The sequence below is a fragment of the Nicotiana tabacum genome, chromosome 15 (genome assembly GCF_000715075.1).
Source record: "Nicotiana tabacum cultivar K326 chromosome 15, ASM71507v2, whole genome shotgun sequence".
Taxonomy (NCBI): Eukaryota; Viridiplantae; Streptophyta; class Magnoliopsida; order Solanales; family Solanaceae; genus Nicotiana; species Nicotiana tabacum.
In genome coordinates, this window is record NC_134094.1 from 115,004,438 (window position 1) to 115,076,526 (window position 72,089).

The 72,089-nt window shown below is 36.1% G+C and overlaps 4 protein-coding genes and 1 long non-coding RNA gene across 5 annotated transcripts; 4 read left to right on the top strand and 1 right to left on the bottom strand.

Annotated features, from left to right (window-relative positions):
- The first annotated feature begins 5,171 nt into the window (after positions 1–5,171).
- On the top strand, positions 5,172–15,854 carry LOC107828200 (ubiquitin-conjugating enzyme E2-17 kDa-like). Its single transcript, XM_075231126.1, has 5 exons — positions 5,172–5,310; positions 5,423–5,506; positions 6,059–6,186; positions 14,731–14,835; positions 15,491–15,854. Exons 2-5 carry the CDS (start codon positions 5,437–5,439, stop codon positions 15,632–15,634), a joined length of 447 nt encoding a protein of 148 aa, XP_075087227.1. The 5' UTR covers positions 5,172–5,310; positions 5,423–5,436; the 3' UTR covers positions 15,635–15,854.
- A 3,484-nt stretch (positions 15,855–19,338) lies between these two features.
- Positions 19,339–23,969, top strand: LOC107781943 (uncharacterized). The gene is made up of 3 exons (XR_012699407.1): positions 19,339–19,478; positions 19,728–19,929; positions 23,685–23,969. It is a non-coding gene; the product is annotated as an uncharacterized LOC107781943 (long non-coding RNA).
- Positions 23,970–31,945: 7,976 nt separating this feature from the next.
- LOC107781942 (uncharacterized) lies at positions 31,946–39,371 on the bottom strand. Its single transcript, XM_016602760.2, has 7 exons — positions 37,990–39,371; positions 37,825–37,890; positions 34,703–34,847; positions 34,378–34,596; positions 32,980–33,166; positions 32,694–32,889; positions 31,946–32,375 (listed from the first exon to the last, which is right to left on the bottom strand). The coding sequence occupies exons 1-7, from the start codon at positions 39,141–39,143 to the stop codon at positions 32,261–32,263; spliced, it is 2,082 nt and encodes a 693-aa protein (XP_016458246.1). The 5' UTR covers positions 39,144–39,371; the 3' UTR covers positions 31,946–32,260.
- Positions 39,372–41,436: 2,065 nt separating this feature from the next.
- LOC107781948 (uncharacterized) lies at positions 41,437–45,387 on the top strand. The gene is made up of 3 exons (XM_016602764.2): positions 41,437–41,565; positions 42,170–42,455; positions 42,783–45,387. The coding sequence occupies exons 2-3, from the start codon at positions 42,353–42,355 to the stop codon at positions 45,086–45,088; spliced, it is 2,409 nt and encodes an 802-aa protein (XP_016458250.1). The 5' UTR covers positions 41,437–41,565; positions 42,170–42,352; the 3' UTR covers positions 45,089–45,387.
- A 2,348-nt stretch (positions 45,388–47,735) lies between these two features.
- On the top strand, positions 47,736–48,452 carry LOC107781946 (uncharacterized). The gene is made up of 2 exons (XM_075231726.1): positions 47,736–47,990; positions 48,090–48,452. Exons 1-2 carry the CDS (start codon positions 47,736–47,738, stop codon positions 48,450–48,452), a joined length of 618 nt encoding a protein of 205 aa, XP_075087827.1.
- The last annotated feature ends 23,637 nt before the right edge of the window (positions 48,453–72,089 follow it).

Below are 72,089 nucleotides of genomic sequence, written 5' to 3' on the forward strand. Positions count from 1 at the left end.
CCCTCCCGAAGCCGCATCGGGTATAGGAGCAGCTTCTCGGTTCATATTACTGCCACGCGTGTTCACCATCTTCTGCCAATAGATGTAGCGTACGAGTTAGGAAATATTTCTTAGCTCTATTGCACGATTCTAGAACAAGAAGAAAGAGTGAAGTATTCTTATAATGTCCATATAGCCTTCTCGATATGAGTGTGGTGCACAACACACCAATAAGGAGAATTCTACCAGACACGATTCCATAGACTTTCTAGGACTCGAATTAGAACCTATTGCTCTTATACCAAGTTTGTCACGCCCTAAAACCACGTGACCGGCACTCAGTACTCTACCCGACCCAAGTGAACCATCCCATAGATTAATACTCACCTATATGCCTAACAGGAGGATACGAAGGCCTCTTCAAGTACAATCATTTTAAGATATAGAACAAGACATGAGTAATATCTTTAAGTAAATATTTTTCTTTGAAAGAGAGCTTCATAAATATAAAAGAAAGTTTCATTCATGCATGCCATATTAGTAACCATAGGATTACAACCCAAAATGAATACTACTATTGTCTACGAAATATCTATGACACAGAATGAAATAGCCAACCAAGGCATAACCCGTTGGCTCAATGGATAATAATATAATAAAGTTCTCCACGGGTACGAGTGTGGAGTCTAACCAAAAGCGTCAACAGAAAATGTAGAGCTGTCCTAACCACGCGGTCCAAGCTTCTCAGGTCCAGTCCCTGAAAATAGAAATGGAAATGTGACCAAAAGGCCTAAGCTCCACATGCCTAGTACGAATCATGAAACGTTCCCCAAGAGAAAATAAGAGAAGACTTAAGAAGATATAAGATATGTAATAACAATATATATAGAAAGAGGCCTTCATATAAATTAACAATTTAGAAAATAAAATAAAATAGTATGGTAAAACATATTTTGAAATCTTCCTTTAGCATTAATCTTTGCAAATTATGTTACATTTTTCATTTACCAGGAGCACTATACCATCACCGACACGAAAGAAGGTCAACTAGGTTATGTACCTAGCGGCAAGTATCATATACCCTACTTGCTCAGGTCGTCTCATAGTTGTGCCGCACGAATCGACTCAGTCGTGCTAATAAAGTAGCACAATAGTACCCCCTAATGGGAAGTATTCTGTCATAGTTCCCAACCGTAAGGTAGGTTCTACGCCTACACCGGCACGTGTAGTTTCATGACATAATGAGAAAAAGTATCTAAGGCCAATCTCGGTGAACTTAAGTAACTCCCAAAACCTTTATATTTATCAATGACAATGTTCATAGCCAAATCAACTAATTGAGAATAGTTAAATCCAAAATATTTCACAACTCATGTATTTTCATTTCAAAAATACTACAAGTGTTATTCCTTATTTAGTTTTAAATATTTGAATAACATTTCAAGAAAATAATATTCATAGCACTTAAATTTTTTATGATGCAAGAAATGGTACAATCCCAACTCCTCGTCCGCACAAGCTAGGACTCACATTTAGAAACTCAATTAAATCGTATTTCGATATGAGTTTGGAGAAAAGCTCCGAGAGTAATAAGTTTCAACGTACCTCAAATTGCTTCCAACCTTACCCCAAATGATCCAATAATGCCGGCGAGTAACAATCTACATATAAAGACTCACATAAATTAATAACGTATTACAACAATACCAACCGAGCCAACTAAGTGCTTAACACTTAAGTCCAAATTTCATAAGTTTAGCAAAAATCCTCATTTCATCATTTGAAGGTCAAATCCTTGAATTTTTAACTCCAATTCATTCGTTACACTTGTTATGGGATCTAGTTTTTCCACTAGAAATCCAAAATAACATCATTCAAATAAGACCCAACACTATTCATCATCCCTACCAACCAACTTTTCAATTTCAAGACTAGCTTCTAGGGATTTTATGAATACATATTTAAATATAAATCTAACTTTATAAATATACTCTATTATGTCCATGGAGTATAATACCCAAGTTTAGAGTGAAGGGATTACCTCTTTGTTAAACCCTAGAATTTTCAAGATTTGAGTTCTTGAAGTGTTTTTGAGATTTTTTTCAAAAATCTATAATTTTCATGTAGGTGAAGAGTCAAGAGATTAAATTAATGAACTAAATCTAACAAGAAAGAATTAAATTCTTACCTTGGAGGTGTATTAATGGTAGAGATATTTCCTCTCTCTCTAAGTCTTCAAAAACAAAGCCCCAAAATAAAAGATCAATCTACTCCCGTATTTGTCTTTAAAAGGCTTCAAAATTCGGATGCCGCATGGGACGCGTCGTATGCGTCCCAGCTCCTTCAACCTGAGCGGACGCCAACTCTGGCGCTATGGGATAAGTTCATTGCCTCATACTGGGTTCCAACTTATTTCGGACGCGATGGAGTTGCGACGCATCAAGTGCAGCGTCCATCACTTAAATAACATTTTGGTGTTCAACTTTATTTATTCCATTCCCCAACTTTACATGTTGCTTTTGTCTTTAATAATTATTTCCTTTGTCCTCTTTGTCCCTTTGTTAGCAAACAACCTTTCTACTTTTCTAAATCTCCTTTTGTTGCCGGCAAGAGGCTAGGATTTTAAAATCCATGTTTTCTAATTTAATTCCAATTCTTCAAAGTTAGATACATACCATTGAGTTCTCATAATTTCGGCCCTTCTAACATAGAAACTAGATATGTTCCGAATACATTTATTGACCTTGTAACCTCCACTAATTTAATAATTAACTATTGGAATTATTCCTAAGCATTTCAATAACTTTGTCCCACTCGAATAACCATGTATCTCATATTCCCTCCTTTACTAATACTTACTAGATATGGTTTCTAGTTATAACTTGTCTACTCGCTCAAATATGATACAACACTAAAATGCTCAATGTTGACGTTAAACTGCCTTTGAGGTCCAATCAAACTTTAGCTTTTGGAATTGTTTTACACGATCTCTCTTTTTCTTTCCTGTTATAGAGAAAAGTTCCTCAACTGTCAAAAGTGAAGTTACATTAAACACTAGGTGGTGGTAAATTGGCCACTTTTAAGGACTTAAGTAGGGGTGGTTATAGATTGGGCAAACCCGGAATTCAAATCGAAATTTGATTTATTTACTTTTTGAATTTTTGGGTTGGATTTCGGATTTAATTTATAAAAATTTTGGATTTCAGATTGGATGTTGGATTTGGTATTTCGGATTTTTGAATATCCAAAAATTCAAAATTCTTATATTTTATATTTAATATATTATCCATATGTCAATAGTAATAAGTCCACACCCTGCCCATTAGATATTATCTTGTATATTTAATACTAGTTACTAAGTTACTGTCATAACACTTTATATTTGGACATGATTTTACTATTTTTATTTCTTATTAGCCTTTATTAATAAGAAATTTTACCTCCTATAGCAAATGTATACACCCTATTTATTATAAACCAAAATTATTTTAAAATATTTTTCTATAGCTACTTTTTATGTTTTATAGCAAAATAGGTATTTATGGTATATCCTATAATTGAGCCGTGAAATACGCTATTTATGTTTTTTCTCTCTCTTTCTTTCAATTAACACACAATTCTCTCTTAAAATCCCAACAAAAATTTTCTTCTTTCTCTCTATCTTCGAGCAAAATACCTGCTTAGTTTCTACGCTGGATATTGCAATGGATTTGTGCTGCTTAGTTTCTATTTCGGATATTTGCAATGGATTTGTACTGCAATATTAGAAAGAAAGAGACTGCGGCTTTCGTCTACGCCGGATATTGCAATGGATTCCTCTACACGGATACTGTAATATTTTTTTTACGCCAAAGAAGATTTGAGGGCCGGGGTTTTTGTTCGTCTCCATTTTTAGTTTTAATAAAATGTATACAATATTTTGCTTGGCCAGAAAACACCATCTCCAGCGAACTTTCTTCTTTTTTTTGATATTTAGTCACATACAATGATACAAATACATTGTATTATGTACAAATTCACTCAAATACATTATATTTTTGTATAAATACACTATTTTTTGCATGTATTTATATATTTCAAAGGTTTGTATTTTTTTAATACAACTGAATACACCTTTATTCATGCATGAATACAAGATATAAATATTAAAATACACTGAATATAAATAATAAAATAGAACAGAATATAAACAGTGAATATATTTAATTTTAAAATACAGTGAAATACAGTAAAATATACTTAATACAAATACAAATACAGTGAATACAACCAATAAAATATACTGAATACAGCAGTAATAACATGTATTAGGAATAACTAAAATATTGTTAATACAAATACATTTGAATACACTGAATATAAAATAGCGAATATAGTAAATACAAACATTGAATTTAATGAATGCAACAGTAAAAAAAAATTGATACACACTAAATACAAAAGTTATATACAACTGAAAATTATTCTAATTAATTGGGTTGATAATGAGACATGTTAGAATTGATTTTGTTGAGTTATATTATGAGTGTATCACGCTAATTGGTATTATTTCCGTTATTAGACAGCTGGACATACCTATTTTTAAGGTGATCGTCGTTACTGTATTCATGAATACATAGCGCGAATACACGTGAATACATGCACATACAATTGGACTGCCATGATTTTAGGGGCTTTTTGCTACTGTATTCATGAATATAGCAGCGCGAATACAACGAATATACTACCATAACAACTGAATAGTAGTTATAAGAAGTAATTATGTATATGATAGCTATAGGAAGTTAATAACCACTAAACAATAGTGGTTTCTGAAAATTTCTCTTATTAATACCTTTGTTGCATTTTTTTTTTATGATGATTTCATTATTTGCATATTTTATTTGGACGATTACAGTTAGACTAAGAAATTTTATAGACAATTTAATATGAATATTTCATTTAGATGTTTATTTTTATAAGAAGAAGAAACATATAAACTTATAAGCTCAATATCAAATATTCGAAATGTCCAAACCGATTAATTCGAAACTGAATTTAAAAAATCAGATTTCTTCACCCCAAAAATCAAAAATCCAAATCTGAGTGCCCGAACACCCACCCCTTTAGAGTGAAGGGATCCAATTGCAACATCTTCAAAGTACTGGGGTGTAGCTGAAAATACCTAACAAAGATACGTAACGGACCAACGGTACACTATCACGACATAGTGGGTGTATCCGTATTCGTCTTCCGCCTATAAAAACGGAGTCCTTATTTCACTGTAAAATTCTCGCTTTCTCCTCGGTCCCGTCCAGAATCTGAATTGCAACGTGTAGGAGGATCTCTGAGGTAAAGTTTATCCTCTTTCTCTTCTTCAGTTGTGCTCTAATTTTTTCCCTATATGTATGTGTATGTATGTATATATTTGTGCATTTGGAGCTGATCTAGGGATTTTTGTTAGGGATTTGGTGAATCATGGCATCCAAACGGATTCTCAAAGAGCTCAAGGATCTCCAGAAAGATCCTCCTACCTCTTGCAGCGCTGGTGATATTTCAAACCCTTTTCTTTTTCATTTTACTTCAAATTCCGCTTTTTGATCTTCAATTTTCTTGCTGCCTTTATTAATGATTATGTATTTGCGAAACTTTTTTTACTTGCTTTTACTAGTTTTTGCTGCTGATGCATGCCAAAATTATCATTTTAGTTGCTCAACTACATGATTAGATGGCTGACATTTTTACATTACTAACTTGGGAAAGTGCATAAAGTTGAAGGTTTTTTTAGGTCCTTTGCACTGCACAAACATAAATTGATCCTAACGACCTGTTCCGGGGTGGGGGGCCGGAACTTGTAAATAACCTGCATATGGTAGAGGTGACAGCCTATCATATCCAATCTCATGCTTGAGACTTGTTTACAGTCTGCATCTATTAAGTTGTTTTCTGATTCTTTATGTGTTCTTACATCTGTTGTTCGTATCATGAGTTGCTGAGGATCTGTTTGTAGTACACCCATTTTTTCAGACACTTGATTAAATGTCATCATGTGGCAAGTTGTTCTCTGATTCGCCGTGCTTGCTTATGTTATCCATATTAGGCCCAGTTGCTGAAGACATGTTTCATTGGCAAGCAACAATAATGGGTCCACCTGACAGCCCTTATGCTGGCGGAGTGTTTCTTGTTACCATTCATTTTCCACCTGACTATCCATTTAAGCCACCGAAGGTATTATATTTGTGTTGTGTATTTGTTGATGACACTTGACAAGTTGCTTGTTTGTTTGCTTATTAACATGGTATAACATGAGATTTTTGAATTTTCGATAGCTTATTTTGCAGAATCGAATTTGCTTGTCATTTTCTAGGCTTGTAATTTTACTGTATCAACTGGATTGAAATGTCTTTGTTCACTTTAATAACTTTTTAAGGTAAACAACTAAGCATAGATATTAAAGCTCTACTCAAATGGAGTCAACTTTTAATCGTGATCCTTTTCATTTCCCCTACAAAATCGCAACTCCTATCGTAATGGCCTCTAAAAGAGCTCAAATTTGGTCAAGACCTTCATTCATTAGTCAATTAAATTTAATCCGTGTTAGCTTTCCTTTTCTTTAAAAAAAAACTATGTGAATGACTTGTTTGCTAATTGGATTTATACATTTGTTCACAATAGACACTTTAGCTATACTTGCAGAATTAAGTCGGCAGAGGAAAAGGATGCCATGAACAATATGGAGATTAGAAAGCCTGTGGTCCAGATGGCATCCCCTTAGAGGTTTGGAAGTGTTCGGAAAGTTTAGAGTAGAATGGCTTACCAAGCTATTCTACGAAGTGACAGGATGTCCGACGAGTGGAGAACCAGTACCCCTGATTCCAATTATAAGAACAACGAAGATATTCAAAGTTGTGTGAACCATCGTGACAGTAAACTTATGAGTCATACGATAAAACTCTAGAAAAGAGTGATAGAGCGTAGACTTAGGGACACTACTAGAGTGATTGACAACCAGTATGAATTTATGCCCAATGAATCTACGACAGAGTTATATTCTTGCTAAGAAGATTGATGAAAATTTATAGTGAGGGGAAGAAAGGTCTACACGTGTATTCATTGACTTGGGGAAAGCATATGATAAAGTACTAAGAAAGGTCCGTTGGTGGGTGTTGGAGAAGAAAAGAATTCATGTTAAATATATAAATGCCATAAAGAATATGTATGAAGGAGCCACTACTAATGTTAGCACAGTAGTAGGAAACACAAAGGAGTTTTTGTAGTCGTGGGTTCATATCAGGGGTCGACATTGAGCTCTTCTTGTTTTTGGATGAGCGAATCTATACAATAAAAGACGAGGTCACATTGTGTATGCTATTTGTTGATGATATTGTGCTAATTAACGAAACTAGCTAAAGTGTCAACCAAAAGCTTAAACTATGGAGAAACACTTTAGAGATCTAAGAGTTTTAGGATAAGGCCATCAAGAATATTTGGAAAATGATACTTGCTGGTATTTGTTGGAGCATATGGAATGAAAGAAATAGAAGATGCTTTGATGGACTATCAACTCCTAACTACACCCTAAAAGCTAAATGCCTTCTGCATTTATCTAGTTGGACTACGGGTGGCAAGTGGGTCGGGCCGGGCCCTAAACGGGCCGGTCTCGTGGGCCGCGGTCCCGGTCCTTAAATAAACGGGCTAAATGGTCCCGGTCTAAACGTGCTTTTTGGTGGAACCGGCCCGGGATCGGGCCCACGAACTCATGGTCCCGGGCTAAACGGGCTGGGCCCACGGTCCCAACGGCTAAACGGGCCCAACGGCTAAGCAGTAATTTTTTTAAAAATTAAATAGAAATTAAAGACAAAAAGATGTTAAAAAAATATCTAAGGCAATGCCTTGTAAATTTATTATAGAATTGTGACTTAATTTTTTAATTCAAATTTAAAGACAAAAATATTATAAAAAGATATTCAAAGCAATGCCTTGTAATTTTATTATAGCAATAAAAAATAGGGCAATATCTTTCTTAGTCTTATTCCCCCCTATGGAATGAGCACAACAAGGTGCTAATACCATAATTGAGAAGAAAAAGGAAATAATCAAGATGTGCCAAAATATAAATTACATAATACATACTAATTTTTGTTCATACAAGTTACATGCTATCTCTTACAAACTTCATAAATCCTTCAAAATTCGGAGGAATTTCAGTTGGTGGTGGGGGAAAAGTAGCTTGGTCATTGCCGCTTCCATTATCGGGCGAAGCAGCATCCTCAGCAAGTTCAACTAGCATTTCTTCGAAAGCTTCGTCTACCTCTGGTTGTGATTCAGCAAGTCCAAAATTTCTTCTTTCCGTAAAGATCCAATCTCTTAAAAGTACTGATTTTTCCAAGCTCTTCCTCATAGACGCTCTATAATCACCGATTTGAAGTCTTGCTTGATTGAAAGCGCTCTCCGATGCCACATTTGAAGCTTGAATAGTTAAAATGTCTCGGGTCATCCTTGAAAGAACCGGAAAGTGTTTTTCTTTGTCCTTCCACCATTGCAAAATATTAAAGGTGCCGTCGGGATCATTTCCTCAAGTTGCTGCGACAAATAAACTTCAAGATCATTTAGTTGTGAAAAATCATTACTACTAGAACCAATAGAACCCCTAAACCCCGCCCAAACACTAAGTCCTCTTACTCCCGCAGTTCTTTTAGAAGATTGAGAATCAGAAGAAGAAAAAGTTGGAATATTTGGTCTAGCATTGATTTAATGCAACTTGATAAGCATTATAAATAGTTTCAGCATTTGTTCTAATTGAGGCTATTGCTTCTGGAAGTTTAGGCAACCTATCATCTTAAAGTGCTAAACCATTATAAACAGTTTCATACCAAAATTGAGGATCTCCTAATTTCATACAAGGATTTAACAAAGAAGCAACACCATAAATAGGGGTAATAGGGAAAAAATATTTTTAAATCTTTTTTCTCATAGAATCAATAGCAAGTTGATAAATTTCTCCACCCTAAGAAAAATGAGCAAACAAATTTGCAAGTTCTGCAATATAAACTAAACAGTTAGAAATAGCAGGATAATATTGCCCAGAAAATTCTTTTGTAGCAATATGAAATTTTTCTAAAAAATCAACAAGCATTTTAACATTAGCTCAATCCCCATTCGTAAGGTAATCATCACTTACATATGCATTAAACGTTGAGTTTCTGGGGTTTCTATATTCATATGCAACAACCAAACTTTCATACATGTAATTCCATCTAGTTGGACAAGGTTTATGAATCTTTCTTTCTCTTAGGCCACAATCATCGCATCTTTTAAAATATTTTATAAATCTACTTCTACGGTTTGAATGAAAAAGCCAGGTAAGAGCCATTTTAACCTTTTTAATTTGAATATTTAAAATTCTCATACCAATTAAATGGTAAATATGACAAATACATCTAACATGAAAAATGTTACTAAATGCAGGATTTAGCGTAGTGGTAAGCAAGTCTATAACATTTGTGTTATTTGTAGCATTATCCATTGAAACCGACATTATTTTATCACTAATGCAAGAATAATGTGCAAATATCCGTAACTGTGCTAGCAATAAACTGCCCTGTGTGACGTGAAGCAATTATTCTATAAGCAATTATGCGCTTTTGATTATCCAATTTTCATCAATCCAATGACATGTAACAGTAAGGTAATCACAGCCGTTGTTACTTCTACCAATATCAGTTGTAATAACAACACGACAATTTATATGAGTAAATAAATAGCGCAAATATTGTTCATATTCATGCTTATATTTATAAATATCGCTCTTTACAGTTGTGCAAGGAAAACCTTTATAAGTAGGATTAAAACATTTTCTAATATAATGCACAAACGCAGGGTCAGAAGGAAAACTATAGGGTAAGCACATAAAAGTTATCATTTTTGCCAATTCTTCCCAATCTTTTTTGGATCACAATATAAAATACCACCGATAACAGTGTTAATTCCCGGTTGAAATTGATTTGAACCGGTACTAGGGTCAGCCTGCTAAGAGTAGGTACACTTTTCTCCTTGGCCAGAGCTTTCAGACATTGATATCTGACGTTATCTTTAGGATGTTTTTTTATATGTCTAGCTAAAGATCCCGTCCCCGATCGCGATCCAGTATATTTAAAAGCTAACTCCATACCACAAGTTTTACACTTAGCCTTATTTTTTGGAACTAGTTGAGTAAAAAATGGCCAAACAGATAATGTTTCCTGCCGTTTGGTAGGTTCTCTAGAAGGGGGAGTAACGGGAGTATCAGATGGGTCATTATTTGGATTAGCAGTGTAATCACTAGTTGGGTCAAAATCAGGAGCAGGACTAGTGGGTGTATCATCGTCCGGTTGAGTTTCATCAATATCAATTTTCTCATCATCATTTTCATCAATAGTATTATAATTATTAGAATAGAGAGCATTCATTAATTCATGGTCTAAATGTTTACCAGGTGCAATATTGTGGCAAAATTCAGTGTCGCTAAATTTTAATAAACTATTATCGGTATCAAGAATAGCAGGTGTAGGACGGGTATGAGGTTTGGTTCGGGGTGCCGGGGGCAGGGGAGGAGGAACAATAGTACCACTAAATTCGCCAGTCTTGAATTTTCCCTTATTCTTATTTTTACCAAAAATATTTCTTAAGGAAGACATCTTAATAAATTAAGCAATAACAAATAAATAAAACAAACAAAACTATAATATTAAGACTTAAGAGTTGGAACGAGTTTACCAAATTGACGAACAACTTGTTGAAAATTGATTATCGTCGAATACTTCAATTTACCAACTTCACAATTTTTTCACAAATTGTAACACTCAATATTTTTTGACTATTTTTTGGAATAAAATAAGTTATAGTAGCAACCTCACAATTCTTTTACTATTTTTTTTGATAAAGTAAAAAATTATAGCAGTCTTCTACAATCTTCCGTTACTGCCCTTACTTTTTCTAGAGAACCTACCAAACGGCGGGAAACATTTCCTGTTTGGCCATTTTTTACTCAACTAGTTCTAAAAAATAAGGCTAAGTGTAAAACTTTTGGTATGAAGTTAGCTTTTAAATATACTGGATCGCGGTCGGGGACGGGATCTTTGGCTAGACATATAAAAAAACATCCTAAAGATAACGTCAGATATCAATGTCTGAAAGCTCTGGCCGAGGAGAAAAGTGTACCTACTATTTGTTAGGCTGACCCTAGTACCGGTTCAAATCAATTTCAACCGGGAATTAACACTGTTATCGGTGGTATTTTATATTATGATCCAAAAAAAGATCGGGAAGAATTGGCAAAAATGGTAACTTTTATGTGCTCACCCTATAGTTTTCCTTCTGACCCTGCGTTTGTGCATTATATTAGAAAATGTTTTAATCCTACTTATAAAGGTTTTCCTCGCACAACTGTAAAGAACGATATTTATAAATATAAGCATGAATATGAACAATATTTGCGCTATTTATTTACTCATATAAATTGTCGTGTTGCTATTACAACTGATATTGGTAGAAGTAACAACGACTGTGATTACCTTACTGTTACATGTCATTGGATTGATGAAAATTGGATAATCAAAAGCGCATAATTGCTTATAGAATAATTGTGAGGGCAGTTTATTGCTAGCACAGTTACGGATATTTGCAGATATTTTTGCATTAGTGATAAAATAATGCCGGTTTCAATGGATAATGCTACGAATAACACAAATGTTATAGACTTACTTACCATTACGCTAAATCCTGCATTTAGTAACATTTTTCATGTTAGATGTATTTGTCATATTTACCATTTAATTGGTATGAGAATTTTAAATATTCAAATTGAAAAGGTTAAAATGGCTCTTACCTGGCTTTTTCATTCAAACCGTAGAAGTAGATTTAGAAAATATTTTAAAAGATGCGATGATTGTGGCCCAAGAGAAAGAAAGATTCCTAAACCTTGTCCAACTAGATGGAATTACATGTATGAAAGTTTGGTTGTTGCATATGAATATAGAAACCCCATAAACTCAATGCTTAATGCACATGTAAGTGATGATTATCTTACGAATGAGGATTGAGCTAATGTTAAAATGCTTGTTGATTTTTTAGAAAAATTTCATATTGCTACAAAAGAATTTTCTGGGCAATATTATCCTGCTATTTCTAACTGTTTAGTTTATATTGCAGAACTTGAAAATTTGTTTGCTCATTTTTCACAGGGTGGAGAAATTTATCAACTTGCTATTGATTCTATGAGAAAAAAGTTTAAAAAATATTTTTTCCCCATTCTCCCTATTTATGGTGTTGCTGCTTTGCTAAATCCTTGTATGAAATTAGGAGGTCCTCAATTTTGGTATGAAACTGTTTATAATGGTTTAGCACTTTAAGATGATGAGTTGCCTAAACTTCCAGAAGCAATAGACTCAATTAGAACAAATGCTGGAACTATTTATAATGCTTATCAAGTTGCATTAAATCATGCTAGACCAAATATTCCAACTTCTGATTCTCATTCTTCTAAAAGAACTGCGGGAGTAAGAGGACTTAGTGTTTTAGGGGTTCTTTTGGTTCTAGTAGTAATGATTTTTCACAACTAAATGAGCTTGAAGTTTATTTGTCGCAGCAACTTGACGAAGTGAATCCTGACGGCACCTTTAATATTTTGCTATGGTGAAAGGACAAAGAAAAATACTTTTCGGTTCTTTCAAGGATGACCCGAGACATTGTAACTATTCAAGCATCAACTGTGGCATCAGAGAGCGCTTTCAGTCAAGCAAGACTTCAAATCGATGATTATAGAGCGTCTATGAAGGAGAGCTTGGAAAAATCAGTACTTTTCAAAGATTGGATCCGTTCGGAAAGAAGAAATTTTGGACTTGCTGAATCACAACCAGAGGTAGACGAAGCTTACGAAGAAATGCTAGCTGAACTTGCTAAGGATGCTGCTTCGCCGGACAATAGAAGCGACGATGACCAAGCTACTTTTCCGCCACCACCAACGGAACTCCCTCCGAAAATTGAAGGATTTATGAAGTTTGTAAGAGATAACATGTAACTTGTATGAACAAAAATTAGTATATATTATGTAACTTGTATTTTGGCACATCTTGATTAGTTCATTTTTTTTCTCAATGGTGGTATTAGCACCTTGTTGTGCTCATTCCATAGGGGGAGCTATAATAAAATTACAAGGCATTGCTTTAAATATCTTTTTACAATATTTTTGTCTTTAAATTTTGAATTAAAAAATTTAGGTCACAATTCTATAATATATATATATATATATATATATATATATATATATATATATATATATATATATATTTCTTTTGATCTTTAATTTTAAAAAAATTACTGCTTAGCCGTTGGGACCACGGGCCCGGCTCGTTTAGCCTGGGAATGAGTTTGTGGGCCCGGTTCCACCAAAACGCACGTTTAGCTCATTTATTTAAGGCCCGGAACTGCAGCCCACGAGACCGGCCCGTTTAGGGCCCGACCCACTTGCCACCCCTAGCTCTTTGTATCTAAGATAGCATATTTGTAGTAAGCTAACATGTCTAACATAGCTTCTGCTTCTCGTAATATTTTGCATCTTCTTGATGACATCAATGAAGCCAATTGTTTTAACAAAAAAAGGATAAGTAGAAGTAAGACGGAGTAAGAGTGAAGTAAGGTAAGATTAGATTGGGATAGTGGTTCTTAAACGCACACAATTCAAATATCTAGGCTCGTTGTTTTAGGACAATGGATGATAGATAAAAATGTTACGCATAGAATCAAAAGCAGATGGTTAAAATGGAAAAGTATTACCGGGTGTTATGTGAAAAGGATGCCTACTAAAGTGAAATGTAAGTTGTATAGAACAATTATAAGACCGATAGTTTTATACGAAACAAACTATTGAAGATAAACCATGCGACGACCTCATGCACCAGTCCGTAGATGTGAAACCATGATGAATAATGAAGTTCTTAAAAGAGGACGAGGTAGGTCTAAAATCATATGTGGAAAGAAGTTGTCTCGAAATACCTAGAAATTTTTTGAATCGAACAGACTGAGCAAAATCTAAGGCACAATGGAAGAAATAGATTTATATAGGCGATACCAATTAGCTGGTAATATATTTTAGTCATGTTACTGTGTTTACTTTAGGTCCTATGCTTACTTGGGAGTCTTTTATCCTTGTTAAAGATTCTTATGGCAGTAGAAAATATGGATCATTTCTAGTACTTTAATTTTTATCTTTATTTAGTATAATGTTGGCCTACTGATCAAGAAAAAATGTTGGCGTAAGATTAATTTAACTGGCCGAGCCAAATTTCTTTGGGATTGAGGTGTAGTTTGTAATGATTATTTGCAAAAAACTAAAATAAAACTTAAGTTAAAGTGCTGGAGCTGAATTTTGAATTATGTAGGTAGTCGTGGTGTATTATCATCTTCGAATGTGTTATAAATTCTTAGATGATGCTAGTATTTTATATTTTTGAGAGAACATATTTTTTTTTCTTCATATTTCTAATAGTGTAGATTTTCTACACTCATTTTTGGAGGATTTAATAAAACTAGCCAACTAGGCACATCGTCTGATGGTTCTTTGATCCATTTGCCAAAGCACATAATCAAGCTGGAAGAACTTCTATGTGCAAAATCAAAGAGGAACTTGGGTGTCTTCCCTCTACAGGATGTTGTTCTGCAACTTCTTTGCTTTTGTTTCTTTTATTTTTTTCCCTCTGGACAAATTTCTCCACATTATATGGGATATATGTCCAGGTAGCTTTCAGGACAAAGGTTTTCCACCCAAACATCAACAGCAATGGTAGCATTTGCCTCGACATTTTGAAGGAACAGTGGAGCCCGGCACTTACAATCTCCAAGGTTAGTTGTATTTCCTGATTATTGGTTTCCACTCATTCGATATTTTGAATTTGCTTATTACACCTTGAAATTTTTGAGGACTAGTATGTCCTTAAGGGAGTGAATGGCAGAATGGTGCAATGTAAATGCTGGATCAGCAAGACGTATATGTCCCAAGCTATTATCTACTCCTTGTTTTCCTTTTCGTTAAATCAGCCTCAAATGGGGAGGATTCCTGTGTATATTCAAATTTTTGGTATTGTCTTTCCATGTGGTCAAGTCTTTCCATGTGGTCAAGTTCTTGGTTAGTTCAACTGAAACAAATGCAGAGATTGAACTTATATTTTCTAATGCCTTCTTTATAGTGCTTAGAGGTTAGTAGAACAAAAAATGTACACAGCTTCTTATAGATATTTAGGTGAGGCGAGGTGGGAACCGATATCTCATATTCTGCCCCTTCGTTCAAATTCTAAAAGAGTTGAATACCAGAAGCAATCGGCTCGTTTCCAAGTAAAACACACTTATTTTTGTAATGATAAGCGGAGCAAGTGGGTAGCTCAATTTATTCTTTTTGCAGTACCATTAATGATAATCAATTATCAAGTGCAGGCAGGTATTCATCAGATCAAATTTTAGTGGGTGTATTATAGAAACTTAATTAATTTGTTCCTTGCAGGTATTACTGTCAATCTGTTCTCTGCTAACAGACCCTAATCCTGATGATCCTTTGGTGCCGGAAATTGCTCACATGTACAAGACTGATAGAAGCAAGTATGAAACAACCGCCCGGAGCTGGACTCAAAAGTATGCCATGGGTTAGTTGCTGTGACCATCTCTGGAGGGGCTCCTTTTCTTCTGTGGTATTCTATATTATGTATTATGTATTAAGAAATGGTGTTCTTATGCATAATCAACTCAAGGGGAAAGGTTGAACATGCCCCTCTTGTAACAATTTGATTTGCTGTTTGTTTGCAAGAATCTAATTGTTTTAAAACTGTATGATGGGTTCAATTTATGCGTCTTGACCCTTTGCATCTGTACTTATTGACTTGGATGCAAAGCATCCCCAAACTTTTACGATGAAGTTAATCTAGGGGGTTTCTCAAGATTACAAACCAAAGGGTAAGTTGCGAATGCACTACATCTCAAATTACTTTATCTGGTATGAAAACAATTCGTGGTTATGATGTTCGAACAACAGCCAATTGCAGCTACAAACAAATCGAGGAGTCGCCGACAGAGCGCAAACATTTTTTGAGATTTCTTGAAAGGTCATGGTGTTTTTATCAAATTTTGGTCACTTTGCAACGAATTTATGTTGCCATGTATTTAAAGCGTTTCGAGGTATAGATTTTTTTTTTTTGGGTTGAAGATAGCTGAACTTTTTATTTTAGTTAAACATGTCAAATGTATGTCACTGTATGGTACTTGCGCGGTTACCATAGGGGCGTATGTTTTTGGCTATAGAGACATTTTTAGATTATGAAGATTAACCTGATGGCTTTTTCTTCTGTTGATCATTGTGCGTTTATGACTACGATTAGGGATGTACATGGATCGGGTTGGTTCGGTTTTAAAACCAAACTAATTATATTGGTTTGGATTGGTTAGGTTTTATCGGGTTTTTCGAATTTTTTTGTTACGTGAATATTATTTCAATCTTATTTTGTTAAAGTTATAGATAAAGTTTTGATAAATGAATATATGTTTAGTAAAAGTTGAAAAAATTGACAAACATATGATCTATTAAAATATTCTAATGGGAGAATTTTTTTAGTAACACATGATAGTTATTTTCTTAGTCGTCCAACAATAATTTTTCATTAATCTACGCTTTCAAGGTTAACCAAATTTAATAATTTAATATAAAATCAACATGATACCTAAATAATGATATGTTCTATTTAATTTTAAATTATCGAAATACTATTTGAAATTCGAGAAAATATAAGAAATCTTGACATATGAGTATGGAAGAACAAAGAGATGATTGACGCATTTCAATAACACTTTGATAAAAAAAAATGATATTTAAAATAAATAAAAATGAATGCATCTCATAGTTCTATTAAATATTATGAGCCCGTTTGGATTAGCTGGTTGTAAATAGCTGATAAGTTTGAAGTGATGAAAATCATTTTTAAGTGCTGAAACTGATTTTTTAAATAAGCACTTACGTGTTTGGATAGATGTGCTGAAACTGATAATAAGCAGTTGATATATTTGGTAGAAAAGTGCTGATTAATTATTCTTTTATTAAAATTACTAATCCTTAAAAAAGTTTCTTTGTAAAGAAAAAGATGAACAGCGAATATGGAATAAAAAGGAAGTTAGAAAATTTATTTTAAGAAAAATATTTTGTGATTTAGAAAAAAATATTAAGGATAAATTAATAAAAGCCTTGGTCAAACTAAAAGTGCTTATAAGCTAAAAAGTTATCAGTTGGGGGTGACCAACTTATGACTTATGGCTGATTTTAGCTTATAAGCACTTGGCTTATAAGCGCTTGGTATTTATCAAACGCGTAGATAAGCAAAAAAGTGCTTATAAGCCAGATTGACCAGCTTATAAGCTTAGCCAAACACCCTCTACATCTCATGAGATGATCCCAAATATTTCTATATTTTTTTTTAAAAAAAATTCAATATAAAGTCTTAAAAGTATATATATAAAAATCATATATTTATATGTCGGTTTGGTACGAATTTTTTACTCAATATCAAACCAAATCAAATCAAACCTAGTCGAATTTTTTAATCGATTTGATTTGACTTTTCAATTTGGTGCGGATTTTCTGATTTAGTTTGAACAACCCTAACTACGATTATCCTCGTTAGATTGGAAATAAGGTAGGATTGACGATAGCTCTTGGGACTCTAGTAAGGTTATGGTAGTGTGCTATTTGGTTGTAGGTTTGGTTTTAGCCTTGGTAGCAAAGCTTGATTCTTACATAGACCATGGGTCGAGCTTTTAGTTATAGTCGACGTTAATTTGAACTACCCATAGTCATCTATTTACGAGCTTGCACTCAATAGTCAATCAATTTATTTTTTTCTCTTTATATATATATATATATATATATATATATATATATATATATATATATTAATTATTCATATATCGGAACCAGAAGTTAAAATTTTGATAGATAGGGATCCCGTAAAAACTTCTTTCGAGGAATGGGCCAGACCGGGTCATTTCTCAAGAACAATAGCTAAAGGACCTGATACTACCACTTGGATTTGGAACCTACATGCTAATGCTCACGATAACGATAGCTAGTACTTGTTCTTCGCGCGCATATATATATATATATATATATATATATATATATATATATATATATATATATATATATATATATACTACGAATTGGTGACATTCTTATGATATAAGACTGATCTAACTGAAAACAAAATGGAGTAAGATTGAAAAATGGCGAGATATCTCTTCAAAATAGCAGAACTTGCAATTGCATAGATACCTTTGAGCTCGTTTGGACATAAGAAATTTTTCTCATTTTCTAAAAAAAAATTACTTTTTTTAAATCAGTGTTTGTTCATAAAATTTCCAATTTTCACTTGAAAATGTATTTTGGAAATTTTCGAAAATTTGAAAAACTACAAAAAGCTGTTTTTCAAAATTTCCACTCAAATCACTCACAAAACTTCAAAAACAACCCAAATTTATATTCATGTTCAAACACAATTCTAAATTTCAAATACCATTTTCACTTTGAAATTTTTTTTCCCCCTATTTTAAAATTTTATAATTCTTATGTCCAAACGCCAAGTATCACGTTAATATTTGGAGTATATGAACCCTCCTTCCTGCGACTTTCACCTCGTTTTCTTAGAAGCTTTTCTGAACTATGTGCAAGTACTATCTGATTTATAAAACAAGTTATTGAAAATATTCTGGGATAATAACTTTTGATCCCTCTGTTATTGGTAAATTATAATTTTGGTCCTTGTGATATTTAATTAAGCATATTTAAACTTCAATTAATTTAATGTGCATTTTTGGTCCCTTCCTATAGAAAATATGTAACAATTAGACTATTTGTATAATTATATTAAACTCAAATATGGAATAGAAGTACAAACTTAACATCAAACATGGATTAATTTAATGACGTAATGGTTAAAATAGTTCTTTATATTTGTGAAGATTCACAAGAAGAGGGATCGATTTCAAATAATTGAAGGCTAAATATACTCAATCAGATATCATAAAGATTAAAATTAGAATTTATCAATAATTAAGGAATTAATAGTGCAAATTTCCCAAATATTTTATTAGTTATGAATAATTTTGATTTTTTAACCAAATAATAAACATTAATTTCGAAAAGTATATATCCCTCTGGTTGGAGCATTCTTGAAGAAGAAGAAAATTTGTGCGAACGCCCACTGTTTATGTAAGAAAAAGAGAACAGTGGGCAGAGATTCCAGACTTTCTACTAAATTCACACTTCCCTTCACCTCTCACACATACATTAAACCCTAATTCACAAAATCCTAATCAGTGACATGGACGCCGCCCAAAATCCTTTATGCGCACAAGAAGCACTCGATCTTCTAAATTGCACCACTGAGAAACCTTACGATAAGGAGAAATGCCAACGTCTGCTCGAATCCTTGCGCCAATGCGTCCTTAACAAGGTAATTAGAATTGATTATGGTGTGAGCCTCTTTTTTTATTTAAATATGTTTAGTGATGCTTATTGTTGGTTTTGATTCTGTTCCTTACTGTTGTTTTTTTAAACACTTGAATTTTGATCTGCATTTTTCACCTTTGGGTGGCTAGTTAGGTGAATAACTGGATAATCCGCCTAGAGGAACTGTAATTAAGGGTTTTAAAGCAGAAGTTCTTTGTTTTTTTAAACTGAATTAAGTTATAACTATTGCAAGGGGTGGCATAGCGGTCAATGAGTTGGAGTGACAACCTTAGGACTCAAGGTTCAAATTACTAAGGCGACACTGTGAATTTTCATGTGCTTAAGCCTTGGTACACAAAGTTGTCGAATACTTGCTGGAGGGGTGTAGCAGGTACTCAGTGGATTAGTAGACCTATGCACAAGCTGATTTGAACACAGCTGTTAAACAAATGCAAGTTAGTGGATTTCTTGTTTTGCACTATCTTTAGATTATATAAACTACCTGTTAAGTGAAGCAAAATTCATTTTATATCTAGAGTTGCTGGCTGTTTTTCATACTTTATGGTGCAACTTTTAGATCATGGAAAGGATCAGGGGAAAATACAATGATTAAGAAGTGCCTAACCCTTCTTGTTCGTGCATTTTAGATATGGAAGAAAAGAAAATGAGGTTCTAGGAATTGTTCCAGGGGAGTGATAGAAAGATTATGTTGACGTGATCGAAGCATGATGTTTCGATAGGTGCATATAATACATTAGATAGTGCCAACACACAAAATTGAGTTATGAGTGATTTTTTTAATAACATTGGTCTCAGGGACTGCTTGCACGCTCCTCGATTATTCTACTGGGTACCTGCCACCTCCCACCAGCATAAATACCTTGTAACTTTGTCCGAGATGATGCATGTTTTGCGGTCTTGGCAAATGAGTCTCATCCAGTAACGAAATTAACCGATCAAACCATATCAGGAGTTTTGTCTCGTCAAGAGAAACACAACAATGAAAATCTCGTCTTATAATCCTCCACCTACACCTACATGCTTGGCTTGAAGTCTTTCTGCCAACAATGCGAATGTTCACTGCCCCTCATTCTTGTCTAAACTGATGTCATACAGCCATTTTACTTACTTGATATGTCCAATCAATAGTCCCACACCTAGTCGGCAAAGTTTTCAGAAAGTTGGCTGGAGTTTTACTATGTTTGATTTTATTTTAGCATACTGTTTTGTCATATTCAAACCAGAGACAATATTAATTGCGTTCATAGGGGAGCACGCTTTACGGAGGGAGGTAGTAGTAGAGAAGTATGGTTTTATAGAGGGAGGGTGATGGAGGACTAGATCTATCATGATCTTGTTTGGGTGTACTATGTGGCTGAATATTATGAAGGGGTGGGAAGATTTCAGTGATCATATTACTTTTAGGGTTGGGGATGGGAGAAGTAGCTTTTGGAACCATAAGTGATTAAGTGGTGTGGGGAGGATGCATTGAGGGTTTCATTCCCTAATGTGTTCAGAGTTTCTAACCAAGGTGATTTGTCAACAAATTCAAAGGGTGCAAGAGGAAGAAGTACTTTTGGGATCTAAACCTAGACTCAGAGTTGGGGGATTTCCAAAGGTTGCTGGAGGTACTATATAAACAGATCGTACATGCATCCAATCAGGATTCATGGAGATGGGAGCTGAGGAGTGATGGCTTGTTCACGGTCAAATCTTTTTACCAGAAGTTGCTGGTGAGAGAGAATACATGTTCGCCACACTTATCTGTTTGGATCCCAAGGATGCCTAGGAAAGTGTGTTTTCTCACATGGATGGCAGCGAGGGAGGCGATTCTGCCAGCTGAGAATATGAGGAAGAAAAATATTACTTATGTAGTTGGTGATGTATGTGTAAATGTTCGGACGAAGAAGTTGATCATCTTTTGGTGCATCGTAGGGTGGTGTCGGATATGTGCCTCTGTGGAGGGTGATCTTGAATTGGTTTTGTATAAAGTGGGTGATGCCATACATTGTTAGAGATGTGTTGCTTAGATGGGCTAGTAGACGTAGGAGAAGAAGACAAAGGGCATGTGAGGTTACTCTACTAGCTCTTATGTGGGTCATATGGAGGGAGAGAAACACGAGAGCATGTGAGGGGATTGAAAATGATTTTGTACACTTGAGGAATACTTTTGTCTTTGATCGCGTTTTGGTGCACCCATGAAATTCCTATTCATAGAAAATCATGTTTTGTTGTAGCATGTAGGTTCTCCACTTTTTGGTATACCTGTTGTATACGGGAGTTTTCCCAATGTTAATTAAGTTATTTACCACATAAAAAATAAAAAATCCATTGTGTTCGTAGCAAACAGTTTTTGATGAAGGTGTATTGGTTGGAAGCTTGAAGCACATGAGGATAAGTGTTAGAATATGTCTAGGTTTATTAGGCAACCACTTAATTAGTGTAAAGTAATTAGGTAATGATTTCTTGTTATTAAACAGTGACTTAATTGCTATAACATAAATTAAACAACTCTTTTAGTAATGTCATTTGGCATTAGGAATTGCAGTAAACAAGGCATCATTGTATGTACAAATACACAAGAATTAAGAAACACATTCTCAAACTTTTGTTCCTCTCTAACTTTTTCCCCAAAGTTACCGTGATTTTCTAATCCTGTAGCGATTGCAACTTGGGCTCAGCTTTTCGGTAGTAACATAATACTACTACAACAACAACATACCCAGTATATTCCCAACATAATAGAGATTCGGAATTCTAAATTAGCAATCCAAATAATTATCCTTTTGTTTTCAGTTTGTGTTGCAGCTTTTGTTTCTAAATGCAAGTGAAATTTATCAAAAATTGATTCCAATAATGATTTATTAGTAACGTTATCATGTTAAACCTTTCAATTATCTTATATCAAGAAATCATTATGCTTTAGACTAAGGTTTTTGAAGTTTTATATTGACGATATGATCAAAAGAAACCTTTTCCTGCGAAATCTGTTTGGGTTAGGCGGAGAATTGTGAGCTTGTGTTTGTGTTTATAGGTACAATGTGCTAGAAAAATGTGCAAAGACAAAAAATAACTTAGCGGTGGATTGGTGGTAGAGAATGAATACATTTGTAGCGGAATTTGACCCGGTCTGCTGATTTGGTGCAAAACATCCATGGATTTGGCCTAAATTAAATTATTGAAAATTAATCTCAAACTTAGGCCAATTTACAGTTTGTAACCAAGATAATCACGTAAGTCATGTGCATTACCAAAGATGCACAAAACAGTCGTGGAAAGTGGTCATTATCATAAAAAAAGAGAAAGGAGAGAGTGATGAGAAAGAGAGATGGGTAGGTGGTGGTAATAAATTGTTCCATGTGCTTCTATCCTTTCAGTTCTTCATATATTACTGTTGTCTTTTAAGTTTTCACCTAAAGAAATTAGAACGTCCAGATCATTATTGGATTTGTAAAAGAGAAAAGAAACACAATTGCTTTGTTAAGACTTCCTTTTTGCCTTTGGTTTTCTGTTTGATATCTTTCTAATTGATATTATTAACGAGCCATTTTGTTTGTTTTGTGTATCTATTGGCAATGTGATTATATTTCCATTCCTGTTGCAAATGCTACTTGTGCCAATCAATTAAAAAAAATGCTACTTGTAGAGTGAATTCACGGTTTACAATTTTGATTTAAGGCCTAAGTGTGTTGAGTTCCAAAGAGCCTTCCAACTATCTTGCCAGATACAACAACACTCCTCAATATCAAGCAAGTTAGGGTCAGCTATATGAATTCTCAGTTACCATGTCACTCTCACTCTGTTTAAGCTCATCAAATATCTTTCTAGATATAATTGCCCAAAAGCTCATTATGGAGCATGTTCCTGTTGTTAGTTTATTTTCTGAATGCAGCAATCGGCTTCTTTAGTAAAGGCTAATTCTTGAAAGGAAAATTACTCTTGTGTGGCAAAGAAAAATATATTAATGAACATTTGGTTTTAATATGTTCTTGAATGAGGCTTTCTGTTATGCATCTAAGCAGAAAAAATGTATAAGAAACTTGTATCAGTCTCTGTTTCCAGATTTGGATGAAATGGTTCTTTTATCATACTCCAAAGTGTCTTAGCACTCTAATGGTTATTTCAGTGGAAGATGCTGTATATGTTTTAGCTCCCTTGTGCATAGTGGTTATTAAGCTTTCATTATCAGTAATTTCATCTCCTCTTGCAGAAAATAAAGAAATTCTTGCTTGCTGAAGTAATCTTTGGGAACACAGAAGGGACCACTGAGAAAAGAAGTTAATCCCTGGTGAAATCAAAGTGTGAACTGTGATGTTGAATTCTTGTAATTCAGACCACTGGGTACCTTGCTTGTCTAGCGGAATAGAATTCTAACTGTTTGTGCTAACAGAAAATAGATTTTTGACGTGTAAAATTATGGCCTAAATACATTGCTGTCATTTCATTTTACATCAAGCATTTTAAGACTTTCTTAATGATCAGATTTTAGTTTCCTCTTGATCTGAAAAGTATTACGACATGGGGTTTATGCTAGATTTACAGTAAAAGTTGATGGATTGACGATAGTATGCACAAAATTTCCCTGCTAATCAGATGCAGAATGAATGCTTGATGTACGACTAACAACTGTAGTGGCGTAGCTAGTTTTCCAAGTCACTATACTAACCCGTTTCAATACTTCTTAAGAAGCAATAAACTTGGACTTCTTGAACCTCATAATTCTTTCATAGGTAAAGACACCTTAGTGTTAAAAGTCAAAACGCATAAAACTATAGATACATAGCCTACATGGCCAGTTACTCACCAAGTTACATTACATCATTTAAGACTTAAGAGAGTAGCTTTTATAGAAAAGTTCCCTTCTCTCAGACGGAGAAACACGTACGTACACAATAGAGGGGAAACAAACTAATTGTATGAGCAATAATTGGAAAGTCCATTAGAATGATAATACTCTATTTGGTTCATTGGTCAGGCCAAAGGAAAGCTCCCATAGCAAACTTTCTGCTGTTTGAGAGACGTCAGTTACTATTTGTATGTGAAGAACGTGTGTTTGTTTAAGCTTGACGACTTCACTTAGGCGGGTGAACTCTAAACCTACGAAGTGTTTCTCTCGTGCACAAAAAATAATAATAAGAAAACCAACGGTTAAAGTACCTACAACTAGTGGCGGAGCCACAAGTCTAGCTATAAGTTTGGCAGAACCCAATAATTTCAGCTTAAATCCTATATTTGTATTAAGAAATCTATTTAATATGTGTACACTAAGTCACTAACTTATCATGTCCTAGATTCGAGAACCCATATATTCAAAATTTTGACTCCGCCTCTGCTTGCAACATTGAGAAAGTAAAACATGACGCTGTTCTGGTCATTCAACCATCTAAAAATACATAGGTACAACAAAATAATAGTACTGTTGCTTATGTAAACATTTCAATGTATATTTTTGGCTATATTAATTCTTCATTTAAGACAAAAATTTGGACCAGAACAACTTGGGCCTAATCTTAATCTATACGGGCTTAGATCGACAATAGCCCAGAACCACCTTCCAAAGGAATAAAAGGGGTCAACCAAGCCAGCAACATACTACTTTGGCATCAATTAAATCGTGCTTGTTATAAAATAAAAGTAATTTAGTAAAATATGAACAAGAAATGGAGATAGAGAGAAAAAAGAGATTTTCTTCTTCAATTATGTGTATTTTCTTATCTATTACAAGGCCTTTATATAGGCATGAAAAATAAAGAAAAATATGTTATTGAATATATCATTAAGTATAGAAATATGTCATTGAATATGTCATTAAGCATTTGAGAAGATCATGGAGGAAGAGTAGACATCCACCATAATTTGTTTTTTCTTATAACACCCCTCCTTGGATGTTCATAGATAATGTGCCTCGTTAAAACCTTATTAGGAAAAAACCCTATGGGAAAAAAATCCTAGTGAAGGAAAAAGAGTACACATGTTTAGAAATACGCCTTTTGGTTGCCTTGTTAAAAACCTTGCAAGGAAAACTCAGTAGGACAAAACCTTGTAAGGAAAAAAGAGTACAACGCGTATTAACTCCTCCTGATGAGAGCATCAATTCACATCCTTGAGCCTTCGCATCCCAATCTTGTACAATAGTTTCTTGAAGGTTGACGTCGGTAGAGATTTGGTGAGCAGATCAGCCATATTATCACTTGAACGGATCTGTTGCGCATTGATATCACCATTCTTTTGAAGATCATGTGTGAAAAATAACTTTTGTGAAATTTGCTTTGTCCTATCCCCTTTTATAAATCCTTCCTTCAATTGGGCTATGCATGCTGCATTGTCTTCATACAAAATTATGGGTAGTTTGTCACACTTCAAACAACATTTGTCTCGAATAAGGTATATTATAGACCTCAACCATACACATTCTCGACTTGCTTCATGAATAGCAATTATCTCAGCATGATTAGATGAAGTAGCCACGATTGATTGCTTAGTCGATCACCAAGATATGGCAGTGCCTCCATATGTAAACACATAGCCTGTTTGAGATTGAGCCTTGTGCGGGTCAGATAAATACCCAACATCGGCATAACCAACAAGATCGGGACTGCAATCATTACCATAAAATAATCCCATATTGGTAGTCCCTTTTAGATACCGCAATATGTGTTTGATTCCATTCTAATGTCTCCCTGTAGGAGTAGAGCTATATCTTGTTAAGGCATTAACTGAAAAAGTTATGTCAGACCTTGTAATGTTAGAAAGATACATTAGTGCACCAATTGCACTAAGATATGGTACTTCGGGACCAAGAAACTCTTCATTATTTTTATGAGGTCGGAATAGATGTGCTTTAGCCATATAGAATCACTTTAAAATCTTTTTAGTGTATGCTGATTGATGGACGAAAATTCTATCTTTCATATACTCAATTTGTTGACCAAGACAAAATATTATCTTTCCAAGATCTTTCATTTCAAATTCTTTCTTTAAATAGTCTACTGTTTTGGGAAGCTCTACTACTTTAGGAAGCTCCCTAGGAGTTCCAATGATATTTAAATAATCAATATACACGGTGATTATAACAAATTTAGATCTATATCTTTTTATAAAGACATAAGGACAAATTGAATCATTCTTGTACCCTTCTTTCAACAGGTACTCACTCAGACGATTATACCACATGCGCCCTGATTGTTTCAATTCGTATAAGGATTTTTGAAGCTTTATTTAATAAATTTCTTGGAAACCTTAATATGCTTCAGAACAATTTAAATCCTTCCATGATTTTTATTATACGCATATCACGCTTTTCTTGTATTGACAGATTAAAACCTAAAATGGCGACATCCACCACAAGAGAACATGTCTCTATATAATCAATGGCAGTATATTTACAAATCTTCTTGTGATACAAGTTGTCTTTATATCTATCGACTTGACCTTTTTTTTTCTGCACAAGAACACATTTATACCTCCACTGGCTTTATACTTTCAAGTGTTGGGACTATCCGTCAACTTCATATTTTTAAGGTGAAATCAATTTTCATTGCGTATTTTTTATTTGGCCAATCATTTATCTGTCCAAATTTCATGACAGATTTGAGCTCAAGTTCCTCGTCAATATTAATAATATTGAGCGCTACATTATATTAACAATATCGTCGACGATCACTTTTATATCGGTTATACTATTACCCAATAAAGACATAACTTATTGAGATCTCTTTATCTTATTATTTTCAAGTACCTGAGCCTCTCCCATGAGGTCTTATGAAGTGTTATGTCGTGGTGCTCTTCTATAGCACTTGCCTCCTTATTATGACCATCTTGAACATTTGCTCCTCTCCTTCTTCAAGGAGTTTTATTTTTGGAACCGATTAGTCTATTATGCTTCATGCACGCCATAGATTCTATTCATTTATGAACTTTATTTTATTTGGAGCATTAGTAACTGAATATGACATTTAGCTTTGGGTCAGCAAATACGCCTGGTAATATTTTACAAATGAATTATCACTTGAACTTCAAGTTCATATTTTCTCGTACGAGGATCTAGATGTACTCAGAATAATTCATTACATACATTACTTTTTCAGCTGCCCATTTTCTTCCCCTATTATTGGGATCACTAACACATATCCCTAGCCTTATTTGGGGATCCATCTTTGTGCATTATGGTGAAATAATTAAATCATATAGCACATTCATAATTCTAGATAAAAATTATTTGGTTCCCGACCCTGAACCGATTATAATAGGGAGAATTTTTCATAACTAGGCTAGATGCGTACAAGTGTTATTGTATATTAAATAATACATCACATACCAAATTTTATTTTGGCAATTTTGTTCTCATAACCAATGGTTTAGATATAATTGGAGGCATACAATTTCTGCTAAACCAACTTGGATTTAAACTAGTATTATCAAGATAAATCATCATAATTTATATTCTGAAACTGTGCTCTAATAATTTGAGCAATCAATCTTGCAAAAGTCAAACTGCAAGTTGATAACAAATGTACATGTGACCATAGAATAGATGCATCTATTAAAATCATATAATAGTAAACGGTCCACATGGAAGGTGACTCTGCTCATATATTTATCACCTTTATTCGTTCCATAAATCAAGGGATACAATCTCAACCTTAACTGGTATATCATGAGAATAAGCAACAGAAAAGAATTCTTGAAGAATCTTATATTTCTTCAATGTATGCCAATATAATTCTCAATTAATTTTTCGCATCATAATTGAACCGAGATGGTCAACCGGTCATGCCAACTAATATTTATTTCAGTAAATCTCTAGTTTATTTGTGGCTTGTGATTGCATCATCATTCCTATATTTGTGTAGTACAAATAGAAGAAAAGTCAGGTAACCTTTCATATTTACCCGGTATGATTATAGTAATATAAAGATATTCAATCTTCTTTTCATTTATAGTCTCAATATGCCAACCACTTTGGCTAATATAATTATAAATCAAAATGTTTCTTTTGAGACTTACTACAATATTAATGTCATGAACAATTTTATTCATCCGGGTAGTAACAAATTAGTTCTTTCAGAGCTCTTAACTGCTTTTATACTACAAGATCTTTTATCACACCATCCATATAATGAATGTCTCCTTCACAAAGAGAATCTTATCATAATAATTATCATGTTCAAAATTATCATAAGCAAAATAATTTCTTGCTTTAATTTTGCTTCTAATAACTTTCATAAGGCATGACAAAATATTTTTGGCGTATCACATGTATGCGACCAATGATATATTCATGTAACTACACAGTAATATTCATTATCTTTCTTTGTCTCAAACCTCCCTTAGAGGTGAGTTGTAGTATTTATCCAACCATGCACAAGTACATTATTATGCATAATCTTTATCATATATATATTTTCACATTCACTTTCAGGAATGAGTATGCATTCTTAATGTTTATCACAAGTCACATTCTCTTCAAAGAATGGAGTATAATCATAGCGATGTGCTTTATTACTTTTTTTTTTTACCAATTTGATGGTAAGCATTGTCTTGTTCTCCCTTTTTATAATTATCATAGTAATAACTATTATTATTTTGGCCTTTCGCACGCCCACATTCATTGGTCAACCACTGTCTTTATTTAGACTTATCATGCTATCATATTCACTTCAAGAATAGAAGCAAATCAAGTGGGACAAGCGTCATGCTTTTTCATGAAAAATATATTATTTTTCTTTAGTAATTATTATTATCAATATGGTACATTAGGACTCAAACCCAATGCCTTACCCATATAAAGGCATGCTAGGCCATAATGCGTTGGAACTTGAATCCAACGTCTTTTCATCAACATAGTGCGTTGGGACTTGAACTTATTGTCTTACCCTCAATCTTTGGCATAATAGGCCAAAATTCACTAGGACTCGCACTCGAGCCTTTAAAATATTATTACTTCATAATTATAGACATAAGTAAATTAACTTTCAAGAAGACATATATAACTATTTCAATCTTGAAACAGTTCCTCTGCAACAAAAATGCTAGTTAGGATATATGCCATTTTCATTTTTTTAAAATGATACAATCACTTTTATATTTTAATAAATTAATTAGGGAAAAGGTGCAGATAACCTATAACCACTTATATTTCAAGGACTATAAGAAATGGTATATGTAATTGCTTGCACTATTTAAGGCTTAATGCATAACCGTGACTATTATAAATTATAACTATAATGAGTTTATATTGATTGTATATTCGAATGCCAAATTTGCAAGGTACTGTAAAATCGCCTACATATTTGATAATTTTGCTTTCAATGACATACATTATGTGATGGTAAAAATATTATTACTAAATTACCTTAATTAATAATTATCTAACATAGTATGTAAACGATCAGAACATATATATATACGTTGGAATATTATCTTTGTCCTATAAGAGATGTAGCAAATAAAGACATACCTTTCCGGTTCTTTATTTCACTGGATACAATTGAAAAAATATATGTTAACTAAACACTACACATAAAGTTAATGCAAAGATATGAAAGTATGAATGGGTTTAGATGGATGTAAAATTTATCTTTGTATTATCATCCAAGACATTTTTTATTGTACTTGATCTCATTGTCTGCTTATAATTTACATAGTCTTGACGTAGAAGATCATGAAATGAGCAATTCGTGCTGATAATGTGATAAAATAAAAGCAATTTAGTAAAACCTGAACAAGACATGTTGTTATGAAATAAAAGCAATTTAGTAAAACATGAACAAGAAATGAAGATACACTACTAGAAATTCGGTAAAAACTGACCAAAAAAATCGAACAATGTTGGTCGGTAATGGCAAAAAACCGACCAAAACGTGACCATTTACGTGTGGACGGTATTTTTGTGGTCGGAAAGGAATACCGACCAAAGTTGGTCGGAAATTACCGACCAACTTTGGTCGGTCAATTAAATTAAAAAAAAAATATTGCAAAAAAAAAAACCGACCAAAGTTGGTAGGTATTTTAATTATGTAAAAAAAAATTCACCATCTGGGAATCGAACCGGGGTCTGTACTGTGGCAGGATACTATTCTACCACTAGACCATTTGTACATTTTGTTTTAAGACTGTCTTTTATTTGATTTATACTCTTTAATTGTATTTTCGCACGAAAATAACCGACCAAAGTTGGTCGGTTTTATTAAAAAGTAAAATTACCGACCAAAGTTGGTCGGTTTTTTTAAATGACCCGCCGAATTAACCGACCAATTTTGGTCGGTTTTTTTAATATTAATTTTTATTTATATTAATTGAAAAACCGACCAAAGTTGGTCGGTTTCTTGAAACATAAATTTCGCGGGACTCAAAAATAGTTTCCCGCATTTTTGCGCCAAAGAAAACCGACCAAAGTTGGTCGGTTTCGTAAAAAAAAAAAAAAAAAAAAAAAAAAAAAACAACTTTGGTCGGTTTTTTGGTCGGTTTTTTTACCGACCAAAGTTGGTCGGTCGATCTTGGTCGGTTTTTATCGAATTTCTAGTAGTGATAGAGAGAAGAAAGGGATTTTCTTCTTCAATTGTGTGTATTTTCTTATCTATTACAAGGCCTTTATATATGCATGAAAAGTGAAGAAAAATATGTTATTGAATATGTCATTAAGTATAGAAATATGTCATTGAATATGTCATTAAACATTGAGAAGATCATGGAGGAAGAGTAGACATCCACCATAAATTGATTTTTCTTATAATAGTACTTAGATTTTCGCAATAAGATTTGTTGAACGATAATGTAGTAACCGCCGGCCATTTGTATAATAGGACTAGTCTATACTCAGTTACTACGACAATCAATCCATTATTTTCAATTAAATTACTTATTGATTTTGTACTTCTTCTACCTTTTCTCTTCTATGCAAATAAAAGGGTAGCTCCCGCTATGCGTGATCCGGAAAAGAGCCAGAACACAAAGGTCTATTGCACGCAGCCTTACCTTGCATTTTTGCAAGGGACTTTTTCCACGGTTTGAACCCATAACCTCCTAGTCACATGATAGCAACTTTACCAGTTACATCAATGCTCCCCTTATCTTAGTGCAAATCAACAAAGAAAATAATATTCCTCTAAAATTTCTCCTTTTCAATTTTCTGATCGCAAGGTATAAGAATTTCCATTCGTTCAATCCTTTGCTTCGACAAAGAGACAAAAGAATGACGACAAAGGAGAATGAAAGATTACTACATCAGTAAAATCTGAGACACACTAACACTTAGAAATATTACTCGAGGCTAAAGAGAACTCAAGCTAATTTATTTCTTATTCAAAAATTCAACCACAAATTTAAGACGTTTCAAATTACTTAAACCAAATAATGCAGCATTAGGAAGACCTGTGACACTATTTGCAAGCATTAAGGAAATTAAATATCCCACGAGAAATGAAATTAGGCAAATGAAATACTATCTTATGCTACCAAAAAGGCAATATGAGGAAATGTTCAAGATAGAAAATTACATTTGATATATAATTTATACATCATAAATATGGCCAACATTAAATACAGCTAAACAATGCCAAGACCAAAATTGGAACTCTCCGTGTCACTCCACAACATTGGATTTGACTGCACAACAATGCCAGATTAGATTTGTTGAGGTAGAGAGGATAAATGTCAATTACAAACACTTCTCATCTTTTTTTTTTTCTTACTTTTACCCAACAATTAGTACAAAACAGAAGGCGGGAAAAAGACAAATGTGCTAGCCACATTTCAGAAAATCAAATGGAAGCTAACAGAGAGATACTAATCCTCCTCGGATGCGACACGCTGCTTCTTCCATTTATAAGCAGCTTCCAGGATCTTAAGGTTGGTGGTCTGTGTTTCCTCGGGGAAAAGATAATCGATATACTCCTCGTAACTGCAAAAATTTAGAACAGTCAGCACAAACAGTACAAAACAAAGTTATTCCTTGCAGCAATTTGCTAATTCAAGTACTAATAAATTGGGAGTGATTATGACTTATCAAGTTACATAAAGGAATGCATACTAAAAACAAACTAAGCTTTGCCAAATATGCAAACAGCTTTAGCAGAATTCATTCTTTCTGCAACGTAAAACTAACATGTAGGGACTCAACCACCCAAAAATTTTGTGTCTCCTCAATTGCTTTTTGCCGGCAACAATGAAAAAGATCAAACACGTCAGAAATAGGCAAATATATAGTAAAAGAACATACGCTGCAGGACCATCCTCTATGTCTATTTGCCTTCTCTTCTTGAGTTTCTTTGGTAGCTTTGCGCGGACTAAGTTAACATCCCCAAGCTCACCAAAACCGCTTTCCATTTTCAGCCACTCTTCCAAAAGCATTGCTCGCTCTTCTTTCAATTCAGGAGCAGAAGTTCGGTAGTACGTAATGGCCTTTTCAAAAACATCTAAATTCGCAAAAAAAAAAAGAGACAAAATTAATATCAGCATAAAATTCAAAATTAATGGAGAAACTAATAACAATAGCATTTTCTCACCTCTGGCATGCTGCAGGCACTTCTTCTTCTGTTCAATATCTTCCTCAACCTCTGAATCCACAGCCGAGGCCTCAAAATTCGCATAACTTATCCATACCTTCAAGTGTTTCGTGCGGTTAAGAAGTCTTTCATATAGTGCTCTTGTTCTATCAAATTCACCCTCAAAGATCTCGAAGTCGATGTAAGCCTATCATAAATGCACAATAGTTGTAGCTTGTTAAAATGTATGTAAATGCATGTCCCAAGACTAAATTGCACAGATATCATGAAAAAGTAAAAAAGGCCTACAAATATAACAGGAGAGACAATCTGTTGGCATTCTATACAAGATAGTTTCTCCTCAAGAGGAACGCTTCTGGGAAGCTTTACCGTTGTGCATGTTAGTTTTGCAACTAAATTGTCTTGCACACTTGGAAAGGCAATGTTTATTACTGACCTAAACCAGATCAGCATATCTGGATGAGAATACTAGTTCTTTATATAAGGGGGAAGCAAACTGAAGGTCAGTCCAAAAATGGTTTTGACAAAGATTTGTTAAACCTGATGATATTTGTCTGAGAGAATTCAAACATTAAAGAACAAGGAACACATGGAACGCAGGACAAATAATGAATCCGCAGCACTGGTCCCAAGTCGTCAACGTTTGTAGGCTAAATTCCTTGCTTACTATTATTGTCCATTAGTCTCCAAAATGCATCACATATGAAAACATGATGAGCATTTTCCAAATGCTTGGTTTCCTTTTCATGCCTTATTCAGTTCTTATCCCATTTTTATTACCATCCGAAGAAAAGGGTAAGCCTATACTCATGACTAGTTAGTTGTTTTTCCCTAGTGCAGACTCACAACTACTCTTCTATTACTAACTTCCTTGAAATTTCAGATCAAATAAGTTGCAGGCATTGATGGCACTTACAAAGACCATGGATTTTCAAAATGACAGCCATGAGTATGGACAGCATACAGGATAGTTATTTGAGTCAATTGGATGTCCATGGTAAAACTTCTACAGTAATTAGAAACCGTGTGCACCCTTCAAAGACCGGCTTATTTTTAGACATTGGGAATCTAAATGGGCTTGACGTACACAAAGCACTAAGTGGTGCTAAATTTTTTCTTATAATGCTAACATTGCTGGTGTGACCTGCTAACCTCCAGTTAGACAAGTGACTGTGGAGCAGATTCCTTTTCCGGGATTGACATCAAAGCCAAGTTAGTTAACTATGCTGAAAGCAATCCATCTTTATACAATGAGCTAGAGGCAACATCCAGCATAGGACTGCCTGGAGTCCCAACAGCAGCACCAAGCAAGAACATGAGTCAATAGAAGATAATTACATTCTAAAATAATTTATTGACAAAACACAAGCATATCAGCCAGTAGAACAACATAAATACCTTCCATAGTAACTCTGGCATATCCAGCGCAGGTTGGTCAATTGCAAGCTCAAAAATAGCCCTGGCTCGCTCCGTTTCATCCAAGGACCTCTCTAACTCTGCGAATTTGCTCCAAGCATAGCAATTTTCTGGTGACCATTCTAAGTACTTCTCATAAAGCTTTCTACAACGGTCTATATTTCCAAGATGCAGCTCTATCTCAATGTACTTCTTAAATATCTGTACGTTAGTAGAAAAATCATATATACGTAAGGTTGCATGCAAAGGAATACCTCAGAAATATCAGAAGAAGAATCAATTCACATAAAGATGTTTGGGGAAATACCTTGTCTTTAGGAGCTCTTCCAATCGCTTCTCCAAGTAGCAGCCGCGCTTCCTTGAGTCTTAACTGCCGGATCTCAAACTGGGCAGCCAACAACCAAATCTTTGCAAATGAGAACTTCTGATGCGGAATCAGCTTAAGACACTCCCTGATAAAATAAAAAGGAATCTGTAACATATGAAATTACCCGAATGACCTTAAATTATGTTAACACAGGTCTAGGAAACAGATAATCAACAGAAGATGGTAAAGATTTCAAATGTGTAGAGAAGAGAGGATGTTAAATGCTGCAAGAAAGAAATCCTGTAATCAAATGCTTTGCTTAAAATGCTTGCTACAGAGATACACGTAATTGCTCTTGTATATATCCTAAGAGATAAATGTACCTGCTTAGTGCTTACAGCACAGAACACCTAAAGATGTGTTACATAGGATTTCATTGATAATTTTGATTGTTTAGTACAGCTAATGACCCTTCTTTCTTGATAATACAACTAATGAATTTTTAATAATGAGATTAGCGCCCCAAACATTAATCAATCCAAAGAATCAGTCAAATGCCAGATGTAATTCTTCTTGCATATTGGTTATGAAAAGACATTGAAGAAAACAACTAAATGGGACAGAGCTCATATTGATAAGTTTTATGTTTTTAAGTAGGAGTTTCTGGATTTAACAGTTTGACTACAGAACTCCCACTGTCATATCATAGCTACCTAAAGCATGCAATTAGTAGGGAAATAGTGGGTTTATTTTCAAAATTCAAAGAGGCCATAGAACCCCGTAAGCTAATAACTAAGGAAGACACGCTCTAGAGACAAGGGAAGCGAACAGTTTGTAAGCTAATTTGTTGTCACCAGTAACGTAGCACCACCATATCACCACATTTAGCCCACAATTCAGGACAATCAGAATTAAACTGAATTACTGGAACAACCAAATCTTTGCAAATGAGAACATCTGATGAGGAATCAGCTTGAGGACTCCCTGATAAAATTAAAAAGGAATATGTAATAATTAAATATGTGAATGACCTTACTTCATGCAACATAATTCTCACGACAATACAGAGTCAACCAGAAGACAGGGAAATCAACTGGATACAGACAAGAGAAGAATTCTGGTGACTAAAACTAGGAAGCCTCTAATTCAGAATACTACTCGAACAGTGGTTGGCAGAATATTTTTAGAAGGGATTGCAATGATCTGGGAGTAGACAGAACATTTGCTTTAACAGTTAGGAACCTGCTGCATATGTTTAGATATAAAGGACAGCATCTGTTCGAAAGGCAAGGAGGATGGTATTTTTACAGTGAAGTCTTGTTACTCACTTTTGTAAAATACACAGAATGCTGCACTCAAGTGGCCTTCGAAACAGATTTGGCAAAGGAATGCCCTTTACAAGGTTCAGACTCGTTCGAGGACGAGCGTTTGTTTAAGAGAGGGAGAATATAACGACCCGGCCAGTCGTTTTGAATATTATAACCCCGTTCCCCCATTTACTACTCAATTTATATCTTGCAATTGATTTATGACTTATCGGGCTAGTTGGTTCGGGTCCGGAAGGAACTCAGAGTGAAATGAGACACTTAGTCTCATAGTTGAAAATTTTAAGTTAGAAAAGTGTATCGGATATGGACCTATGTGTAAACGACCTCGGATTTGAATTCTGATGGTTTTGTTAGCTCCGTTAGGTGATTTTGGACTTAGGAGTGCGTCTGGAAAGTGATTTGGAGGTCCGTGGTAGAATTAGGCTTGAATTGGCGAAATTATTGGATTTGTTGTTGTCGTTGTTGTTGGGTTAACAGTGGACTATGACAAGAGGCACAGTGAGGCTGCTGCAAGGTTGGCCGAAAGGACTCTGAGGGGTGTTCATTCAAGAATTTGGAACACAATACCTGGGACAATTTAGTGGTTTATATGAAAAGAGAGAAACTCAAGAATTATGATAGACAAAAGAAGAATGTATCTAGTCTTAAGTTTAGCTGTATTCCTTACTTTCTTTTTGGAGCACCATGTTTTTTTAACAATGTACGATACTTTTTTTGAACTCAGATGTCTATACCAGCATACAATTGAAGCTGATACATGAATAAAATTTTACTTTACGTATCAAAAAAAGAATTCTGCTGGATAAATGCAAGCGAGGAATCCTAGGAATCAAATGTTTTGCCCCAAATGTTTACGTGCAAGAACTAGTCTCGTATTAACTCATAGAGATAAATCTACCCTGTTTACAGTATAAAACATCAAAAGGCATATCAGAACTCAACTGTAGCATTCCTAGTCTTGCTTGGTCGAGATAGGGTGCATCACCTTATATGCTCTATTTGAAATCTACCCTGTTTACAGTATAAAACATCAAAAGGCATATCACATACTCAACTGTAGCATTCCTAGCCTTGCTTGGTCGAGATAGGGTGCATCACCTTATATGCTCAATTTGTGCATATTGTTATATGCTTTGACTGTGATTAGCTTGATGTGCTGCTTCTGCGCACTTTCTCTATTGATGCTTATTTTGACTAAACCCTCGCTACCATTTTGTTGGATTCTTGGAAGGCTTCCATGGATAGTTTTGATCATTTAATACAAGTAGTGATCCTTTAGTAATGCGATCGGTACACAAGAAATTAATTGATTCAAAGAATCAATCAAATGGTAGATGTAATTGCTTGCACATTGATCATGCTACAACGCCGAATAAGACAAATGAATGGAGCAGAATCAAGACTGATAAGCTATGTTTATAAGGTGGAGTTCTGGGTTTACCAGTTTGACTCAGCACTCCTACTGTCATTGCATAACGACCTAAACCATGCAATTCTTTTCGATAATTACCTAAACCATGCATTATTTTTTTGATAAGGTAAAGTATACCTAATCCATGCAATCAATAGGAGAATACTGGAAGAATTTTGAGACAAGCCACAGAACCCTTGCAGGCCTTCTAATTAAGGAAGAGATAATCTAGACATAAGAGAAAACACTGTTGATAAAGCTAGATTACTACATTTGGCCCTCTACCCAGGTCAATCAGTTTTAAATATAAAGCATGATAAATAACATGGTTCATCAACCAAATGTACATAGCTACATTTTCAATCGCGACAATGATATTTTACCTGTAGACATCTCTGGTCCTTTCCATGTCTTGTGCGTCAAGCTCTTCATATAATGCATAATTAATCCTAAAAAGAGCAAAGTCAGCGAATAAACATAAATGCAATACTAAGGTATCCAAAAAAGAATTCATATATCACATTCAATGCATAAGCTATCAGATTTACCATAAGTAAATGTATCGCTGCCAATACCGCTTCTCTTCAGCAGGAGGAACGTTAGCAATGGCTCTCTCATAAACCTCTCTAATCCTCTCTTTATTTCCTACACTCTCTTCCAAACGAAGATAATCAAACCACGCGTCATAGTTCCGCGGATTCTTCCTTACTTCATCCTCATACTGAAACCTCCTTTTCCCAACAATAGCATCCTCAATACCTTCCCTATCACCATACTGTTTCTCAAAAGCGACAAACTTCCTGTACAAATCCTCAGCTCGCCCTTTCGGAATATGATCAAGTGCAAACTTATAAATGCACCTTGCCCTCTCTGTCTCCTTACACTTCTCCTCAAACTCCGCGAACGCCACAAACAACTGCTCTGCTTCCTCGTCATCCGCCAACTTATCCACAGCCCTCTCATAACAATTCCTCGCCCTCGCTACCTCCCCATTCTTAAACTCAAACTTCGCAAACCTAATCCACGCACTAACCTTCGGATGACACTGCACGAATCTCTCGAAAATCGCCCTCGCCCTATCCACCTCATTATACCTCAACTCAAATTTAATGTAACTTAACCACCCTTGCTGGTCCGGCATCCACGTCATCCACCTCTCGAAAATCTGCCGCGCGCCAGCTACATTCCCCAGCATCTCTTCCATGTGAATATACTTGTACCATAACTGATCAACCCTAGGCAAAAGCGTAACAGCACGATCCCACACATTACGAGCATGATTCACGAACTTATTCTTCATCTCCACGTCAGCATACTTCAACCACATCGTATGATCCCTGTAATCGACTTCGAGTGCTCGCTCCCAAACTGAACGAGCACGTTTGAAGTCCTTTTGTGATTCTTCCCATTTAGCATATTTCACCCACACGCTTTTGTTCCAGCGTACTCTGCTGATTAAGCTTTCGAATTCCTTGCGCTTACGGAGGCGGTAATCGGCTAGTTCGGTCGGATCAGTGATTTTTTGCTTCGGCGGTCGGATTTCGGCCTCTTGACGTTCTCTAGCTTCCCGGAGGATTTGCTCGGCGGTGATTTGGATTGGAGCTGGGGTTTTGTTCTTGACCCGTGTAGGTCTAGGAAGCTTTACCTCTGTTTCTTTTCGAGTGAGGTACCCCAGATTGGGGTCTGCATCTCTGTTCGCCATGCTAGTAGAGCAAATCGAATGCTAATGATTTAGGAGTCAGTGTTCGGATTGAAATATGAAGAGAAACAAGGAACGGATTTGAATTGAGAGTAAGAAATACAGAGAATTGAAAGTGACTTCAAAGGATTAGGGTTCGATAAAGAAGACAGAGAGAGATGTTTCTTTTTTCTTTTTTTGAGAGAGGGGGAATAAAAATTTCTGAGGTATTTTGAAAAAATCTACCTGCTTATATATTTGGACGAAAAAAAAACCTATATATATTTGGAGTGGAAAATTAATTTTACAATTTAGATTATTAATCTCTTATTTTATACACAAGTTTTTTGGTATCCTAAAAAAATGTTCTTCTATTTCTCTTTTCCTTTTTCACAAAATTTATTTTCTTTCATGTTCTTTCTTGCATTCTTTTTACTCTCAATATTTTACTTTAATTAACGACTTCCCCGCTTCTAAATTTTAATTCTACATTCTCCTTTTAGTCTATATTCATTAACGATATAAATAGAGAAGTTCTGTTATGGATTTGCTACAAATCTACAACTATTTTAACTAATTTTTATTTTATATTCGAGGAAAAAAGTAAGTTATTTCTAGAATGTAGAATGAATTGGTTAATTTTTGTACTAACTTACAACTTGTTTGGATTGTTGTTACATGTCGTTTCATAATGTATCGTATTGTATTGTATTGTTTGATAACACAACATTTGGATAGATTATATCGTTTGGCGTCGTTTTATGATGTCACACACCAAAAATATAAAGAATAAACTCGCAATATTACTAAGAAAAAATAGGAGACGAAGTAGAATTATTATATAAAAAGGTAGTATAAATGATAAAATATGATTATTTAATAATAAAGAATGATAAAATGAGAGAAAAAGCAAGGTAACGATGCCACCACACCAAATTCGTCGTTACATAAAGTGGCACTTTTCGTCGTTACATAAACACGGATTTAACGATACGATACAATAAAATTTAAATAACAATTAAAATAAACATTGTATTTAAAATAACAATACGATACAATACAATAGGTAACGAACATCCAAACAAACTGTTAGGCTTCTAGGCAAATCTTTTGTTGTCTTTGCACTCTTACCTTCTTTGTCCTTGAACGATCAATTTGGGGCAGGTGATACGGCTCTTTTCCCTGTATTACGTATATTAAAAATTTAAATCACCTTTATTTTGTTGTCAGAATTGCATAAGTTAAATTTTAATCGGCATTATGTAATGTAACTAACGATAACAATAATTTTCAGTTTTTGATTTTTGATTTTTCATTTTTTACATGCTATTCAGATTTATTTCATTTTTCTTATCATGAGCTTATTATTATTTACCTCTTTAAATTCCATGCATAACATTTGATTTGCTATAATCCAATAGCATACATGAAAAAGAAAAGAAAAATCATATCACACAATAAAAGAATTACATAGAGGAAGGTGATGATAACTGGAAAAATAAACATTATATTTATAAAATCATCATTTAATAGGGGAGCTTTTTTTATCCGCTTTAGAACCCTTATTAATCGGATTACAAATTGTTAGAAGTACACATATGAAGCAAAACTCCCTAACTAACCTTCATTATTTTTCTCTCTCTCCCCCAAAAGCAGATAATTTATGGATTTGCATGAACCCACAAACTTTTGGGTATTAAGAAATCGATTAAATATCTAAAATATTTGAGTTTAAACTCAATTATTATTATATATTAACGTGAGGTCTATATAAAAATTCATAAATTTCAAGTTTTGAATATGCCTATATCTCTTCCTGCACCTTTTTATAGTCTATTGGGTACACTTAAATTCTCAAAAAAATATTACATTTTCTTCCACTAAGCTTGGAAAACTCTTAACCTATATCTCATTCATTTCTAATTTAGATATTATTACTCCTTCCGTTCACTTTTACTTGTCCACTATTGACTTTGCACACCTCTTAAGAAATAATAACTGAAGTGCATAATTTTTCATGATACCCATATTAATTGATGCATATTTTTAATGGTTTTGAGAAAATAATTTGAAATGAGTAATTAATGATGTGGGTATAACATAAAAAAAATTGTTATTCTCTTGATATGCTAAAAAAATGACAAGTAAAAGTGTAAATCTATAAGTAAAAAGTGAACGGAGTGAGTAATTACTAATAATGGAAAAGGGTCAATAATGAGTAATATTAGAATTGAAAAGGGTCAGGGTGATAAGTAATAGCCATAGATTCTCATGGTCGAAAAAGTATAACTGAAATTTCCCCTCAGCTCCAACATACTACAGATGTTAAGAAAACAAATGCAAATGTGTTGCAATCACCATTTCATCTTTTTTCTCTCTTACCCTTTTAAGCTCTCTATTGCTTTTCGGATCAAAAGTCTCCATCTCTTCTCTTCCAGTTTTTTAGGTAAGCATTTGCAGAATATTTTCTTTTTTCTGCTCTGCATTTTCGTGCCGAAGGATTTAACAAAAACGACACATTTTCTATGTTACAAGGGAGAAAGAAAAGTAAGATTGGATAATCTGAATGACTAAAGTGAGTTGGCGATGTAATATAATTGATAATGTTCGTCCAGGTTTTCACATGCTAATTAAATTAGATCCATTCTTGTACCTTTGAAAATTCATTTCCGTTTGCACATTTTTCTATTGATTTAATTATTGAATCCTCACTTTCAAACATTTTCTTTTTAATGTTAATGCATCAAATACGAATGTGCAAGGGTCTTTGATTATGGGTTAAAAATTAATATTTTTTAAATTTTAATGATCTTTCACATATATATCAAAAGTACTAATTCAGTTGAATCGAGTAAATATGACTGCATCCGCCTTTGCCTGTTTTAATAGTTTTTTTAGAACAAAGATGCTGTTTTGAGCAAATGAGGTAAGAATTAAGCATGCATGAATATGGTTTGATTTGATGCTAACAATGTTTGGATGCACAGACAAGTTTTGTTTATTTCTGAATTTAAGACGTCTAAATATGCATTTCCTCATGGCTATTGCAGATGTTGAGTGTGCCTTGTTTCAGATGGAGCGGCCATTTTGATGCCAGTAGTCAATCTTAAGCAAGGTAGCTAGGGATAAGATCTGCGTACACGCTACCCTTCCCAGACCTCACTTGTGGGATTCACTGGGTTTGTTGTTGTTGTTGTTGTGTTCAATCTTAAGCAGTACTTCCCCTTGGAGTTATGGAAGCAGAAATGGCGAAACAACGTTTGAAGGGTTGCATGAAGGTTTTTCAGAGTCATATTGATCCTGAAAAAGAAGAACAATTGAAATGCATAAAATTAGGTAATTGTTCCATTTCATAATAGCCTCGGTCCTTTGAATATTATAGGAGATTGTGGATTTTGGTGATATAATAGATGGCTGTCGGTACACAGTAAGTTGTTCATCATGTCACTGGTTCGAGTCGCGGAAACAGTCTCTGGCAGAAATGCAGGATAAGACCCCGCACATAGCGAGAGCTCAGTGCAAGGCTGCCCTTTTATTTTTTATTCATGCAATAAACTGATGCACATTGATCTTATGTGACTTCTGCATTTCCTTGCAAATAGCGCTTCTACTTTTTGCCTGCCTTCTTAAGTCCTTACTTGAGGAGTTTGTTCTTTATTGCAGAGATTGAAAGCAAAGTAAAAAGGATTGTAAAGCTGAGCAAGAGTATAAACAAAGGAAGTAGAGAAGGGAACTTAAGGAGAAGATCAGAACTTATCCAACTTGTCGATGATTTTCACAAACAATACAAGTCCCTCTATGCTATGTATGAAAATCTCAGAGGGGAAATAAAGAAAAACTTTTGTGCCAAAAATGAGGATGATGCTGCGTCTTCATCTTCTTCAGTTTCAGATTCAGAAGCATACCATTCCCCTTGGCAATTTGCTGGCGAAAGCAGCACATACTTTTCCAATGCTGTAAATTTGGAAACTGCAAGTTTGGATTTGGATTCATTACCTGATTCACCAATATCTTCCGGTCAAGAACCGGACTCTGGAGAATTTTTCAAGGACCTGAGCAATCAAGGCAAAGAGATCGAAAATAGCATGACACAGAAGTTGATAAATGAATCGGCTTGGTTAAAGGAGAAAGTAACTGAAAAAGAAGAAGAACTCTTGTCTCTTACCAAGAAATATGAAGTTCACGAGAGCGAGAGGTTGGCTCAACTGAAGAAGTTAGAGGATCAAATTGATAATATGAAGCTTGAGCTTGAAACCTCTAGCGTACACGAGAAAGAACTTGAAGAGCAGATTGTGTGCAAGTCGAACGATATTAAACAATTGGAAAAGGATAATTCAGGTTTGCAAGCTCATATCCAAGAATTGGAGGCAGCATTCAGAGAGAAAGAAGATCAATTTTCTAATCTTCTTACAAAGTTTGAGGAAAATCAGATCAACTCAATGTCTAGAATTAATGATTTGATGACACAAGCAAATAGTCTGCAGCAAGAGTTAGACTCTTTACATACTGAAAGGAATGAACTAAAACATAAGTTGTTTTCACAAGAAGAGCTCTTGTCCTTAAACAATAAAAAATCCGAGTTGGAGTTGTCACTGGAAAAGAAGTGTCACGAGGCAACTGTCGAAGTTAAGGATTTAACCGAAAAGGTTAAGTTTTTGCAGCAGGAGTTGGAAACCTCGAGCCATCGTAAATCAGCACTAGAGTTGACACTCAAAGAAAAGACTGAAGAGCTATCGGAATGTCATCTCCAGATTGAAAAGTTCAAAGAGAAACTAACAAGCGCCAGTTTGGTTGAGAAGGAAACATTAAAAGAGAATGAAGGCTTAAAAGTACAGGTAAAAGACTTGAAATTGGAATTAGACTCACTCTGCAGCCAAAAGAGTGACTTGGAAAAGGAAATAAGGGATATTAACCGAGAAGCTTATCGTTCAAAGTTAGAAAAAGAGGAGCTAAGTGATAAGATGTCAGAGTTAGAAACCAAACTACTAGAGAAGAAAGAAGAGCTCTCAACTCTTCAAAAGAAACATGAGGCCTACATGAATGATATGTCCAGTCAGAATGCATCTTTGGCAGCACGAATTAGCACGATTCAACAACAGCTGCGAAATGGGGAAACTGAAAGAATTCGTTTACAGTCACAGCTTGAGAAAGAGAAACATGAGTCCTTTCAAAACCTTAATGAAATGGAAAAGAGAAACGCTGAATTGACAACGAAGATCACAGATCAGGAGAAGTCACTAAGAGAAAATGAAGATACTATTAACAAGTTGAATGAGGAACATAAGCAAATGAAGACCAGGTTAGAAGAATCCAAATCCAATTTGCAAAATGCTGAAAGGAAAATAGAAGAAATGACAGAAGAACTGCGCAAGAAGTTTGAAGACGGTTTGAGAATCTTGAGTAGAAGGATCCGCGTGGCAGAACAAATGCACCTTGAGAACAAGGAGTGGTACCAGAAAACAAGAGACTCGTACGAGAAAGAAAATAATGATCTAAAAGAAAAGAATGCAAGTTTGCAATTTGGTATTAGGGGGATTAAGGATATATCATTGACAGCAAACGACACGCTAGCTTCACTAGACACAGTGGCTCTAAAATTTGAGGAGTGTACAGCTCATTTCTTTAATCGAATATCCAAGGTATCTTGTGAGCTGAAATTTGTAAAAGATTGGGTTATGAGGAAAAATAAAGCGATAGTACATGTCCAAGATGATCTAGATTGCTTACTTGCACAGTTAGATGACAAGGAAGCAGAGATATTAGTGTATAGAGAGAAAGTTTGGAAGTCAGACAATAAGGTTAGAGAATTGGAGAAAATGATAAAGGAGAAAGACGACGGGATGTTAGCTCTCAAGGAGGAAAAGAGGGAAGCCATTCGACAACTATGTATATGGATTGATTACCATCGAAGTCGCTCTGATTATTACCAAAAATCACTTTCTGTCTTTGGCAGTAGAAGGAATCTTTAGGATTCTTCTTCATCAGTTATATCATCAATATCTCTAGTCATATATAGTTGTATGATGAAAAGCCACCACTCTTTAGTGTAAGTTCTTTTGGTTTCTTTTTTTGTTTCTTATAACAACAATATTAGATTTTGAAAGACATGCACAGTATTAGGCAGCACTTATCAATCATCATATTTAGATAATTCTACAGGCTTGACAACTTCATTCTTCTTGTTGGCCTGCTTAGAATTTGTAGCTTTTCTCATATGTGGACGTGGGTGTAACCAAATTTGTTACTCAATTTTGGCATTCGTATTACTGACATCCTGTGTGTTTATATATATTTGCTTTAGGCATAAGTTATTTTAAATCTATTGCGCATCGTTTTCATTTTACAGAGTTATCAAACAAGTAGCTGAAACTTGTATTTGCTTGAAAGTAAAAGCGCAAACGAGTTTGATAATACAGAAATGTAGAGCGAAGATATAGTAGTACACATTTAGTGACAAGGATCAGGCCATTACCAATTTACCATTGCAAGACTTTGGAGATGAATCCCATATTTGTTCAAACAGGCACAAATACAACTAGAACAAGTAAAAGAGATATAATCAAAGCCACATTCGACCTGCTATCGAGAATGTGAAGGAGCTAGCAGAACACATCTTCTGGCGAAAAAGAATATCCCATTCGCACAATTTACAAAACCAACCATCAGAACACTCAGAGTCACAAGCGCATGGTCTCCAGCAAGTCAGATCATTTGGATGAGAAAGTAGTTTCCTTTCTAAGCCTCTAATGTCATGATTCGAGCTGTCTCTCGTAGCAATTGCTTTTGTTACTGAGGACGAAGCAAGATACACTGCAAGATCATGACTAAAATCAATTTAAAAGGGAATACATTAGAACTAGATATATATGATACGCACCTAATACAAATTTAGAGAGCAAGAGATACAACAACAACAACAACAACAACAAAAAATTCCCATAAGTGGGGTCTGGGGAGGGTAGTATGTACGCAGTCCTTACCCCTACCTTGTGAAGGTAGAGAGGCCGTTTCCGAAACACCCTCGGCTCAATACAACAAAATCACAACAGTTACGACAGAGAACTACGGCAAACGAAATAGTTATAACAACCAAAAAATAAAACGAAGCAAAGAGAACCTCATGTAAAAGAATATCCATCTAAAAATGAGGAACACAAAGATAACACTAGTACAACAACTAGGAAAGGAAGTACAGGCGTGGAAAGGAAATAAACTCGACCACTAACTAACCTATAACCCTAATCTTCGACCTCCACACCCTCGAGGACATGACCTTAATCTACCATTATTCACCAAAGCCACTACAACAGGTATTAACTAATTAGAGAGCAAGAGATAGAGAGAGTCAATAACCAGCAGTCATGATGAGGAAAACCGTGAAGAAATGAGCAAATTTCTTAGCCATATGAAACAATATTATGTACTTAGAAATTGAAAGATAATATAAGTGTTCTTATGAAATATTACATAAATATATAGATTTCCATTCGTCATTAATCTCTAATCCTTCCCTCTCTCATTAACTACTCTAGCAGCTCCCGCTTGAGTTTTTTACGAGGTTTATTGCTCAGAAAGAAAATTAATAAAGTTCGACGCATTAATAAATAAAGTTGATACAATATATATCAGAATATTTTTTTTAAAAAAGAAAACCAAACATAATCAAGGCTTAATAAATCATAAGTCGGAACTCGGAATCAATAAATAAATACACACATGTCACGCATTAAATGCAGTGTTAATATAATGGATTGCAATGTTACGTTAAATCTTAATGTTAGTAGTTGACTATAAAATCACGTGAAACTATAAACAAATGTAACTTAACTTTACGTTAAACATGAGTTCACGCATTGTATTACGGTCACAACTCTATGTAACATTATCCTTATTTAACAATGCTTCACTATAGCCAAGCTTTTTCGGAACCAAACAGGGGCGGATTTAGGGGGGTGTAAGGGTGTTCACCCGAACCCCTTTCGCCGAAAAATTAAACTGTGTATATAAGGAAAAATCTGATTTTTACCTCTATATATTATATTTTGAACCCCCTTTACACAGTCCAAATGTATGACTTAGTAGTAAAGGGGTTCAAAACCATTACGAGGTCATTGGTTCCATTCCCAGACCGTATTTTATTTCTTTAATTTAAGGGGTGGTTTGGTTTGAGGTAATAGAGAAAGTAATTAAGCACAGAATAAAACTTTGTACTGTACTGGTTAGGGGTGGACATCCGGATTAGACTTTTTATTGAAATTTTTACAATATTTATGTTACATTATGAACCTAATTGCCACTAATAACGAAGTTCTAATTTAATTATATATTATACACATAATTACTAATTCTATACAAAATAATGTATTAGGCTCAAATTTTTTCTCTCCCTCTTATACTTTAAAACTACTATCAATCAAAATTTCAAACCTACTATCAACTCCATCTCTCATGTATCTTATCTCAGCAAAAATGAAGGGTGGTTTCCCTGTAACAATTGAGGAGAGTAACACATATTTTTGATGTTTCAGCTACCATGGACAGAAAACATATACAAAAAAATGCATAAAATGCTTGTGCTTCTTCTAGGGTAAGAATGAAGTGGGTATCTTGGTAGACATGGATCTTAGAGAGTCCGTGGTAGAGGTTGGGCGGGTGAATAATAAATTAATGACTATTAAGTTGGTGGTTGGTGAGTGTACCCTAAATGTCGTTAGCGTTTACGCGCCGCAAGCACGCTTGGATGAGGATGTTAAAAGGAGCTTCTGGGAGGGATTGGATGAGATTGTGCGTAATATTTCGCCTGCCGATAGGTTATTTATAGGAGGAGATTTCAATGAACATATTGGGTCGTCTGCAGGTGGCTATAGTGAGGTGCATATTGGATTCGGTTTTGGCGGAACGGAGGGGGTACTTCGATGTTGGATTTCGCCAAGGCATTTGAGCTGGTGATTGCGAACTCGAGATTTTCAGGGGGGGAGGCATTTGGTTACTTTCCAAAGCACGGTGGCGAAGACTCAGATTGACTATCTCCCCCTCAAGAGATGTGACAGAGGGTTGTGCAAGGATTGCAAGGTTATCCCGGATGAGACCCTAGCGACGCAACATAGGTTTTTGGTGATGGAAGCCGGTATTATGATAAGGAAGAAGAAGAGGTCTGTACGAGGACGTCCGAGGATCGGGTGGAGTGCCAAGGATAAAGATCAGGAGTTGGAAGGGAGGTTATCGGCTATGTGGTCCTGGAAGAGTAGTGGGGACGCGAGCATTATGTGGTCGACGATGGCGGACTGCATTAGAAAGGCGGGGAGAGAGGTGTTAGGGGTTTCGTCGGGCTAATCTGGGAGACACAAAGGTGACTGGTGGTGGGATGAAGTGGTCTAAGGTAAAGTGGAAGCGAAGAAGACGGCTTACCTGAAATTAGTAGGGAGCACTGGCGCGGAGGAGATGAGAGCAAACAATAAGAGGTATAAGGTAGCTAGGAAGGAGGCGAAGCTGGCGGTCACGAAGGCTAAGACTGCAACTTTTGCTTGTCTGTACGAGGAACTGGGGGACAAAGGCGGGGAGAAGAAGTTATTCTGGCTGGACATGGTGAGAGAGAGGAAGGCTCGGGATCTAGGCTAAGTGAGGTGCATTAAAGACGAGGACGGTAGAGTTTTGATGAGGGAGGACCAGATTAAGCAGAGATGGCAAACCTACTTTCATAAACTTCTGAATAAAGAAGGGGATCGGGATATTGTGCTAGGTGAATTGGGGCATTACGAGAGTCACCGTGACTTTAGGTATTGTAGGCGAATTAAGGTTGATGAGGTCGTGGAGGCTATGCGTAAGATGAGTAGGGACAGAGCTACCGGGCCAGACGAAATTCCGGTTGAATTTTGGAGGTGTGTGGGTAGAGCAGACTTGGAGTGACTGACTGGGTTGTTTAATGTTATTTTCTAGATGAATAAGATGCCGGAGGAGTGGAGGTTGAGTACGGTGGTACCGTTGTACAAGAACAAATGTGATACCCAGAGTTGTAACAACTCTATGGGTATCAAGTTACTAACTCATACCATGAAAGTTTGGGAGAGGGTGGTAGAAGTGAGGGTGAGGAGGACGATGTCTATATTCGACAACCAGTTCGGGTTCATGCCGGGTCGGCCGGCTACAGAATCTATCCACCTTATTAGGAGGTAGGTGGAACTATACAGGGATAGGAAGAATGATCTGCATATGGTGTTTATTGATCTGGAGAAGCGAATGACAAGGTTCCTAGGGAGGTTCTATGGAGATGACTGGAGGCAAAATGTGTGCCGGTTGCTTACATTAGGGTGATTAAGGACATGTATGATGGAGCTAAGACTCGGGTTAGGACAGTATGAGGCGACTTAGAGCATTTTCTTCTTATTATGGGGTTGCACCAATGGTCTGCGCTCATCCCATTCCTATTTGTCCTAGTGATGGATGCACTGGCACACCGTATTCAAGGGGAGATGCCATGATGTATGTTATTTATTGACGACATAGTTCTGATTGATTAGACGCGAGGCGGAGTCAACGAGAGATTGGAGGTTTGGAGACAGGACCTTGAGTCTAAGGTTTCAAGTTGAGCAGGACCAAGACGGAATACCTAGAGTGCAAGTTCAGCGTCGAGCCGACGGAAGCAGGAGTGGATGTGAGGCTTGACTTTCAGGTCATACCCAAGATGGGCAGTTTCAAGTACCTTGGGTCGGTTATTCAGGGGAATGAGGAGATTGACGAGGATATCACACACCATATAGGGGTGGGGTGGATGAAGTGGAGGTTAGCGTCTGGAGTCCCGTGTGACAAGAAAGTTCCACCGATACTCTAAGGTAGGTTTTATAGAGCGGTGGTTAGTCCGGCCACGTTGTATGGAGCTGAGTGTTGGCCAGTTAAGAACTCACATATCCAGAAGATGAAATTAGAAGAGATGAGGATGTTGAGGTGAATGTGCGGGCACACTAAGATGGATAAGATTAGGAATGAAGATATTTGGGAGAAGGTGGGCGTGACCCCTATGGATGACAAGTTGCGGGAAGTAAGGCTCAGATGGTTCGGGCACGTTCAGAGGAGAAGCCCAGATGCCCCGGTGAGGAGGTGTGGGAGGATTTTGTAGGTACGAGGAGAGATAGAGGGCGGCCTAAGAAGTATTGGGGAGAGTTGATCAAGAAGGACATGGTGTGACTTCAGATTACCGAGGACATGGCTCTAGACAAGAAGTTGCGGAGGTCGAGCATTAAGGTTGTAGGTTAGAAGGTAGTTGTGCATATTTCTACGGCGCACTAGAGTGAGGCTAGTGTCACGACCCAAAATCCAACTAGTCGTGATGACATCTAACCCATCCCGTTAGGTAAGCCAATTTCCAACTAACCAATTTCAATAATAATCATTAAAGCAATTTAAGTGAATAAAGATCCTGATCTTATACAATCCCCAAGAACTGGTAGTACAAATCATGAGCTTCTAAGAATAGAGTTTAAAAAGAGAAAATAAAATAATTACATAGTCTGTTTGAATAGTACATAAACAGAGCTTGTATAAATCTAAGGCTACCCTTAACACGAGGCAGCTACAACAGGAACGCAGGTACATCTTCAAATCTCGCAACCATCAAGCACAGCAACAACATCAGCCAACATCTGCACGCAATGTGCAGAAGTGTAGTATCAGTACAACCGACCCCATGTACTGAGTAAGTAACAAACCTAGCCTTAGGTTGAAAGTAGTGACGAGCTTCTACCAAGGTCGGGTCCAAAACCACTAGTCCACAACAGTCCATAACAATATAAAGCAAATAATACTAGAAGTAACTCAGAAATAAAATGCTCAGCCAAATCATGATTTCAACAATAATAGTTCTTCCTTTCAAGTACATCAGTGAAAAACCCAAATCGTTTACCAAAGTTGCCAAAAATATGAATATTTTGAGAACATTAATTTTTCCAAAATCCTTTCAATGATAAATAAAATATCTCATTTTTTTCCAGATAACTATTGTAAAACAAATGCATCACTATGCCCATCTGTCAACATGTGTGAGAAATCATGAATAATGTAATACCGTACAGCATGAGGAAAACACATCCCTATTCATATCTCAGAGATTGTACTTATGTACTCACACTCTTAGAGTACTAAATCTCACTGTCTCGCATTCTCTCTCACTGTGCTCATCACACTCAATCACTCAGCGCTATACAATATCTGCTACGGCATACAGTCCGATCCCTGTTTATAGTCGACTGCGCTCACTCGGGGTGTACAGACTCATGAGGGGCTCCTACAGCCCAAGTGCTATAAGCACGGACAACTCACGTTCCATAATATAAATATCTGGATCCGCACGACCAACTCACGTGCTGCACGGCCAACTCACGTGCAATAATAATATAAGGATCCACACGGCCAACTCACGTGCTGCACGGCCAACTCACGTGCAATAATAATATAAGGATCCGCACGGCCAACTCACGTGCTGCACGGCCAACTCACGTGCAATAATAATATAAGGATCTGCACGGCCAACTCACGTGCTGCACGGCCAACTCACGTGCAATAAGAAGCCAATAAGGCCTGCTCCAGGCGGGCAACCCCGATCCATAAAATATCCCCACAATCAGGCCCTCGACCTCCCTCAGTCATCAATCTCTCTAGTCTCTCTCTCATGGGCTCACAATGTCATGAGAATAGCCCAAAATGATGATATGATGTATCAATAAATAACAATAGAGACTGAGATATGATATGCAATGAAATGAATATGACTGAGTATGAATTTTCAATTTAAACAAATAATCCAAAACAATATGACCTCCGTGGGTCCCAATAATACTCGCACATAACTTCAACATGATTTTTAATATGCTTTTCAGCTCAATTTCTTTAACATATAAAACTGCATGGAAAATGCCAAGATTATTTAACTACAAAATTCCACAGAAACAATTATGTCATAATTTCTATAGTGCACGCCCACACGCCCGTCACCTAGTATGTGCTTCACCTCCCAACGATTTACATAATACATATATTCAGGGTTCATACCGTCAGCTCTAATATTAGAAGAGTTACTTACCTCGAACAAGCCAAATCCAATGCCGAGCAAGCTAAACAATGCTCCAGAAATCCCATTATGCGCGTATCAACTCCCGAATGGTTCGAATCTACCACAATTAATTTGATTCAGTCCACACAAATTATAAGAATTAATTTCATATCAAAACGCTAATATTTTCCATAAAATCCGAAATTACGCCCCAAAAATCACCTATGGGGCCCACATCTCGAAATCCGATGAAACTCACAAAATACGACAACCCATCCAATTACAAGTTCAACCATACTAATTTCACTCAAATCCGACTCCAAATCGGTATTCAAACTTGAATAATTCATTTTGTGACATTATAGAAATTTCCTTCTATTTCTCTTGAAGATTCAATAATCTTACACCAAAAATGAAGATTAATTCATGGAATATAATCACAAGGGAGTTAAGAACACTTACCCCAAGTTGTGTGGAAAATTTTCTCTCCAAAATCGCCCAGCCCGAGCTCCAAAATCTGAAAATGGGAAAAAATCTCGGAACCCTCGTTTTAAACATTGCCCAGGCATTTCCGCACCTGCGGTGCCTGGGCTCGCACCTGCGCATCCTCTTTTGCGGACAAAAATGAGCGCCTGCGGAAACAACCGGTCCTCTAAAATCTCGCATCTGCGGTGCTATTCATGCATCTGCGGGCTTCACAGATGCGCATTTCCCTTCGCACCTGCGGTCGCCTCATGCCAGCCCCAGTCCGTATTTGCGCCAACTCCTTCGCACCTGCGGCCTCGCAGATGCGGCAAATTCCTCGCACCTGCGAGCACTGCCCAGTTCCACACTTGGCCGCTTCTGCGACTTATTTCTCGCACATACGGCTTCACACCTGCGATCAAAATCTTCGCAGGTGCGATCACACCAGTAGGCAGCAGTTCCACCATTTCCTTAAGTCCAAATTTGATCTGTTAACCATCTGAAACTCACCCGAGGCCCCCGGGACCTCGATCAATTGTATCAACAAGTCCCATAACATAACACAGACCTACTCGAGGCCTCAAATCATACCTAACAATCTCAAAAATATGAACTACACACGGATTCATGCCTAATAAATTTTCGAATTCTACAAACGACGCCGAAACCTATCAAATCACGCCCGATTGACCTCAAATTTTGCACACAAGTAACATTTCACATTACATACCTATTCAAATTTCCAGAATCGGATTCCGACCCCTATATCAAAAAGTCAAACCCCCGGTCCAACTTTCCAAAAATTTAACTTTCGGCAATTCAAGCCAAATTTCACTACGGACCTCCAAATAATTTTCCGGACACGCTCCTATGTCCAAAATCACCATATGGAGCTATTGGAATCATCAAAATTTGAATCCGAGGTCATTTACACATAAGTCCGCATCCGGTCACTATTTTAACTTAAGCTTTAAATCTTGAAACTAAGTGTTCCAATTCCTTCCAAAACCTCACTGGACCCGAACCAATTACCCCGGCAATTCACACAACAAATATAAAGTACAATTTGAGAAGTAAATGGGAAAATGTGGTTGTAATACTCAAAACGACTGGCCGGGTCGTTACATTCTCCCCCACTCAAACATACATTTGTCCTCGAACGTGCCAAGAGTTATTTCCAAGCCATCAAATCACTGTTCCATCTTAACACACGTACTCGGGGTGATCCCACGCCGGCCTATTCCGTGTAAATTGTATAGGCCTGACAACACAACATAATTAAAAATCATTACTTCAACCTTAGCCCATAAACCTTGGAATTCAATTTCCATCATTCAGAATTTCTTTTCAAGACCTGAATCTCGCATCAACACGTTGTATGAGTCTGAACAAGCTGTATTGGTCCATAACCATAACCCCAGATATAATCACTTAACATACTACACAACTCGCATGCTCGCAGCACCATTTTCTATCACATTAACTACTCCAAAGTAACCCAGTAAAAGTATTAAACCCCATATCAAACAAAACCTCGTTCTAAAACTTTTGCACACTGATGATAATGAAAGAAACACGCAGAAATCTCAAGACCCCTTATCAGATCAACAAGTAATGGAGCTCTCTCGCTCCAACTAGAACCATAATCACTTCCTAAGCCGAATTTCAATATTATCTTCCCGAATATACCATTTCAAACTTGATAGTACTCATTCTAGGTCCAATGACCTTATATTATTAAACACAACTATCCCACAGACACAAATATAGCTCCAGCCACCACTGCGCAATCCGTGTACCCAAATATGGGAGATGTCTCAAGGAAGAGAACCATATTGCAAGTTCAACAAGCACCACCACAACCACAATGTTACAACCAACTCCTCAAATTTCACGCATGTGCACAATTGTAGAGGAAGGAAATTAATGAATCAGATAAATTATCATAGAAATAAAATTCCCACACACGGCACGGACAACTCATGTGCCAATAATATGAATCACTCGGCATGGTCACAGGCTTCCAGTCCTAGCATATCATACAGGAGCAATTAAACAAGTACACTTGTATATGATAATGAAATAAGATTCTCATGCCCCTGGTCTGGTAGAAATAGCACGCCATAGTGTAAGCACGTGCAAAGTCTGCTATCACACTTCAAATCGAAAATAATGCAGAATCAGTAACTATCCCGTTTATTTAGGGAATCATCTTCTTTGTAACCTCAAGTATAGCCCAGATAGTTCTCAACAAAAGTACGAATACGGAAAACGTTATGACTTTACGCTTAACAGTCAACTTTAGGCATATAATAGCCTAAGCATTCTTCTGAGTATGAATACTTGCTCTAATGACCGTAAATGGGCTCAAACCTCACATATATGCGCACTCATAGCGCATAGCTATCACAAATAATTAACGCAACTAGTGCCTCCACCGAGTTTTAAATAAAATAGTCACCTCAAATAGGTCGCAACCCCGAAACAATATACTTCTGAGAACTCCTAGTCTCTAAATTCATCGAACACATGAATCACCGTAACTGATCCCAACTCCAGCACTAAAATGACTAACACATCTTCCATTCATGATAATCCCATGAGGAATACTTTCATAATTCTCCCGTGCCACATAGCAATAATTTGAATATCAGCAATCTATCAACCAGGTGAGTACTGCAATACCGATGAACATCCGTAAGTCAAAACACAACGCGCCTTCTGAAATGCGCACCCTTCTCAGGAATTACCAAGCAGTTATAACACTCATCGAAATATTTGAAATTGACCATGTTGTCCAACATTCGGTACCTTCTCTTCAAGACTGAATTTTCACCCTGCACATGTAAATCCTAATCCCGCACAACACATCACATCTATTATGACATCATGTGAAAATCACAAGAATCATATTATCAACTTTGAGTCACCAATAATTTACACACCCTATTAGTTAGAAACTTTTCTCTTGCTTCTTTCTAGGAGGAAATCACAACACACAACACGTTCTCCACACCGGTAGAAAAGTATCCAATTCAAACCATGGTAGAAACCATCAAGAACACTTTGAAATTCATCTGCACATAACCAAGTTATTAGAACTAAATTCCTCTAACTCGATCAAACCACGTAGGTCACCAAAACCCAAGAATATTTCCACCAAAACACTCGTAAGGCCTCATTATAAGACATCCTCACTTAGAACCACACCGCCCTAAGGCTCATAAGCCGTTGTATTCCTTCTTAAGCACCATATAAGTACCACCACCGAGATACCCACTCTGAAGAGACCTCATGTGAACTTAAAATTGTTTTTTTACCTTTCTTATACTGAAATGTAGAATCCATAGTCATACAAAATTACCGCGAGTCTCGATACCATCAAATGCAAATCTCAGATTCTATCCATACACAAGTCCAGAAAAATTTTCAATTGCTATATATAAATCTCGGACCCATTAGAACCTTCTCAAGAGTCACCCACTCGGCTCAAAATTGAATTGCACCGCCCAAACGGGGCAAAAGACACATGCCCTATTAGCACAATATCACTCAAAGAAATAACCATGCCTTAACACCACTGGTCAAATTCATATTTCATGTGCACTACATTCTTCGCAATTTACAACTTAATCATTTCATGATTTTTCATATTTTCGTAAGTGCATTATATCCCGTATTCAGGAAATTTCCTTACTCGAGTCATCCTCGATCTCAGCCTCTGCAGTCATGACTGCTCCACAAGTATGTCTCGGACCAAAACTAAAATTTAATATATAACCATGAAATTAAGCCGTCTGCAACAGGCTCCCCCAATTGGCTCAAAGCCATGAATCATTTCATTCAATAATTAACAACACCCATACCGTATTACTGCCATGATACTACAGTGAGTTCAACAAAAAGTTTTCTCAAGCTCATGCAACACCAACCATAAAATACCTCAATCATCCGCTAAGCATGTGTTTATTTCTCTTGACAGTCAATTTAACTTTCTCAACTAGATTCAAATTCAATCTCATCACATACCCTCCGCTAGTAGAAAAGAAACTCTCCACTCAACATTATAAGGAACACACCTACGTAGATTACTCTGCAGGAGATAACCCACCTACTCAGCCTCAAATTGGCATCTTGTTATACTCTTTTGCAACCACAATTACTATGCAATCACTTAATCTTTCTGAGTCCAAATTCATTAACAAGACATAAGAATTTAATTTGTCCCACAATTTAAACACATGAAAGATCTTTCAAAAATTCACACTCGAGACTGTACGTCATATCAAATCAAAAATCAAGCATCCAATGGCCTTCCTTTTACATATGAAGGAAACACTTCTCGTTATGTTCAAACCGTCTTAACACATCCCGCGGTCACATCATGCCTATCATACCCATCATACCGCCATTTCACCGCTCATCGAGCCACAAATTCCACTGCAGGGTCATTACCGGACATATGAATCCAATTGTACAGGTTACAACTGAAGCTACCGAGCTTAAGCTGCGGTCTAACCATGGCCTCAAGTCCTCCAGACTGGCCCACCACTAAAACACAGAATACGTATCTCGCACATCATCCCTGAAATCACAAGCCGACGATACACAGTTGATATCGAGCACTCATGTGTGCATACAAATATGTGGAAGGAATTCAAAGAGTTTATGTCTCAAATTGAATCAATCTCGCACGATAAGGAAAGAAAAGTGGGAAGTATATATCCTAAATGCCCTGTAGCCTCTCGAAGATAAGTATGGACGTCATCATACCGATCCGCAAGACTCTACTAGACACTTGCTAATGACTTGTAGAACCTATGAACCTAGAGCTCTGATACCACCTTGTCACGATCCAAAATCCAACTAGTCGTGATGGTATCTATCCCATCCTGTTAGGTAAGCCAATTTTCAACTAACCAACTTCAATAATAATCATTAAAGCAATTTAAGTGAATAAAGATCCTGATCTTATACAATCCCCAAGAACTGTTAGTACAAATCATGAGCTTCTAAGAACAGAGTATAAAAAGCGGAAATGAAATAAATGCATAGTCTGTTTGAATAGTACATAAACAGAGCTTGTATAAATCTAAGGCTACCCTGAACAAGAGGCAGCTACAACAGGAACACAGGTATATCTTCAAATCCCGCAACCATCGAGCACATCAATAACATCAGCCAACATCTGCACGCAATGTGCAGAAGTGTAGTATCAGTACAACTGACCCCATGTACTGAGTAAGTAACAAACCTAGCCTTAGGTTGAAAGTAGTGACGAGTTTCTACCAAGGTCGGGTCCAAAACCACTAGTCCACAACGGTCCATAACAACATAAAGCAAATAATACCAGAAGTAACTCAGAGATACAATGCTCATCCAAATCATGATTTCAAAAATAATAGTTCTTCCTTTCAAATACATCAGTGAAAACCCAAATCGTTTGCCGAAGTTGCCAAAAATATGAATAATTTGAGAACATTAATTTTTCCAAAATCCTTTCAATGATAAATAAAATATCTCATTTTCTTTTTAGACAACCATTGTAAAACAAATGCATCACTATGCCCATCTGTCAACATGTGTGAGAAATCATGAATAATGTGATACTATACATCATGAGGAAAACACATCGCTATGCATATCTCAGAGATTATACTCATGTATTCACACTCTCAGAGTACTCAATCTCACTGTCTCGTATTCTCTCTCACTGTGCTCAGCACACTCAATCACTCAGCGCTATACAATACCTGCTGCGGCATGCAGCCCGATCCCTATTTATAGTCGATTGCGCTCACTGGGGGTGTACAGACTCATGAGGGGCTCCTACAGCCCAAGCAAGCACAGACAACTCACGTGCCATAATATAAATATCTAGATCTGCACGACCAACTCACGTGCAATAATAATAATATAAGGATCCACACGGCCAACTCACGTGCTGCGCGGCCAACTCACATGCAATAATAATATAAGGATCCGCACGGCCAACTCACGTGCTGCACGGCCAACTCACATGCAATAATAATATAAGGATCTGCACGGCCAACTCACGTGCTGTACGGCCAACTCACGTGCAATAAGAAGCCAATAAGGCCTGCTGCAGGTGGGCAACCCCGATCCATAAAATATCCTCACAATCAGGCCCTCGGCCTCCCTCAGTCATCAATGTCTCCAGTCTCTCTCTCATGGGCTCACAATGTTATGAGAATAGCCCAAAATGATGATATGATGTATCAATAAATAACAATAGAGACTAAGATATGATATGCAATGAAATGAATATGACTGAGTATTAATTTTCAATTTAACCAAATAATCCACAACAATATGACCTCCGTGAGTCCCAATAATACTGGCACATAGCTTCAACATGATTATGCCTTTCAGCTCAATTTCTTTAACACATAAAACTGCTTGAAAAATGCCAAGATTATTTAACTACAAAATTCCATAGAAACAATCATGTCACAATTTCTATAGTGCACGCCCACACGCCCGTCACCTAGCATGTGCGTCACCTCCCAACGATTTACATAATACATATATTCATGGTTCATACCCTCAGCTCCAAGATTAGAAGAGTTACTTATCTCGAACAAGCCAAATCCAATGCCGAGCAAGCTAAACAATGCTCCAGAAATCCCATTATGCGCGTATCAACTCCCGAATGGTTCAAATCTACCACAATTAATTTGATTCAGTCCACACAATTTATAAGAATTAATTCCATATCAAAATGCTAATATTTTCCATAAAATCCGAAATTACGCCCCAAAAATTACATGTGGGGCCCACATCTCAAAATTCGAGGAAAGTCACAAAATACGACAACCCATCCAATTACAAGTTCAACCATACTAATTTCACTCAAGTCCGACTCCAAATCGGTATTCAAAACTTGAAATATTCGTTTTGTGACATTATAGAAATTTTCTTCTATTTCTGTTGAAGATTCAATAATCTTACACCAAAAATGAAGATTAATTCATGGAATATAATCACAACGGAGTTAAGAACACTTACCCCAAATTGTGTGGAAAATTTTCTCTCAAAAATCGCCCAGCCCGAGCTCCAAAATCCGAAAATGGGAAAAAATCTCAGAACCCTCGTTTTAAACACTGCCCAGGCATTTCCGCACCTGCGGTGCCTGGGCTCGCACCTCCGCATCCGCTTTTGCGGACAAAAATGAGCGCCTACGGAAACAACCGGCCCTCTAAAATCTCGCATCTGCGGCGCTATTCACGCATCTGCGGGCTTCACAGATGCGCATTCCCCTTTGCACCTTTGGTCGCCTCACGCCAGCCCCAGTCCGTATCTGCGCCAACTCTTTCGCACCTGCGGCAAATTTCTCGCACCTGCGAGCACTGCCCAGTTCCATACTTGGCCGCTTCTGCGACTTATTTCACGCACATACGGCTTCGCACCTGTGATCAAAATCTTCACAGGTGCGATCACACTAGTAGGCAGCAGTTCCAACATTTCCTTAAGTCCAAATTTGATCCGTTAACCGTCCGAAACTCACCCAAGGTCCCCGGGACCTCAACCAATTGTATCAAGAAGTCCCATAACATAACACGGACCTACTCAAGGCCTCAAATCATACCTAACAACCTCAAAAATACGAACTACACACGGATTCAAGCCTAATAAATTTCCAAATTTTTGAATTCTACAAACGACACCGAAACCTATCAAATCACGTCCGATTGACCTCAAATTTTGCACACAAGTCATATTTCACATTACAGACCTATTTAAATTTTCAGAATCAGATTCCGACCCCAATATTGAAAAGTCAAACCCCCGGTCAAACTTCCCAAAAATTCAACTTTCGGCAATTCAAGCCAAATTCTACTACGGACCTCCAAATAATTTTTCGGACACGCTCCTAAGTCCAAATTCACCATATAGAGCTATTGGAATCATCAAAATTCGAATCCGATGTCATTTACACATAAGTCCGCATCCGATCACTATTTTAACTTAAGCTTTAAATCTTGAAACTAAGTGTTCCAATTCCTTGCAAAACCTTACTGGACCCGAACCAATTACCTCGGCAATTCACACAACAACTGTAAAGTATAATTTGAGATATAAATGAGAAAATGGGGTTGTAATACTCAAAACGATCGGCCGGATCGTTATAGCTAGTCTGTTAGGATTTAGTCTTAAACTGCTAATGGTTAGTGTTGAGTTCTCACTACTCTTTCGTTCCTCTTAGTGCCAGATTTTATCTACTGGTTATTGTTCTAGTTTTCATCTATTTTCTGGTTCTTGTGATGCTGTTATTTTTTCTATAGTTTTTATTGATGGTACCGATATATTGCCTCTTTTCATCTTCTTTTCGTCTTCTTGAGCTGAGGGTATTTCGGAAACAACTTCTCTACCCCTCAGGGTAGGGGTAAAGTCTGCGTACATACTACCCTCCCCATACCCCACTAGTGAAATTTTACTGGGTCGTCGTTGTTGTTGTTGTTGTTGTTGTTGCTTGTGCTTGTTCTACATAACATGGATTATTACACTATTAGTTGCACTTCTAAACTATTTATGATCTTAATTATCCCCTGAACTTGACTATTTTATAATCATTACCTCCCTGGACGCTGATATAGCAAAAAGTATGAATACACTCTCTTTTAAGCACGTGGGAGTGAAGAAAAATCGAAAAATTAACTTCCAACTAGGTTATTCTTTAACAGTTAATTGTCACTTAGTCATATCTAATGATTTATTTGTTATAATTATGCATTTTTTTCTTTCTTTAACTTAATATTCAATGTGTACTTTATCCTTATTATTATTATTTTTAATTTCTTCTATATATATAATGTCTATTTGTTTAAACTGCGTATTTCTTCTTTTTCGGGCAAAATTTGTGAATTATTTTGGCTGGAACACCATTATTTTAGCCATATAAACTTCTAGAATAGAGTAATAATTATGTATTTCTTGTTGTTTTCTTTATATATAATAATTATTTATTTGAATTGTGTATCTTTACTTTCGAGCCAATCGGTAATTTGTTTTGGCTACAACTCCACTATTTTTAATCACATAAAGAAGGTATAGCAAGAATAGTGAGCTTGTAATTGTGTAATTTTTTATTTCTTCTTTAGATGCAATAACTATTTTATTTCAATTGTGGATTCTTTTCCGGAAAAAATCTATGAAAAATACTTTCTTGGAGCTCCATAATTTTTAACCAAGTAATTATTTTAGCCGAAATAATAAAGTGTTAAATGCTATGTATTTTTATATATTTTTTAGATACCATAACTATTTATTTTAACTTTGTATTTATTATTTTTCTGGTCAAATCTATAAATATATAGCTAAAACTTCATCTTTTTTAGCTAAATAAAAAGATTTAGCTTAAATAAAGTAGTTCTAGCCACATTTCTTTTATAAATTTTATTCGATAAAGATCATTTAAAAAGTATACACTTAAAAAAGGTAAAAAATATATTTTATTATTCAAAAATGCGACATGGGCAGAAAAATCCACGTGGCATGCGAGTGCATGACATTTTCTGAGGATAAGATTGTCTAAGGTAATAACAACTATTGAATAACCAAGTCCAAAGGTTAATTAAGACTACGAATAATTCAAGGGTTTAACCAATAATCTGTGTCAAATTTAAGGGGTTTAAAAGGTATTTTACCTTTAGGATTTCGTAACGTTTATGTTTGTGCAAGCTCGAACGGTTTGTTTATTTAAAATTATAACTTCAGGATGAGATTGTATATTTTCGAGTGGCCCAGTGGAGGACAAATTACGGGAATCGAGGTTGAAATTGTAGGGACATGTGAATAGGGGAAACATAAATGTTCCAGTTAGGAGGTGTATTGTAATGATCCAACCGGTCATTTTAACTTTTAGAACCCCGTTCCCCAAAAATAAAACTTTCCGTATGTGCTTGTAATGATTTTTGACTTGCGGGGATGGTTGGTTCGGGATTTGGAAGTGTTTGGGGTGAAACCGGAACACTTGGTTCCTTAAGTTGGCCTTAAAGTGTTAAGTTTGACTTCGATCAACATTTTAAGAAAATAACCCTGGAATAGAATTTTGATGATTCCAACAGTCCCGTATAGTGATTTTGGACTTAGGAGTGTGGTCGAAAATTTATTTGGAAGTCCGTAGTTAAATTATGCTTGAAATGGCTAAAAACAAGAATTTAAGTTTGGAAGTTTGACCGATGAGTTGACTTTTTGATACCGGAGTTGGAATCCAGTTCCGAAAATTTTTATAGCTCCGTTATGTAATTTATGACTTGTGTGTAAAATTTGAGGTCAATCGGAGTTGATTTGATAGGTTCCGACATCGAATGTAGAAGTTGAAAACTCTTAGTTTCATTAAGCTTGAATTGGGGTATGATTTATTGTTTTAGCGCTATTTGATGTGATTTAGAGGTTCGACTAAGTTCGTATGATATTTTAGGACTTTTTGGTATATTTGGTTGAGGTTCCGAGGGCCTCGGGTGAGTTTCGGATGGTTAACAGATCAAAATTTGGACTTAAAAAAAGCTGCTGCAATTTTTCCTTCTGCTGTATATTCTGGACTATGATCGAGCCCCAGATCGAACCCAGATATCGAGCCCACGATCGAGGCCTGAGTCGAAGCCAGGGACGGGGCTCAGTATCGAAGCCACGATCGAAGGCAAGGCTCGAGGGCCATGATTGAAGGCAAGGCTCGAGGTCCAGGATCAAGACCCAAGATCGAACTTGATCGAGGCCATGACAATGTCCCAGACTCGAGGCCTGATCGAGGCCATGACCAGCTCCCAAGATCGAGCTCCTTGATCGAGCTCCTAAGATCGAGCTCCCTGAGATCGAGCTCCCTGAGATCGAGCTCCCCTGATCGAGCTCCTTGATCTAGCTCCCAAGATCGAGCTCCCTGAGATCGAGCTCCCGAGATCGAGCTCCCAAGATCGAGCTCCTTGATCGAACTGGACAGAGCTGTAAGTTATAAAAATAGAGGACATTCCTCCCATTTGCCAATTTTGATGAACTTGAGCTTGAGCATTGGCGACTTTTGACAGATTTTCAAGGGAAAAATATTGGGGTAAGTGATTCTAACTCAGATTTGGTCTACATATACAAGTATATCATTGTTTTCACCATAAATTAGTGTTTTGAGATTTAAATTTGGGAATTTTTTAGAAATCTCATAGAAACGAATTTTTGAGATTTCAGTATGGATTCGGAGTCAGATTTGAGTGAAACTGGTATGGTTGGACTCGCAATTGAATGGGTTGTCGGATTTCGTAAGTTTTGCTAGATTCTGAGACGTGGGCCCCACATACGAAATTTTAATTAATTTCGAGATTTTTATTAAAAATGTAGTATTTTCTTATAGAATTGATTCCTATAATTTTTAGTGATTGTATCTAATTATTTTGGCTAGAGTCGAGCTAGACAGGGCTGGATAATCATGAAAAAGGCCTTATAGTGGATTAAATTGGAGCAAGACGAGGTAAGTCTCTTGTCTAATCTTGTGAGGGGAAAATTACCCCATAGGTGATTAAATTAATAATGGTTGTTAATTGTGGGGGCTACGTACGCACGAGGTGACGAGAGTCCGTGCGTAACTACTATTAATGCTAAAGCCCGGGTAGTTTTGGACACAAAGCATGAATTACTTGTGTAAATTATATTCTTTATATAATTGAATTATTTATTTGATATATAAATTGTGAATTGTTAGGAAATATAATAAAGATGAAAATTTCATATGCTTAATTTTCTGTTTAAATTAATTAACTGTTTAAAGAAATTGTTCATCCTCCCGAATTTATCTTATAATGAATATACTCTCCTTCCGGAGGTACATAAGAAAATGTCCTCCTTTCTTGTGGAGCGGGCCGAACGCCTCGGCAGGATAGATGCATCTATGGATCGCGCCGCACGTCCCTCGGCAGTGTACACGACACTCTGGATCGGGTCGTACGTCCTCGGCAGAAATCGTGCTTAATAATAATAATAATTACACGATACTTTAATAATTTATTTCAGCTTGTGAAGCTAGTTAATAAATTAAAAAATCCTTGAAATTTAATGAATTATTATTCTTGCTTGTTAAGGAATTAATTGTTACTCCTGTAAATGAGATTTAATTGATAAATTGAAAATTATTTGAATTGAAGGAATTTAATAAATATATTGAGAATTTTTACATTGGAAGGAATTTGATTATTTCCGCTGATTAAATAAATTATCGTAAAGTCTATAAATCATGCTGATTTAAATATCCTAGTTTTATTTCAGTTATTATTATTGACCCATAGTGAGTGTCAAAGTCGGCCATCTCGTCTCTTCCACTTCGAGATTAGGCTTGATACTTACTGGGTATACGTTGTTTACGTACTCATACAACACTTGCTGCACTTTTTGTGCAGGATTTAAGACAGGTACTAGTGGAGGACCTATCATCACATACCCACGTCATCCCGAGGCATTGTGGTGAGCTGCCTTTCTGAGCCGTTCTGCAGCTACCAGTGTCTCTTCTTATATTTACATTTTGTCTATTTCATTTCAGACAGTATTTGGAGTTTTGTATAATCTACTAGATGGTCATTCACTTGTGACACCAGGTCTTGGCACACACATTGGTAGAGTTTGGGTTTATATTTTTCTTGGTTTTAAACTTTATCAATGTATGCTTAATTTATTAGTTGGCTTGCCTAGCTGTAGTGTTGGGCGCCATCACGACCTACAGCTGAAATTGGGTCGTGACATGTGTGAGGTTGACCATGAAGGGTCCGAAGAAGGGTAGAGGTAGGCCAAATAAGTAAAATGGAGAGATGATTAGGCAGGACATGTCATCGCTTCAGCTTACCGAGGACATGACCCTCGATAAGAAGGTGTGGAGGTCGAGAATTAGGGTTGAAGGTTGACAGGTAGTTATGAGTTTCTCCAAGTCTTACTAGTAGTACTACTACGATATTCCTGGTTCTTTATTATTACATATTGTGTCATTCACTTCTGTTAGCTTATTACCTTATTGTTGCTATAATATTTGCTTTATTTTTACTATTTTTTGAGCCGAGAATCTATTGGAAACAATCTCTCTACCTTTATAAGATAGGGGTAAGGTCTGCGTACATATTACCATCTCCAGACCCCACTTATGAGATTACACTGGGTTTGTTATTGTTATTTTTTTAATTGTATTTGTATATATTTTGTAAAAACCTTTAAACGCTTTTTGTAAATAGGAAGTTCTTGCTAAAACGAGTAAATATTGTTCCAATTTTGTATCCATAGGACAAATTTTCTTTTTATTTTCGAATATGTAATGACCCGACCGGTCATTTTGAGTATTTGCACTTAGCTCAGTGGTTTGAGGACATGAATAGCTCCGTATGATGTATTATGACTTGTGTGTATCGTTGATTTTGGTTTTCGGGTGATTCAGAATTAGTTTAGAAGAATAAATTTTATTGTTGAAGCTTTAAGTTAGAAAGTTGACCGAGTTTGACCTTTATGCGTTTGACCCCAGATCGGAGTTTTTATTGTTCTGTTAGGTCCAGATGGTGATTTTGGACTTGGGTGTATGCTCGGATTTGCATTTGGATATTTCTAGAAGGTTTCAGCACATTGTGGCAAACATTAGAAAGTTGAAAGTTTGGAAGGTTTGACCGGGAGTTGACTTTAATGATATCAGGTTCAGATCTCGATTCGGAGAGTTGGTATACCTATGTTGTGTCATTTGGAACTTGCATGCAAAATTTCACGACATTCCGAGTTGATTTGAAATGATTCGGCGCGAGTTGTAGAAGTTGAAAGTTCATAAGTTCACTTAGTTCAATTTGAGGTGCGGTTCGTAGTTTTGATATTATTTGATATAATTTGAGGCCTCGAGAAGATCCCCATTATATTATGGATCTTGTTGGTATGTTCGGACGGAGTCCCGAGAGCCCCAGGTATGTTTGGGATAGGCTTCGAGCCATTTCTTCATGCTTTAGAGTTGTTGGTTTCTAGTGTGGTTGTTGCTCTTCGTGATCGCGAAAATGAAGCCGCGATCGCGAAGTGATTCTAGGAGGTCATCGTTTATGTTAATCGCGATCGCGACTATATGCACGTGATCGTGAAGGTCCATTCGGTTGTGGTCCGCGTTCGTGTAGAGATAGAGCTGGAAGGGGCATCAGGATTCGATGTTCGTGTTCGCATGGTCCCTTCCGCGATAACATAGACATGGGGTTCAGGTGCATCGCGTTCTCACGCCTGGTATCGCGATCGCGTAATACATTATTTGGTCGGTTGTTGTTTCTTCTTCGCGATCGCATGTGTAATTCCGCGAACACAATGTGCAAATGTTCGGGCATAATATAAAGTACTCTATTTCGAGGGCTTTTGATATTTTATCACTTTTTGAGTTAGAGAGCTCGGATTTGGGTGATTTTGGAGTGGATTTTCACATGTTGGTTTGGGGTAAGTGTTCCTTAACCAAATTTGATTATATTTCATGACTCTATCTTAATTTTTAAGGGCAAATATATAGACGGCCCCTTAAACTTGGTTCCAGTTTTCATTTTGACACCTTAACTTAGTGCTTTTCCTATTGAACACTTTAACTCTATTTTGGTCTATACCATTTAAACACAAAGCATGACCGGCCAAAAGAGCGTTATGTCCACACATGGTAAGCGCGTGAATGTTATTAATATTTTCTTAGGTGGATATTCCAACGATAAAAAAAAACCCACCCGTTAGACCCACTTCAAAATACCCGATTTTCCCATTATTTCTCTCAAAAAGCCCTAATTCCTCTTTCGTCTTCTTCCCCTTTCAAAGTCGCCATTTTCCCCTTCAACTGAAGCTTAGGTGCTCAAGCTTGAATCTTTATCTGATTTCTTCCTCATCTTTCTCGTTTATCAGTTCCATGTCACAAAAATCAACAACTTCACGCAATGGAATGGATATTTGCCACTGTGGATTGAATGCGCCACTGACTATATCATGCCCAAGCTTGAATCTTTATCTGATTTCTTCCTCATCTTTCTCGTTTATCAGTTCCATGTCACAAAAATCAACAACTTCACGCAATGGAATGGATATTTGCCACTGTGGATTGAATGTGCCACTGACTATATCATGGTCACCTGCAAACCCAGGTCATCGATTTTATGGTTGTAAATTGGTAAGTCGATCGTATTGCTTAGACCCTTGAATTTCTTAAAAAAGAAATCTGTTTTTAATTTTTTTGGACATATTTCTTTTTTAATTTTGTAGGGTCGAGGTGGATGCAAATACTTCAGATGACATGATGATGTAATGCCCGACCAATCTAAGAGGGTTATACGTGATCTGTTGAAAAGAGTCGAAACAACTGAGTAAACAGTTGCGCGGTTGAAGTGGTTATTTGTTGTGGTGGTGGTGCTGTTTCTATGGATTTGGCTTTGCTGATGCTGGTGGTTTGAAGAACAATGTAGTATGTTTATGATATGCTGGTGATAATGGTGTTATAGTTGCTGCTATTAGTTCAAGAATAATGTAGTATGTTGGAAGTGGGTACTAGGAATTTGGCCTTTTGTTAATGTACACTATCTTGTTATGAATGAAATGACAATGACCATTTTTTTTATGCAAATTGAAGTTCAGCTGCACTTCCATATTGTGTTATGAATGAAATGCAAATTCATATTCATGAACTAAAAATATAACTGCCCAAACATATTCATGAATTGAAAACATAACTACCCAAACATTCAATTGCATAATGTGATGAACTAACATTACATCGAAGCTAAAAACATTGTTTTGGTCTATAAATTACAAAAATAGAGCATTGTTTTCCCAATCAAATAACTTCCCAAACTAATAAACTCTAATAGAGTATAATGTATCAAATAGAGCATAACTGCCCAAACAAAAAACTGGCAGTGACATCTTAGATAACATAAACAAAAGTTGGTCTGCTTCACAGTGTAGATGCAGCTGAACTTGTTTGACTTGAAGGGCCTTTTTTCCTTACTGCACTCATCTGCTGAAGCTGTGACCTTGTCACTGTATTTCTTCCTTTAAACTTCAATTCGGGGGCCTTAAATCCAATGTCTATATTAGTTACAGATTTATCCTTGAATGTCCCAACTGATATGACTCTCTCAAATGATATACCAGGCTATAAAATACAATGAATTAGTAAAAACAGAACAATTCTAGCCCACAAAACTGCATTACAATAAACTATACACCCTTACATTCAGGATAGTAGTTCCAGTCATAGTGTCAGTGAAAATCCCAAAACCAGTATGCCTTGGCCTTTTATGTCCAATGGTTGTTGCATTAGTAGAGCCTCCTCCTAGTGTAGTTCCTCTTCCTAGTGTAGTTCCTCTTCCTTTTCCCTTGCCTAGTCCAGGGCCTCCTGTAGATTGAGATGTTGAAGGTTGTGTGGTAGTAGAGCTTCATGTAGCAGATGTGAATACACCCCTACCAATGCCAAGTGTAGTTCCTCTTCCTTTTTCACTTCCCCTACCAAGCCCAATTGATTGATTGTTGCTTTGTCTTTTGACAACACTTGTATCCTTACATATAAATGATGGATTGCTTTGTTGAGATGGTATTTCCCGAGATGATCTTGGTGGAGGTGGTGGCATATTTTGACTTTGTTGAGTAGCACTTCTTGGAACATGCTGACAGAAGTAAAAGAAAAGAATATCATAATTGCCAAAAAAGAATGTAAAAGACAGAATTACAAATATGAGAACTTACCATATTCCTGCATCCAGATTTGTTGTGGCCTGTTTGTTGGTAGTTTGAACAAGTCATATTTACCCCTTTCTTTGATAGTTTGTCATGCCTTTTCCTTGGTTCATCCTTGGCTTTTCTCCTACATCTCTTTGGTCTACCTGGCATAGGTTTAGGTTCCGGAGGCTCTATACATGGATTTGTTGAATCTGGCCACATCTTCATATTGGGAATTGGTTGAATGAAGTGCTGGTAAGCTTTAAGGAAAGTTTCCTTCCTATACCAGTGGGCAACATAATCATTTGGGTCCATTTTTCTATCATAGAATGCACATACTGCATGTTGGTGCCCCTCAACATCCATGATCTACAAGTATAGTTCATGGTCCTAAAATCAACAATGAATCTGTACACACCTTCATAAACTTCAAACCCATGTTATGCATTCCACATAACCTTACACCTCCTAGAGAGGGCTTTGTTCTCTTCCAGTATCATCCTAGCCATTGGTGCAATATCAGTAACCCAAGTCTCAACAAGCTTCCTCATTTCAATGGTCCTATTCATGATTTTGTGTCTAATTTCTTCCAACATAGTTATAACAGACTTGTGCGTAGGACCTACTATCCAAGAATTGAATGTTTCACACATGTTATTCTCAATGACATCACACTTTGAATCTTCTCTAAAGTATGACCTACACCAATACTCTTTATCATACTTCAACAAGTCTTCACATATCTTATAACCAAGCTTATTCATTGCTTCAAGTTCTTTCTTGAATTTCACTTCATAAGATGCTTTGGAACATCTCCAGAATTTCACTTCATTCACATCATTATCATCTTCATCAGGAATATTATCTAATTCAGACTCACTACTTGACAAATCTGATGCCAAACCAACATCTATGTTTGTTGTTTCTTCAGCCACAAATGTGTTATCTGCAGCACTTTCTTGGACATTTATATCCTCTGGAATAGTAGATGTTGCCCTAGCCTCTTTATTTAATATATTTTCACTTGGTTCAACAACTTCTGGCCCACATAAAAGGCCATATGGGACAGTCTCATCAACTAACAAGGGCTCATTAACTACATGCTTAATAAATAAATCTAAATGATCAAGATGATTAAGGTGACAAACTATATTATACAGTTGTTCATCATTTTCAATCAAGACAAAGTCATTAGATTTCGGATTAATTAAATAGAAACCCTCTACCTCACCATATACTTTGTGTAGGACAGAAGCTCAAAAAGAAAAAAGCGGTCCTTGTCTATCATGTGACCATCCTCACCCCTCTCTCCTATATATCTCGGGTCAGGATCCTTGATAATATGTCCACCATGGTGAAAATTGACAAGAATATATTCGTCTGCAGACATGTCTAGATTTACCACTGTATTGATAAACCAAAAAGCGAAACAGAGGATGTCAGTAGATTCCCCGACCCAAAATTATAAAAAACCCTAATTTTCACAAACTCTAATCAAACTAAATTACAAAAACCAAAAACAACTTTGTTTTGAGTAAATAAAATCCTAACACAAAGGAAAACTTCTATTGAAATAGCATAAACCGCCAAACTCCAGTCACGACCAACTCCAGTCACGACTAGCTCCAGTTACGACTAACTCCACTCACCACCACCGTCGAAAGAAGCAAATGATTACCCGTATTAGTAATATAACCGACCAAGATGTTGACGGACATTTGAATTTAACTCAAAATCGATGAAGATTCCACCGAGAATCGGTCTAAATGTAGTTCATTAGGGTTTATTAGGCTAAAGAAAGGGGATTTTGGGTGGAAGGTCGATTAACTGAGGCGAGGTAAAATGTGGGTAAGGTAAAAAAAATGGGTTTTTTATCCGACCTGAATAAATAAACATGTGTCAGACTATTCTTGGTATGTTATTCCACGTGGGAAGCGTTTAAAAACACACGCTTAGGTTTTTACAGCCCGGTCATGCGTTGTGTTTAAATGGTATAGACCAAAATAGAGTTAAAGTGTTCAATAGGAAACACGCTAAGTTAAGGTGTCAAAATGGAAACTGGAGCCAAGTTTAAGGGGTTTTACACCAATTTGGCCTATTTTTAACATTAAATTAGTGATTTGAATTGGAGGAAATGAGAATTTTTGTAAAAACTTTTAAAAAGGTAAAATGAGGATTTGAAGGCCGATTTGATGTTGGAATTGAATAATTTTGGTATGGTTGGACTCGTATCAGAATGGGTGTTTGGATTTTGTAAATTTTGTCAGGTTTCGAGGTGCGGGCCCATGGTTAACTTTTTGGGTTGACTTTTTTTAGCTTTCATTAAAGATCGCAACTTTATTATCCGAAATTATTTTCTATGGTTTTTATTTATGATATTAAGTCATTTGGCTAGATTGAGAAGTTCGGAGATTTATTTCACATGAGAAGGTTATTTTAGAGTATCAGTTTAGCTTCTTTGAGGTAAGTATCTTGCCTAACTTTGTGGGGGAGAAGTACCCCTTAGGATTTGGGTTAATTGTGCTATTCTTATTATGTGAAAGTCGTGTACGCATGATGACGAGTGGGTACACAACCTATATGTGGTATTTGACCGGTTTAAATTATCTATACTTTTTCCATGTCTTTAATTGAATTGTTATAACATGTGATATCTCTCATTGTTAATCTACTCTCACATGATTTATTTGACATTGTTCGTACTTGTTCTACCTCTTACTTGTCCTTTTAATCTTATATGATTTAGTTGAAATTATTGCCTTCCTTATTGTCTT

Excerpts from the sequence above, each read along its gene's own strand:
- LOC107828200 (XM_075231126.1), top strand. The coding sequence starts at position 5,437 with ATGGCATCCAAACGGATTCTCAAAGAGCTCAAGGATCTCCAGAAAGAT. Across the intron at positions 5,507-6,058 it reads TCCTACCTCTTGCAGCGCTG|GCCCAGTTGCTGAAGACATG; the intron begins GTGATATTTCAA and ends TATCCATATTAG. Across the intron at positions 14,836-15,490 it reads CGGCACTTACAATCTCCAAG|GTATTACTGTCAATCTGTTC; the intron begins GTTAGTTGTATT and ends TGTTCCTTGCAG.
- LOC107781942 (XM_016602760.2), bottom strand. The coding sequence starts at position 39,143 with ATGGCGAACAGAGATGCAGACCCCAATCTGGGGTACCTCACTCGAAAA. Across the intron at positions 37,891-37,989 it reads CAGCGATACATTTACTTATG|GATTAATTATGCATTATATG; the intron begins GTAAATCTGATA and ends TGCTCTTTTTAG. Across the intron at positions 32,376-32,693 it reads ATAGAGGATGGTCCTGCAGC|TTACGAGGAGTATATCGATT; the intron begins GTATGTTCTTTT and ends AAATTTTTGCAG.
- LOC107781948 (XM_016602764.2), top strand. The coding sequence starts at position 42,353 with ATGGAAGCAGAAATGGCGAAACAACGTTTGAAGGGTTGCATGAAGGTT. Across the intron at positions 42,456-42,782 it reads ATTGAAATGCATAAAATTAG|AGATTGAAAGCAAAGTAAAA; the intron begins GTAATTGTTCCA and ends TCTTTATTGCAG.
- LOC107781946 (XM_075231726.1), top strand. The coding sequence starts at position 47,736 with ATGGATCTTAGAGAGTCCGTGGTAGAGGTTGGGCGGGTGAATAATAAA. Across the intron at positions 47,991-48,089 it reads CTGCAGGTGGCTATAGTGAG|GGGGGGAGGCATTTGGTTAC; the intron begins GTGCATATTGGA and ends CGAGATTTTCAG.